We start from the raw sequence: 72,089 nt of genomic DNA, 5'->3' as shown, positions 1-72,089 counted from the left end.
ATTGGAGTTTTGAGAGAGGCTTTCCATTTGAACCTATCAAATGGGCAGTTTGGAAGTGGCCTGCCACTCAAGAGGCACATTCTAGCCTTTCTTCTTTGGGATTTAGTTGATTCCCCAACTTTTAGTTCAGGTGGAACCTTGCTGTGATGCTTTTGTAATTTAGGTTGAAATTTCAACCTTCCAAACACTTTGTGATTAAAGGACCTAGATGTTTTGGATAATAAATCCAAGTCCTCTGGTGATTATTGGCCTTTTGCCTAAGTCCAAATGGCCTTATTCTTCAAAGAACTTGGTTCAAGCTGTATGTAAAGCCCTTTTTGCCCTCCAGTGGTCGTGTCCACTACAGCTCTGGCAACTGTATCTTTCTCCCTGACACCCACTCCTGTTCTTATCATTTTACTCCTGTATCCCCCAAATCTCTGTTTCTGGTTACTGTCTCCAAAGGACAAAGAAGTTGAATTTCCCTAAGCATTAGTGTTTATACAATTTAGGAGTGGACGTGATTTTTCAATCAAATCTTTACTTCCTCACTCAAAAGCCCACATTGGCTCCCTAATGGCTCCATATCAAATCTATCCTATTCTGCCCGAGTTTAAAAGAAATAATTTCTGTAGGTATGACATCTAGCATGCTGTGGATTTTTATAAGCTCCTTTTCATATAGACACCAGGACTTATATTATCAAATACCTGGGTGGCCAGCCTGGCTTAGCATCCCTCTTGAGCTAAAAGCTGAATAATTTGAGAGAAGAGATCAATGGGAGGTCTCTAGCATAAAACCAAAGCTGACAACCATTTCATCAAAAAGTCTTGATTATTTTATATCCACAAGGAACTGGCTACATTCTGTAATCTCTTTGCTTGAGTGACAGTGTTCCACTCCAACTAATAGGGGTGCATCTCTTAACTGGTAATAAATGAGTGGGAGTTACACAAAGACAAGTGGTACTCTAGTACATCCGATCTTGTGATTGTCAACATCTATGGTTATTCAGTTCAATGTTGAATTCAATTTATGTTGAATCACTTCAGGAAATCCAGAGAGTCCTCATTACACATGGTGAGTGTGTTTCCTCAAGGAGGTACAGTACTTGGCATCTCTTAGATGACTGTGACTCACTGCTTCGTCTGGCTGCTATACAAGTATGTATTGTTTTATTGAATAAGAGGGTAAAAAGTCACATAAAACATTGCATACTACAAACGGCCAGGGAATAATTTGACTTGCCTTGGTGCAACTTAATTTACACATTGGACTTCTAGAAAAAAAGACTGTTCCATAAATACAGCTTCGTCTGGGCACATGAACCATGAATGGCTTTGATTATTTTTGTTGTTGTTGAATTCTCCTTGCCATTTTTTGGATTATAATATTTTTTCAGACAGACTAAAGCTACTTTCAGGCAGGGAGAAAATTAAATAATATGAAAATAAGATAAAAGGGGCTTGTAGTAAGCAAAGTAGATGAGTAAGGCAAGTAATATAGGTTTTTCTCAGATTTTGAAAACATTACCATTTATTCTCAACCCTGGTGAATATAACTTCCTTCATCGCACGGCTGAAGTTTTTTAATTAAACTTCTGATTAGTAGCCATATTTAAGGTTTGACATGTTGTCTCCAGAAAGGAAATATAATGAACTTGTTTTACAAGCTCAGGTCACACCCAGGGGATATTGCTTTAAATAGAAGAAGCATGCTGGTTTTGCAAATTATGCTTGTTCTGTATGATGTCAATATCCCTGGAATTTTACATATATGAGAATGTTTAGATAAATACTGTATATACAGAGATTCTAATTTGAGCACTTCTTTTCTTTTCTCTCTCTCTCTCTTTTTTTTTTTTTTGAGACAGGACCTCACTCTGTTGCCCAGGCTGGAGTGCAGTGGCACCTTTACAGCTCACTGCAGCCTTGACTTCCTGGGCTCAAGCCATGTTCCCGCCTCAGCCTCCCAAGTAGCTGGGACTACAGGCAAGCACCACCATGCTGAGATAATTATTAAATTTTTTGTAGAGATGAAGTCTCACTATATTGCCCAGGCTGGTCTCAAACTTATGGGCTCAAACAATCCTCCCACCTCGGCTTCTCAAAGTGCTGGGATTGTAGGCGTGAGCCACCACGTCCAGCTGAGCATTTTTTTAGTGAAGGAAAAAACTAGACGACAACTAGAATATTATTTGGATATTTCCAAACATGACATGAGTTGCCCTGAAATATCCAGCTAAGTGATGCTGGAGTGTCTTCTGAGAGGCTACCTGAATTATTTGGAACATTTACAAGTGAATAGCGGATATGGCTATACATAGACTTAGTCTGTGTTTGTTTCTGCACAGAACCAAAATTAAGGAAAGGGGACAGTCACAAAACACATTCTAGAGCTCCTCTTGCTTCCCCCATAGCTTCCCTATGCTTCCCTGAGGCAAAGAAAACCTTGTTGTCAAACAGGATTCCACTACTGGGCTGAGTTGTAGGTACAAATTTCAGTCCTTTATTTCTTACACATTGCAAACTTTGTTTTCTGTATTTCAGTTTTTACTTTTTAAAACTTTCTATACATCTATGAATTGCATCCTCCAGCTCCTTTTCTGATTTAAAGGTTGACTGGGGTTGTGCTGTGGTCTCACCTAGTGCTGTTTTCTGAGATACCCTTTGGGTTGGAGATTGTCCCAGCTTGCATTGTCCCATCAGTTGTCTTCCTGTACCATGCTGAGAGTAGTGCAATGTTTGGTGAGCGCCAGGCCTTGGACCCAGCTCCGCTGGAGCATCTCATGGCCATTTTCCCTTATCTTCTGCCGTGTCCTTCAGATGGTGCAAGGAAAGAGCAGAAACCCACCCTTCTCCCCTTGAGTCGAAAAATGACTTCTAGGCTGGTCAATAGCACAGGCTGCTGCACGATGGGATTGTAATGGCTTCTGCGAGCATGCGTGTTCCTGAAAGGGAGCCAGGAAAAGGCGCCTTAGAGATGTTCTAAAAGCAGAGCACCTCTATAAGATCAAGCTTCATCCTCAATTAAACGCTGACCGCAGTTGGTTAGCTCACTATGCTGTGCGGCTGCTGAAGAGATGAGCCTGGCCAGGTTAAAGGTCACATGACCTGAGTATGGCCCAGATGAACCAGGTATGCAACCACAGGCAAAACCTAAGTGCATAGAGGGAGGCTAGTGGACTGATTTTTTTTTTTTTCCTGAAATTGTCCATTTAATATTTTCAGACTGTGGTTGACCGTGGGTAACTAAAACTGCAGAAAGGCAACTACTGTATATCTATGAATTCAATCATCATGGATGTCTAAAATAAATGGTGTATTTCTCTATTTACTTATGGAAAAAGATTTCCAAGACTATAATCCTTTATTTTTCAAAAAAAGCAAAATGCATTATTTTTATATAAAATAGTAGAGTACCATTTTGTTTTACTCATATATCCATGTAATAACATATATTAAATGCCACTTATTTCCCACATTTTATATATTTTTCTGAAACATATAAATACATAAAGTTATCATGTTTATTTTGAAAGAAAGATATGTTTTATAAGAAGTTTATAAAAACAAAGGAGAAAGCTATAGAAATATTTCATCTATGTGAAATTTTAAACATGTAATAAATGTATTTTCTGTTGAACACCAAGTAATAAACACCTTCTTTTCTATTGATGTTGTTTAATAAAGGTACTTGGGAGTTAAACTCTGTGTCTTTCTATAAATTGAAAATGTCTGTATTTTAAACTTTTAGTAAATATCATTTAGTGGAATATAAGATCCTCATTTTGAAATTTTTTTTGTAGGTTTTTTTCTTTCTTTCTTTCTTTTTTTTATTATTGGACTGAATTAAGAAGTGGATACCAGGGAGGCCGTGGTGGGGAAAATGGTGGCCGAGAAGCAGGGAGAGAAGAAGCCTGAAAAGTCGCAGCGAGCTGGAGCTACCGGAGGACCTGAGGAAGAAGCAGAAAAACCTGTGAAAGCTAAAACTGTTTCTTCCAGTAATGGAGGGGAAAGTTCCAGTCGCAGCTCTGAGAAGCGATCAGTGAAGAAGCTGCAGACCTCCCAACAAAGCCTACAAAGATCTCCAACTTTGGATTTGCGATAGGTAGACGACAAAGAAAGCGTCAGCCATATCCATCAAACTTGGATCAAGTAAGCCTAAAGAAACTGTTCCAACTCTTGGCTCCAAAAATTTTCAGTAGCAGCAGCTCTTAATGAAGATGAAGATGGATACACCAACATCAGCAGGACCGAACTCCTTCAACAAAGGAAAGCATGGGTTTTCTGATAACCAGAAAGTATGGGGGCAAAATATAAAATCTCATCTTGGAAATGTCCATGACCAAGACAATTAAATGATGTTTTGAAATTGGGGTGTGGGATGGGTGTAAAGTTAAAAGGAACAGTTTCTCTTTTTAAAGAATGGTATAAGACTATCTTTGGAGCCGCTTTTTTTTTTCTTTTTCATTTTTTTAAAAGATTGAGTGGTACACTAATAAATGAGAGTTTGAAATTAGAGGTAATTTATGTTTTGTCTACAGATTTCAAGACATTTTCTAATTTTGTAGTTTCATGTGATTAGTTTCCAAAGGTTACAGATAATAAATAAATCAGAAATTGTATCTTTTTAAGAATTGCATTTTTTTTAGACACAACTATTAGCACATTAAGAGGGAAACAAAAAGTTATTGTTTGTTTAAAACTGCAAGCACTTACTCTCTTAACTCCCTTATTACCTAAACTTGTCTGGCTCCCAGGAACAGCCTTATACAGAGAAGGAGTATTGTATTGGGAGGAAAATGCTACTGAACTATTGACTGAAAGTAAATTTAGATAAAATTAAAATATAGCTTTTTTTCCTTATAGGCATTTATTTTGTTTCAAATCATCATAAATTAGGTATTGCATTGCTGTCAGTGGATACAGATGCGTAGCTCTTAAAAGAATTTTTAAAAAATGTAAACTATTGAATATTTGAAATAGCCCACTTCACCTTAATGGGTCTTGTCTATCTTCATTAGTCCTCAAAGAAAAACCATTTGCTACAAAAGTAAATCAGTATTTTCAATTTGCTTCTCTTGTTTTTTGTTTATTAGCTAGTTCCTGTAAGCATTTTCACCAGAACTTGACACAAATCATAAGGAGGCGGTTTTTTAAAACACAAGCCACCACCAAAAATTTAAATGTACATATTGCTTAAGTATTTGGCTGTTTTTATTTTTTTAAGAGGTATAAACAGCAAAAAAAAAATTTAACATTGTATGAAGATGGAAAACAAGAAGATACACTTTCTGTAACTTTGTCTAAGGATTTAATATGAAATCCAATTTGAATTGAACTTAACTACTGGCTTTCTTACTAGTAAAATTATATGGTTTATTTTAAATGTATACATATTGACCAATGGCCTCTCAAAAAGCACATTTTAGATACTGAAATAGAAGGAAAGGAAATGCATCTTCAAACATTTTTTGGAATCTTACCACATATACCTTGTTAGATTTGTGTATTGTAGGGTGTTTGTTTTTGTATTTTTGTATTGTATATGAACTTTAAAAAAAAAGTAACATCTTTAAAAGCATTGTCACAGACAAAAGAAACATACAGTATAAAAATTTCCTTGAAAACTCCTACAATATTGTATTTGGAGGCAGCTTCAGACTGTTTTATTGGTGGTAACTACTTGCTGAGCTCTTTTAATCGGTAATAACTTTAGAGAAGCAGCCTGTGTATATTCCTAACACTTTGTTCACTAGCATTTAAGTTTAGAATAGGCCCCAAGTAAAACAATGGAAATATATATAGAACTCTTAGTTCTTATATGATTTCATTATATCAAGATACATGAATTTAACTCACTTTAATGAGGCAAACTATCCATTTTTGTCCATTTTCTTATTAAAGCAACATAGCTCTCCTACATATTCTTTTCTTGACCCAAATGAAATATTAACCTAAGGTCAAGCTGGGAGAGAGAAACGACTGAGATGAATATCTTTACTAAAATACCAATAAATTTGTCAAATTCAAACTCAAACTCAAAAAAAAAAAAAAAAGGTGGATTCACATGGCAGGATCCAGGATCCAATCAGTTTGAGCTCTGGCATCACCCCATGGAAGGATCCAGTCAGATCATGCTTCTGGCATCACCTCATTGCAAGATCCAGTCAGATCATGCCTCATTACCCTATGCTTATAAAACCTGACCCAGCCCTTTGCTCAGACAGACACTGCTTTGGGAACTATCTCCTGTGTTCTCCTTACTTGTTACAAGTAATAAAATTTTCTTGCAGAGAAAAAGAAAAAGAAAAAGAAAACTGTCTTCCTAGCCTGGATAAAATCTTTCTCTCTTCAAACTCTCTCCTCTGGCATGTGCTTAGGCTTTTAGGAATAAAACCCAGGAAGTCATGTCTCAGACCTCCCATAAGACAAGGGAGCCCAGGGTCTTCTATCTGCTTGAATGCAGGCAGAGAAAATACAAAATATCTCAAAATGTTATCGTGTCACAAATGTTGTCTTGCTTTTGGACTCTTTAATTCCTGGGTCTGGACCATGGTAAATCTGATTTCCACAACATGACATAGATGCAAAGTGCTTGTGGTAGTTTGAAATCCAGCTTACTATAATGTTGATTAAGAAACATGAGTCTCATCTCCACACAACTGTTAGAATGACTATTATCAAAAAGACGAATGATAATAAGTATTGGCAAGAGGTAGAGAAGGAGAACTCTTGCACACTTGTGGTAAGACTATTAATTAGTATGGCCATTATGAAAAACAGTATGAAGTTTCCTCAAAAAACTAAAAATAGAATTACCATATGATCCAGCAACCCCACTACTGGGTGTGTATCCAAATAAAATAAAGTCAGTATGTCAAAGAGATATCTGCACTCCCATGTCCACTGCAGCATTATTCACAATAGCCAAGGCATGGAATCCACCTAAGTGCCCTTCAGTGGAAAAATGGATAAAGTAAGTGTGGAATATATACACAATGGGACACTCTTCAGCCTTTAAAAAGAAGAAAATCCTGTTATTTGCACAACATGAGTAAACCTGGTGGACATTATGTTAAGTGAAATAGGCCGGGAACAGAAAGACAAATACTACATGATTTCACTTATATGTGAAAAATGTTGATCTCATAGAAGTAAAGAGTAGAATGGTGGTTACCAGAGGCTGGATGGGGGCAGTTGGAATTGGGGAGATGTTCATCAAAGGATACACAATTTCAGTTAGACAAGAGGAATAAGTTCAAGAGATCTATTGTACAACTTGGTGATAATAGTTAATAATAACGTATACTTGAAAATTGCTAAGACAGTAGATGTAAAGGTAGTAGTAAAATGTTCTCACCATAAAAAATAAGTTTATGAGGTCACACATATGTTAATTAGCTTGATTTAGATATTACACAATGTATACATATTTTAAGACATCATGCTGTACACCATAATATATACAATTTTTATTTGTCAATTAAAACATTTTTTAAAAAACAGATGAATCTCATGGTACATGGACTTGCATTAAAGATTGGGGTTCAAATTCTGCCCCTTACTACTTACCTAGCATGGAAAGTAACGATCTTGGTGTTTCGCCTTTTCTTTCCTTTGCCCCATCTCTCTACTGCTATTTAGTTGAGACCTCCATCATCTTTCACCAAGATCAACATAACAATCTCCTAACTGGTCCCTCTGTCTCCAGTCTTACCCTCTACAGTCTGTCATCAATCCTAATGATAAATGGAAATGTGGTCATCCAAAGTCTTCCATCAAAACCCTTCAGTGACTCCCCATTGGCCAGAGGGCAAAGTTGGAGCTTCAAAGCAATGATTCATAGTTAATTCAATGATCTTTGTAATCCTTTATGATCAGTTTCCTCTTTCCACTCAGTGGCAGATACTTGTAGTTGTCCTCCAAATTTCATACTCTCATTTTTCTTTATTAATATAACCACACATTTTTAACTGAGCTCATTGATCATCATAACAGAGTCTATTGAAAGTCCTCAGCAGGCGGTGTGACGATGTGACCAGCTCTGGCCAAGGAGCTGTAGGCAGAAGTGTCTTGCAGTAGCTCCTGTAAATCTTCAAAGACAGCTGGTGCGTGTCTTTCTTCCTTTTTTTTCCCTTCCCCCTTCCTGCTGTGCTGAATATGGATATGGTGAGTGAATCTAGAGCAGCCATTTGGAGGTATGAAGAGATCTTGGAAATAGAGGCCATGTGTATTGAAACAAGACCGAACAACTCCAAGTTCCTGAAGACTTCATTTCACCAACCCAGAACCTCCTTGATCATCACAGGCAAACCTATTCCTAAAGCAAACACTCTCATTTTCCTTCCTTCTCTACTTTACAACCATGCTGAACTGCTTGTTATTCCTTGAACTGTCACACAGTTCCGTGCTTCTGTGCCTTACCTCTTGCTGCTCCTCCACCTTATGGTTTGTCTTTCTAGCAAATTCTTTCTTATTAAGATCTACCTTGATCGTGCCACCGCACTCCAGCCTGGGCGACAGACTGAGACTCCATCTCAAAAAAAAAAAAAAACAACAATCCTACCTCTAGGGTTTCCAGCTTTGAGAAGACTACTCACTCACAGCCAGGCAAATTTGGTGATTCTTTCCATTTTCCATATTGTATCTAGTCCATCTGCCTAACCTAGTACTGATCACATGCCTATGTTTTGTTTACCTATGTGTTCTACATAATAGATGGTGAACTTCTACAGGCCATGCTTATTTTTTTTTCATCTCTACATTTCTATTGCCCAGAACAAAATTGGGTCCCAAAGAATAGGGTGGCACAAATGAACAATTGAATAAAATTCTCTGAGTTTCTATTATTTCCTCCTCTGTAAAATCGAGTCATAATAATTCCCATTCTAGAGATTTTTGAGAGTCACATGAGAAGAGAATGAGAAGGTTCTCTGTAAACGTAACACATTATCAAGAAAACCAAGGCATTGTGTGTTTATCCAAATTTCTGTTATCTGTTCAATAACCTTAGACAAATATGTTTTCTATAGAATCCAGAGTTACTGATCTGTTTTATGTCTACCCAAAATGGAAACAAAGGATGAATTGGAAACAGGACACACTTCTGATCTTAGCCAAGTACAAATTAGTAATATAACCAAGAGTTCTTAAGGTCAATTTAATTTTTATTGCTAGGTACTTGAACATATTTGAGTGCAACTATTCTACAAACCCTTAGCTCCAGGTAACCTCTTCAGCCACTGGACAAACATAGCTCCATTTAATGTAGTTGTACTTAAAACACAAGTGATATGTATCAAGCTGATTCCACTTGCCGAAATCACTTCTAGCTCATAGAATAGGTGTAAGAGCCAAGGGCTCAAGACATTCACTTTTTCTTCAAGTCAGCTGTTTTAAGAGAACACAGGATGGTCAGAGCTGGAGCTAGAGAAGCGGCAGGGTGTGCTCTTGTTTCTGCTGTATTAACCTAAGCAGCCAGGGAACTCTGGACATCCTTTAGAGAAAGTGCAACCAATGGAGCAATAGGCCTGCTCAGAGCATGCTGACTTCTCTCTTGGGACTAATTCTCTCTTCTGTTCTACGCTCTGCACCCTCATGAAGTCATCCACCAGAGCCATCATGTGCTTGCATCCTGCTGTGTTCCTTCAACCATCTGCTGACTCTAGATCCTTGCTTTAGTCCTTTAACACTTCCCAGCACCAAGGTCTCATGCCTGGGAGTCTAAAAGCACCACCCCCGTTTTTTTTTTTTTGTTTGTTTTTTTTAAATAGCAATCAATTTGCTCCCACCACTCCCAGGGAATCCAGTCTCATTTTTGCCTGCATTTTCCTGTCTGGGGGTGGTGATGGTGGTGAGAGGGTGGAGATAGTTTTAATGTCACCTCTTACATTATGAATCAGTGACGTAAGCTTTTAAAGCCAAAAGTATTTGTAAGATCTCCTTTTAAAATGATAGAAGATTTAACTACCTTCACTCTCCTATTTAAACTGATTTCAGAAGGAAATGTAGGGTTGAAAATGAAGTTCGGGCTCTTCTCCTCTGTATATTTGCAAATGCACAAAGCTGGGTCTGTTATGTCCTGTCTGAAAGGCTATCTATTTGTACAGCTTTATGCATCTCTTCACAGAACACCCATGAAGTCACAGCTCATATTTCTGCTTTAAATATTCGATCTTTTGGCTTTAAACACCCATAAGGGCTATTTGTCAAAACGGATCTTAAACCTCGCCCCACAGCTCTGCAGCAGATCTTTAAAGTCATGCTGTTGGGATGGGAAGGAAAGGATGGGGGAGACGGGGAAAGTCAGCCATTCAGCAAGCATTTATGGAGTGCCAAGTACGTGCAGAGCATATGGTATCTAGTAATAGGTGCTGTGAGAGAGAGAAAAAAGACATGGAGTACATGTTCTTGCTCTCAAGATGGAGACAGAAACATGAGCCCTGTTAGTTCAGTCCTAGATCTAGACACTTTAACCTTGTTTTCTAAAGATGTTTGCATGAAGAGCAAAAGCCAGCAACCTCAGGCATGTAAGAACATGTTAGCAGCAGTGGTGTGTGTGTGTGTGTGTGTGTGTGTGTGTGTGTGTGTGTGTGAGACAGAGAGAGAGAGAGCGAGAGAAAGCATATGTTGGTATAGGGATAGGATTAGGATGGGGGCGAAGAAGAAAGAGTCATGCCTTATATAGAAGGTCCTTTCTTGATGTGTTTTCTCAATCATCTTCTGACCCAAGATGCCTTCCCTTAGCTTTCTGAGACCGCAGTAGCGAGTTCCCACGGCCCCTTTTTATAGCAACGCACTTGTAAGGGAGGAGACCACCCCTCATATTGTCTTATGTCCAATTTCTGCCTCCAAAGAAAGTAGAAGTAAAAACTAACAGGCAGAAATGAAATCCACAAGCAGATAGCCTGGCGCCACACCCTGGGCCCTGTAGCTAAAGATTGACCCCTGACCTAATCGGTTATGTTATCTATAGATTACAGACATTGTATAGAAAAGCACTGTGAAAATCCGTGTCCTATTCTGTTCTGTTCTAATTACTGGTGCATGCAGCCCCCAGTCACATACCTCCTGCTTGCTCAATCGATCACAACCCTCTCAAGTGGACCCCCTTAGAGTTGTGAGCCCTTAAAAGGGACAGGAATTGCTCACTTGGGGAGCTCGGCTCTTGAGACAGGAGTCTTGACAATGCTCCGGGCCAAATAAACCGCTTCCTTCTTTAACTCGGTGTCTGAGGGGTTTTGTCTGCAGCTTCTCCTGCTACACTTGCCCCCAGCGCTTTCCTGACCCTTGGGATCCAGCTTGTTTTTCCAGATTTGTGTTTGTTTTGGTCTTCTTTGAAGGCAAACTTTCTTTATTGTGCCTAACCATTTATTTCTGCCACATACCTCTTTGGTTCTTATATTAGTCTGTTTTCACACTGCTATAAAGAACTGCCCGAGAATGGGTAATTTATAAATGAAAGAGGTTTAATTGACTCACAGTTCTGCATGGCTGGGGAGGTCTCAGGAAATGTACAATCATGGTGGTAGGTGAAGGGGAAGCAAGGCACCTTCTTCACAAGATGGCAGGAAGGAGAAGTGCCAAGCAAAGGAAGAAGAACCATTTATAAAACCATCAGATCTCATGAGAACTCACTCACTATCATGAGAACAGCGTAGGGGAAACCGCCCCCATGATCCAATTACCTCCACCTGGTCACTCCCTTGACACATGGGGATTATGGGGATTAAAATTTAAAATGAGATTTGGGTGAGAACACAAAGCCTAACCCTTATCAGTTCTGAACTATGCTGTGGCTAGGCACTTGGAAGGACACCTGTCATGTGTGGGCTGTGTGGGCCCAGGAGGGCTGTCCCCATGTGCTTAGGCAGGTGTGGCCTCCCTTAGCAGATGTGGGCTCCCAGGAGGCCCTACTAATCTGGTTCTTATGCTGTGAGTGACAACTTAGATACCACTGTAAGGTACTCTCAAATCCTTATGGAGGTGGAGTCAGACAAGCTTGGATTTAAATCCCACTCCCACTATTAGCTATACTATAAAAACTTATAAAACTACATCGAGCCTCAGTTTCTTCATGTGTCCAGTGGAAATTCTCCCATAGTGTTATTATGATAGTTAAATGAGTTAATGCATATAAAGGGCTTAGCATAGTACTTGGTACATAGTAAGCACTCAATGAAATGTTAGTATTATAATATAAATATAGTTTTCATTACTATTCGTGCATTCACTTTGAGACTTTTCTTTGTGGCGTAAGATATATTCGTTCTGTCCTACAAAGTATATGACTAAGAGAAAAACAGGAAATGTGACTTACTCCATCCATTAAACAAGCTTTTTTAAAGTGCTGACTGCATTTCCAAGTACTGTATTAGGTCTCTCCCTCCACCTCCCTTCATCCTTCCACAAACACTTATTGTGTGCCTATGAGGCACCAGGCATCGCACTGGATTCTAGGAACTAGTGGTGAAATAGACATATACATTTCCTTCCATCACAGAGCTTATGTTCCAGGGAGAAAGACAGATATTACATAAGTAAACCCAGGTATAGAACCAGGGATAAATTCTAGGTGCTACAGGTAGTGCTCATGGAACATGGAGACCTGCAGGGTCAGGGAGACCAGTGTGTTATGAATTTCTATTTATGAAGCTAACTTTCAAAAGGGTAAGTTACTTGGCTGCCATTAGGTCAATAACATTTTTTTATTATGTTGCTGCGAGGCATGGCTGACATTTTCCAAGGATATATAAATCAAACCCATGATTTTCCAACTCTGTATTTTAAGTGGCAAAATGTCCCTAAATTAGAAAATTTCAATATTATGCTTATTGATAAAAAGACATATAAAGTATCAAAACTTAAAAGAATGAGTTCACACGTACAACCTTGTATGTGCTTTACCAAAACTTAACAGAGCATGCTTTTTATTAATACTTCTATTCTGAACTTAGTCACCAAGTCCAGACTTAACTAGATTATTTCTTTGTACATCATCTTGCATTAACTAAGACAAAAGCCAGAATATAAATGTGGTTCTAAAACTTCTCAAATTATATCTATAACTTTTTTCTGCAGCCAATAGCTTCAACGCCATTATAGAGGGGTCAAAGGGATGGAGAACTCTATGTTTATTGATAGCCAATTATGTGTGAGTGCCAAATGTAATCTCATTTAATTCTCACAGGAGCCCTGTAAAATAGGTCTTATTTTTATCTCTTTTTACATATTAGAAAATTCAGGCCCAGAGAATTTGAAAAAATTTATTCAAATTTGCACACAGGGCTCATATTCAAAGCTGAGACTACCTGATTCCAAATGGTAGTACCATTTGAAGTGGTATTCCTAATTGGGCATGAATGATCTATTTGCAGAAGGGCAAAGGAGTTTATTTCCATGCATGTGTGGTACATTTTAATTCACATAATCATGAGACAAGTTTAGATAACATGGCAAAACCCCTGTCTCTACAAAAAATACAAAAATTAGGCATGGTGGTGTGTGCCTGTGGTCCCAGTTACCGGGAATGCTGAGGTGGGAGGATCACTTGAGCCCAGGAAGTCAAGGCTGCAGTGAGCCATGATTACACCACTACCCAGCCTGGGCAACAAAGTGAGACCCTGTTTCAAATAAACTAACTAACTAACTAACTAACTAACTAACTAACTAACTAAATAAATAAATAAATAAATCACTGCAAATCTAAGCAGTCATATGATAATCACAGTTTAGCACATAAAAACCCCATTGTAGTCCGTATGTCACAAGTTGTGTGCAATTTATCCTGGGCTCTAAGACTCCCTTCTTAGAGCCCTTAAATCTATTTTTAAAATTCTTTCCATATACTACAGTTAAAGATAACAGGACAATGAAGGGCATTCAACATGTCACAAACAGGAAAAAATAATATATGTTCACTTTTTCTAAGATTATAATTTTACTTTACTCATTAAAAGCTCTCTTTTCAGCATAGTAAACTTGCCAAATAGGGCCTCATTCAGTGTGCCTAAAGTGGAACTAATCCATCTTCTTTCAGGACTGGATTAACCTTGCCTCTTTCCTATTGCTTTCCATGGGATCATCTGTTTCCCCAAGCACCTGGGGTCAAATCTTTGTAGCCATCTTTGACTCCTCTCTCCTCATTCTCCTACATTCAGGCAAGCATCATTAAGAAAGAGAATGCCAGCCTGAACAACATGGTGAAACCCCATCTCTACCAAAAAAATACAAAAATTAGCCAGGTGTGGACGTGCACGCCTGTGGTCCCACATACTCAGGAGGCTGAGGTAGGAGGATCACATGAGAATGGCCTCCGTATATCAAGTGTCACTTTACGTTCACTTTTTCATTTGGTCCAATCTTCATAGCAGCCACCCTAAAGTATTTGTTATCAATTCCATTTGTTTTCAATTCCATTGGTAGACGAGGGAACAACCTCAGAGAAGTCAGAAGCTGATAATTAATGAAGTGATTTGAACCTGGGCCTTTATATACTATAAAATACTATTCATTTTTCCTACATCATTGATCTTCTACTCATCTATTTCCTTTCATTACTCATGAGCTCACCTTGAGTCTGACTTGCATTTTGTAAATGCTCAAATGAGTGCTACAGCTTGCTAGCCATTTTTCTTTCCCCAACTTCCATCCTAACTCTATGCCTTAAGCCAGATTTGTTTTCCCAACCATTCATCTTTCTCCACTACCTAATACAGTAGTTCTCAAGCTACTAAAAATCAAATAATAGTGATGTGTCACTGATTTACATAAAAAAGGTTATTTCTTTAAATTATGTTCTATTTTAAACATCTCTCCCTTTTTTTTCTTGAACTACTTATCCTGACCACAAGCTAATGTGAGTATATATGTTTATTTCATATTGCCTGCAAATAGTACTATGGCTTCTAAGACACTGTTGTGTCAATTTGAGAATCACAGCCCTAGATGATAAGGGCTAAAATGACAGTCAGCTGCCTCTAAATCGTTCCCTGTTTCCTACTACTCTTCAATCCAGCATGCTTCCTTGGCTGCCCAGGGCTGAAGTTCCTAGCCCAATACCTGGCACCCAGGAGGATTCACTCACTACTTGTTGCCCATCGTTCCACCCATTACTCATGAAGCGTACTTTGCTACGGTCCATTCCTCTGCTTTGCTCATATAGTGACCCTTGGTCCCAACTTCTCTCTTTCCTCTCCTTTTTTTCCTCTCTTCCCCCTCCTGTTTTAAAAGGTCATAGTTAATATTTGTTGAATGCTTCTAATGCTCTAGACATTTCCCAAGGACATTACATGTATTGACACAGCTAAGCGTCTCAAAACTCTTCTGTTGTGAGTATTTGCAGGACCTTTTTTCCCGACCTCAGTTTCTGAATTTGCAAAATAGAGATTAAAATAGAACTCACCTAATAAGATTGTTATGAGAGTTAAGTGAGTAAATACACAAAGTTCCTAGGATGTGATACACATTTGATAAGTATTAGTCATTATTTTTATTAAGCCACGTTATACTTTTGGAGCTTTAAGTTCGTGTTGATTAACAACTTGGAAGTAGCCAGTGCAGCTATTCAGGACTCAGCCATGTCTCCAGAGTCCAAACTCTCAAACACTGGGCTCCACCACCTCCTTTTTCCCTTTTTCCAACTCACTCAAATAACCCTCCCCCTCTAGAAAGCTTTGGCCACTCATTTGTGTTCCTAATATACCCTTTGAATATTCTGTGGTGTGTAGCAGAGTGCTACACTCATATAGATAGTCCCTTACCTTCAGATAAGACTTCTAATTATTATGAAATAATCTCCATCTTTGTTTCAATTGTATTAACAATTGATAATAGACCTGTGCTAGTGACATAATTTTCCCATTTCCTACTTGTACTGGGGACTGCCAAGACCATCCCCAGGGTCAATAATTTGCGAGGAAGACTTACAGAACTCAGCACAGAGTCCTAGTGAGGGCTAAGAGTTATTATAGCAAAAGGATACAAAGCAAAATCAGCAAAAGGAAAAGGTGCATGGGGCAAAATCTGGATGAAACGAGACATAAGCTTCCAAGAGTCCTCTCCCATCGGAGTCACACAGGATGCGATTAATTCCTGCAGCAACAAGTTCTGACAACAGGTATGAAATGTTGTTCACCAGGGAAGCTCATTAGAGATTCAGTGCCCAGTGCTTTTACTGGGGGCTGATTACATAGGCACTCTCTGCCTAGCATGTAATAAAATTCCAGACTGGGGATTCCTTTCCTTATTCCTTTTGGGAATCATGAAAGCAGGTGTCCAGCATGAACCACATTGCTTGTACAAACAGTTTAAGCGCAGTGAGCCCTCTTATCACTTCTGGGGATAATGGAAACCCTCCTGTGATGGTTAATTTAATGTATTCACTTGGAGGGGGGTTTGGGATGAGATTAACATTTAAATCAATGAATTTTGAATAAGGAGACTGCCCTCCAATATGTGGATGGGCCTCATTCAATCAGTTGAAGGCCTGAATAGAACAAAAATACTGGCATCCCGGAACAAAAGGGAATTCTTAGCAGGCCACCTTTGGACTGAATTGGCTCTCCTGGGTCTCTACCTGCCGGTCTTTATTTTTATTTTTTATTTTATTCATTTATTTATTTCTTGACACAGAGTCTCACTCTGTTGCCCAGCCTGGAGTACAGTGGTGTGATCCCGGCTCACTGCAACCTCTGCCTCCCAGTTTCAAGCAATTCTCATGCCTCAGCCTCCTGAGTAGCTGGGACTACAGGCGTGAACCACCATGCCCAGATAGTTTTTGTATTTTTAGTAGAGATGGGATTTCACCATGCTGGACAGGCTGGCCTTGAACTCCTGGCCTCAAGCGATCTGCACACCTCGGCCTCCCAAAGTGCTGGGATTACAGACATGAGCCACCACGTCTGACCACCCCAGCCTTTACACTGGAAATGCACTATCTACTCTCCTGGATCTCAAGCCTGTCAGCCCACCCTGTGTATTTTGGACTTATCATCATTGGCTTATAATCATGTGAGCCAAATCCTTATAATAAGTCTCTCTCTCTTTTGTATATGTATATGTATATACATATATATGTGTATGTGTATACACATATATATAAACAAATATACACATATATTTACAAATGTATATAAATATACATTTGTATATTTGAATACACACATATACACATATATACATTTGTATATTTGTGTACACCTATATATACGTATATGTATATGTGTATACAAATATGCACATATATTTGTATATGTATATGTATATACACATATACATATCCTATTGGTTTTATTTCTCTGGGGAACCCTAACTAATACACCCCTCAAAATCCAAGTTGCTAGATGCCAGCCAAGGATCAACCTTGCAAGCAGGTCTTCCTAAGGCTAGCAGTCTCTGGCCTGCTTTGTTAACCTTTTCTGTACACTACTAATTTTTATAGCAGTAGAAGCCATATGACAATAATGCCATGGAGCAGCAGAGCCTGTGAATAATCAAAAACTATGAGGTGGAGAGAAAGTCAGTAGAGAGAAGTTGGCTGGTAGTGACAGAAAAGTAAAAGCAACAGGCCCAGAGCCCTGGAGTGAAGGCTGCATTGTAAGAGGGGAGCATTCAAGGAGGAACGAGGGGAAGTCTGTGGCAGGGGAGAAGGTTGGGCAAGTCACTAGATGCTCCTTTACCCCACAAGACCTGACCATGTAATTGTGGTTGTGGTAGATTAAAGGTGTCTGGAAATTGTTTGCCACTCTTTACATAATGATATGGGATCTGTTTCCCCTCTCCTTGAATCTGGGTTGGCCTATGACTTGCTGTAACCAATAGAATGCTGCAGAAGTGACACTGTGACTGTTTGAGACATGAACCTTAAGAAAACCTGGCAGTTTCTGCTTTTGTACTCTTGGGAGCCCGGGGTCCCCAGATAATGGTAGTCGGCTGCACTGCTGGAGAAACCACTGAGAGAAGAGTGAGAGAGAGGGAGGGAGAGACGCCGGACCAGCCCCAGCTGTTTCAGCCATCCCAGCTGTGGTGACATGCATGGGAATGAAGTCATTCTATATTATTTGAGAGTTAGCCTAGCTGATTCTCTAGATAATGCCCCCTGCATGAGTGATTCCAGGCAAGACCAGCAGCAGAATTGCTGCTGAGCTCCACCAAGATTACAGATTTCATGAACAAATAATAAAATGTTGTGGCTTTAAATCACAGACTTTTGGGGGTGGCTTCTTTCCTAGCAATAGATAACTAACATGGTGAAGCAGCCGGAACTATCTGAGGACAGTGGCTTCATTGTAATAGTGAAGCACAGGAGTAGAAAGCAAGAGATGTCTGTAGCCGGGGCAGCAGGATGACTCCGTGACAGTCGACACAATATTTTATTTTCCTTCCAGTTTCCACTGTTTCACAACACTGACATGTGTCACTTTACAAAGAAAACAGTCTGTACCCTTCTGAATTAGGCTTTACACTAGAATCTTTTCCAGACCTTCCCAACCCTCAAACCGAAGTTTGTGAACAGTGGAATGAGTTCCCACACACAATGAGTCATGTTTGTCTTCTGAGTGCCGATTGCCTTAGTGGAGACCTTAGATCATCAAATCGCATGCCCTGAAGCTTGTTTCTTCATGCAGGGAGCCAAAATCCATTGTATAACCTCATCTCCGGCAAAGATTCTCAACATGCGCCTGACTACGTATGTGCAAGATGCCAAATCAGTGAGTCCAAAAATGTAATAATTATCCCCCAAACCAGTCTGACCAATTTTATGGACAGAATTAATGGGTCATTTTGTGGTAGCAGAAACTGGACCTATGACCAATTGTTTCTAATATTTTTATGTATCTTTTATGGATGAGGAAACCAAGGGCAGGGGTGAAGTGAGAGAGAGAGTGCTCATGAATTATCAGAGCCATTGAACAAGTCAATATCGAAGGCAGGGACATCACCCATGGCTCCCAAATCTCCTTCAGGGCTTTCTCCACTGTTGGCAGCATTAGTTTTCATTGGATGTATGTATATTGCTCTGCTGGAGAGGGCATAGTTACAGCTCTCTCCAGCAGAGAGCTGTTTTTTTTTAACCTTAAGTAAAACATTTTTCTCCTTTGTGATATCACAGTTTTACCCCGGACACTTGGTTAGTTTCTTATGGGCAGTCTCAGCCATCTCTTGAAAAAAAAAATTCAGAAGTAAGCTCCCAAAAGATCATGTGTTGAGAAAGAACATTTAAACCTAGCCAGTAGGGTGGGAGGGAAGGAAGGGGAGAGTGTGGAGAGGCTCTCCCTGCTGATAATCTTGGAAGAAAGAATTACCTGACTTAGAAATGTGATATTTTTCTAGGCCACCTCATTTCTTCTGATCAAAAATAACTGCTTTCCATTATGTACATATAAGAGAAAAATGAATGAAAACATAGCTAGGAAGTAGCCTAGAATGATAAATCAGGGAGAGTATAATCTACACGTGCATATTCAGTCAGTAAACACTCAGTATTTATAGCATATGGAGAACTCATTCATTCATTCATTCATTCACTCACGTATCACCTGTCCATTGATCTGTTTACTTAACAAACATTGACTGAACACCTACTACAGGCAATGTCCTACAGAGACACGTAAGGTAAAGACCATATTTCCTGCTCTCCAGGGATTGCTTTTATAGTCTCATAAAGGAGATAAGACAAGACAAGAACACAAAGAACTATGATCAAGGTAATAAATGAGTAAGCACCATAGGAGAGAAAAATAAAGTGAGATGAAAGTTCAGAAAAGGGAGACATCACTTCTGGCCAAAGGAAATATAAAGTAGAAAGATTTCTTAAAAGTATAATCTATCACCCTGCAACTCCTAGTTTAAAAGCCTCACATAGTTATTAGCTCTGTGACCTTGGGCAAATCATAAATTTTCTGCTTCTTAGTTTGCTTATCTTTTAAAAGAAAGGGTTGGACTAAATGATCTTGAAGGTCCTTTCCGCTCTAAAGTACTGGGATACATAATTTTTCATGCGAAGACCCAGCTAAATATGTGACAAAACTATTCTTTATACAACTAGAGTAACTCTTTAAACCTAAATAAGATCATGTTACCCATGGCTTAAAAACCTTTCATGGCTACATTTCAAAGAAAACCCAGACTTTTCAGATGGCCCTCAAGGTCCCGCAGCATCTGGCCCCACGCTCTCCAACCTCATCTTCCCATGTCCTCCTCTTACCCCGCTCTCTCCAACCTCATCCTCCCCATGTCCTCCTCCTACTGCTGCTCTTGCACTGCCAGGTCTTCTTTGCCACTCCGCTGAATGCACTGGTCAGGATGTTCACACAGGCTGTTTCCTCCGCAAGAAACGCTTTTCCTCTTCTCTTAAAAAAAATACATGTATGTGTGCGTGTGTGTGTGTGCATGTGTATGTGTGAGTAAAATTTTTATAAAAGGAATAAAAAATACAGTTTTAAAAAGTCAGATGATACTACCACAGGATTATAACCCAAACCCATAAGGTTGGCGCACCCGGAAGGAGAAGAAATCTTATGTTTCAGTATCTACACTTGTGCTCAGACCCTTTTCTTTTGCACCTCCACTTCTTCTGGGGCCGGCATCCTGGGTGTGGAGCCACTCCAGTTCAACTTCTCCACAGAATAGTAAGATTCTGGCATCCTGGCAGGGTGAGGAGGAACACTTGCCTGGACCTGGGTAGAGGAGAGGGAAGAGAGAGTCCAGGGGTTTAAATGTGCTTTATACTGACTTTCAAACCATTCTCCTGATTCCTCCCCAGAACTCCACCCTTATCTTCCACAGACCAGGTACCATCAATGGCTGAGACTTACTAGGGGGTTTAGATGCTGTGACTTAGCTCCTTTGACATTGGCATCCAGTTTGCTCACACTTGGTATACAGCATTCTTACTTTTGCTCACTCCTCCTTCCACTTTTTATCTTCCAAAAATATGTTCACTCTTTGCAGTCACAATTCTCTCTCTCATCACCTGTTGTCTTTGTCCTTCTGAGTTTCTATCTCATTAGTTCCTTTTATACTCAATTTTAGAAAGGTCTGTGGAAAGGTTAAGAAAGAATGTCTTGTGTCTTCCATGTTTAACTGAAATGCCTCTTCCTTTATCTCATTTTAAAGCTTTTCATTCTTTTAGTATCAGCTTAAATTTGCTCTCAGACTTCACTGACCGAACCATGTCTAAATAGATCCTCCTGGGATCATCTATGAGAGCATACTGTGTGTTACTTTCATAACATTTCTTATAATTTTAAGCTATCCTTATTTGTTGAGTTGTTAACTTTAAATAAATTTATTTATTACATCATTTAAGGTCTGTTGCTCCCACTAGAATGCACACTCAGGGAAGGCAGGGACTGTGTCTGTTTTCTTCAGTCAATTTATGCTGAGTGCTTAGCACAGTGCCTCAAAGTGACAGATGCTCAAGAATTCTGATTGACGAATATTGACAAACAAGGGAACCAAATCTTAGACTCCACTGACAGCACCTCCAGGGCAACAGCAGACTTGAAAGAAAAAAGACAAAGATGAGCAGACTGCACACAAGCGTGAATTCTCGACCCAGACTTTGTTCAAATCCCAGAACGACCACTTGCCTAGTGTGTAACCTTGCAGATAAATTGCATAAAAATGGAGAATGGAGATAATAATGGTACACCTACCTTAGGAGGCTATTATAAAAGTTAGAAATAGTCAGTAGAGGTAGAGCACATAAAACAATGGCAAGCACATAGTGCTCCATCAGTTTTGGCTGTTAGGTGTTAGAATACTTGGCTTGGGGTGGGGGTCTTGTTTTGGAGAGGAGCCTCCTTCCAAGTTTTGCTCTGAAAACTTAAAGCTAAACTTCCGCATATTACACACATGTTGGTATTGTTTGCCTGAAATGTTTAGAACTTTTTACTTCTGGATTCTACTTATGTTTTCACTGTGTTCATACTTATGTTGAGTAATTTGTAAGGTGTTTGGGAGTTCTGATAAAGCAGGGCCCCTTAGGCTATCCCCAAACAGAAGACTTCTCCATGGGAATGAGGCATGTCAGGGAAGATAGGGTGAAGGATTATAGAAAGGAGATAACTTGGCAGGCTTAAAAGAATGGAAGGTTTGGAAGGAGTGGGATGTGGAGGTGGAGAAAGGGGGTTTGGACACCAGACAGAATTTGGTTGAGATGCCAGTTCTACCATGACTAACTACATGACCATGAGCAATTTGCTAGACCTCTTGGTGCCTTCACTTCCTTAGCTATAGTAAATGTTACATGAGATGATATACACAGAAAACGTAGGCCAGTACCTGGTATGGAGGAAAATACTCTAGTACTTAAATTATCATTGTTAGGAGTAGTCAAGCTTCTGCCACCTCTGAATCTGACTGGCAATGTGGCCTTGGAATATTCACTTTCCTTTTCTATGTCCAAGATGCTCATCTATGAAATAAAGGTGCTCTTTCTATTTCTTTGCCTCTCGTAAGTCAGAATTCTGCCAAGGGCTATCTTTGGAGACCTCCCCCTGACCACTCCCAGCAACACCCAACCACACAGACACAAGCTCCTGGTATCTTAGGTCTTTTCCACATTTTGCTAGAACAGTACTTCCATATTTTTGTCTGCTGCTGTACAAAGTTAAACTACATTACAGTGCAAAGGGTCAGCAGAAGCCAGTCTCCAAGATGGCCTTTGTTGATCCCCATCTCCTGGTATTCACACCCTTGTGTTGTCCCCTCACACAATGAATGGAGCTGAATAGTGTAACAAATACAATTTTTCAGAAATGACAGTGAAATTTCTGAGACTAGGTGGTGAAAGACATTGAGGCTTCCACCTTACTTCTTGGATCCCTCACTCTTGAGGAAGCCAGCTGCCATGTTATAAGGACACTCAAGCAGCCCTGTGGAGTGGTCCATGTAGTGAGGAACCTGGTCAACAACCAGCACTAACCTGCCAGATGTGAGAGTGAGCCTGGGCCACCCAGCCAAGCCACTCCCAGAACCTAACCCTCAGAAGTATAATATGTGTATCATCTGTGTGTGATAATACATGCTTATTGTTGTTTTAATCCTTTATGTTTTAGAGTGATTTGTTATGCAGCAACAGATAACTGATACAGGGTTTCCTGGGAACATGTTATGCACTGTTGAGTCCAAGTGCAGGCCTTCTGGCTAACCTTGGCACTGGTGGGAACCCTATGAAACTTTCCAAAATGTCACTAATTTCTCCTCCCTTTTAGGTAGCAGGCCTCTTTCTCAGATCATAACACTTTGGATTACAGTTCCCTTTTGTTATTCTGAGTTGCTGTTGTTTTTCTCTTTCCAAGTCTTATTCTGAGATTTCTTGAATACCAAAGCCTGCTCCAGAGCCTGACAAGTTTCAAGGCCCTTCCCTTGCACAGTGATTTTCCAAGGCCCTCAGAGGGGCTCATGCAATGTGTTCACCTGATCACATGGATAATAAAATTTGTGAAAAACAATATTTAACTATAATCAGTTAAGATCACTGTCTCTCTACTTCAGCTTCCACTCTGTCTTACTCTCCCTAACATTCAATGGTACTGGAGTGGCCATGGGCATTTTTAGCATTCAGCTAAGGGGAAGTTTACTTTAATTTAGGCCTAGTGGGATGTACTTTTGTGGTTCACAGGCACTTTTTTGTGTGTAGGATTAAGCTATTTCTATCCTTCTCAGTGTTCGAATCGTTTCCAGCAACATTCCTACCACCTACTTTGCTGACACAAAGGTGCATAAACAGAAGTCCTATGGTAAGTATATATCTTGCACCATATCAGCCTGGGACCAGGAGTATAGGGACTGGGGAGGAGAAACAAGGTTTGAAATACACAAAGCCAGAAGCTAGTCTGTGAAAGTTCTTCCAATCTTCAGATATGTAGAGTGACTAGATCTATACCTAGTCAACACCAACAAAAATTACAAAAAAAATCCAAGTTGTAATCATTCATGCCAGAATAAAGAATGAATTATTGTTCTGTTCACTGTATAGATAACTACATTACAAAGTCATTTTCCTGTAAAGAAGTGAATGGCCAATAAATGCACAATCAAAAAAAATTTAGCAAAATAAGTATAAAAGCGCATCAAGCAGTAATAGGGGTATGCCAGGCAGTTAATTAGAGCAGCCACTATATTTTTTTCTGGATTTTGTCAGATTTGGGGTATTTGTCAGCTTTTAAAAATGTGTAATGGATTGTGATTTCTCTTTCTACAGTAACACACACTTTCAAACCTGATTTTGTATTTATAATTTGGTCATGAACATGGGATTTTGCCCATCAAACCTGGCCCTGTTCCTGCTGTGTCCCATTTAGCTCTAGATCCCTGTAGGAAGGATTCCTTCTTTTCTATGCTCCCTGACTCTGGCTTTGGATTTGCGCTGAGCTGCTCTTCTCTCACCACTCACACAGCCCTTGTTCCCAGCCAGTCTCATAGGACCTTCTGACTCCTCTTAGTCCTGAACCCTTCATTTTCTGGGTGCATGCTTCCATCTTGATTAGCAAGTATAGCATTCTCTCTCCTTGAAGCCCAGTTTATTTTTGAAGGCTTCATATTCTTTTTCTCCGACAGAAGGTAATGGCAACCCCAACTCATCCCCTTCCAAGCTGCTGTTTATTTCACCTGCCTCATGACCACCATTACCCTGCCAGCCCCATGAGAGCAAGAAACACATCCATCTCCCTCAGTCATGCTTATAACACTGCCGGCACACAATGAATGTTTGTTAAAGAAACAAATAGGTATATAAATTAATATCTATTGCCATAAAGATGACTTTTATGTGAGCAATCATAGCTCAAAATTATAATTCAAATTCTAGCTCATAGTTCAAAATGTAGCTCCAACCAAGCAAATTGCCCCCTAATTCATAAGCTTTAGGGGAAAGAATATGTTTTCACCATAGAGATATCCTCTTTGCTTTTACATTGTTGAGACTTATCCTTAAGTTTTCTTCTCCTTTTTTTCCCTACCTTTTCCCCAGCCTCCCACTCCCACATAACACACACACACACACACACACACACACATACACACACACACACACCCCGAAATTGGTTGTGAATTGCTGGAGGCTTATGGTTAGAGTTATTTAATTTACCACTTAATTTTGTTGGCCAAGTGGCTGGCCAAGTAAAATCTGGCAATTTGGTGAGAACAGAGGAAATTCTGCAGTTAGCGATAAGCAATGCCCTTGTGAAGGTAGGAGAGGTCCTGTTCCAGCTGACAGTTGGCAGAAGATGAGAAACACTATCCTTAAAATGGGCTTCAGGAGAGAAAATGCATGTCTAGGAATAAATCTGTTAGTTTTCTCGTTGGTTTACAGGAAGGATGCCTTATTTTCCCAGTAATAATACATTTCCTTCATTGACATAAGCGACCTCTAGTTTTATTTCCTCGCAAACTAGATTATAACCCTCTCAAATGAAACACCTCACCCCATGATATTTCCTGGAATGGAGTGGAAAGCTGTTGTATTTGCCTGTCTAGTATCCATTACTTGTTATTCTGATAACAGTCCACTGGGTTTATGGTGGTGGGGACTCACTCCATGCCTGGATCCTTGGGTAGGCTCAGGACTCAAGCTATGTCAGACATTTTTGCCCCAGAACTAAAACTTGGCAAAGTGCCAAAAAGTGAAAATTGGTGCACTTCTTTTATCCCAACCTCAGTGGCTTCAAGAAAATGTCCCATTTGTTCCTGGCCCAACTTCTTTGAAGCTACTCAAGTTCCTATACTAAGACCTGGTACTTGTGTTTTCACCTCTGTTCTATGTGTTAGTTCTAAACCTTTTTTTCTTTTCTTTTCTTCTTAAGTGTCTAGAGGTGAGTTTCTCTTGTCTGCAATGAAAGAACCTAGCAGATACAGTAATAGATTAAATGGGCCTGAGTTGTGAAGAAGACCAAAATCTGGGACCAGACTCAGTTATAATTGCACAGCAGGGAAAATTTGTTTCTCTAACTTTCCATTTCTTTTCCATTTTTGCCTTGCTTTGAAGCCAAAAATTCCTATCACCATACCACCACCTCCACAAACACTCAATGCCATGGCACCCTCTCCACTTTCCTAGTAACACCTAGTCTCTGAAAAAGCACTGATCCTAGTCATCATTTATTTGGTTGATCCTTTTTGAGCACCTATTATATGTCAGTTATTGTTCTAGGTTCTTGGAATATGTCAGCAAAACCCCTGTTGCAGTGGGGCTTATATTCTTACGGTCGAGGATAGACAATAATCAAGTAAACAAATAAATCAACAAAATAACTGGGGACAGTGATAAGTAGTATGAAAGGTGAGGTGATAGAGATGACTGGGTGGTCAGGGAAGACTTCTTTGAAAAGTGGACGCATAAGTTGAGACGTAGATCATTTGTGGAGACCAACCATCTCAAAATATGACCGGTGGGGGAGGAAAGCTCTCTAGGCAAATAAAACAGCAAGAGATCAGGGACATACGCAGGGCATATTCATGGGCTAGATCACGCTGGGTTTTGTAGATCATGGCAAGAAGTTTGGATTTTATCCTCGTTGTCATATAAAGCATTAGAGGGGAGTGACATGATATATATTTTTAAAAAATCACTGATTACAGCATAAATAATCAATTGTCAAACAGAAACCAGATGAGAGGTTGTCACAGGAGATAATGGGGCTTGGGCAAGAGTGGAGGTGGAGAGAAGTGAGATGATATACAACATATTTTGGACATGGAGATGCATGTGCTGGAATAGGAGGAGTGATGGCCCCATTTGCTGAGATAAGGACAATTAAAAAGGTAGTGGTGTGATGGAGGAGGCAGAATCCTGAGTTTTGTTTCAATTATGTTAAGTTTGAGATTGTTCATCATATATCCAAGGGGAACTGTCTGGAGTCCTGTTGAAGAGTCAGGACTGATGTAAAGTTAGGAGTCATTAGCATATAGATGGTGTTTAAGGCTTGAATAAAATATCTAAGGAAAAAATGTAAGGAGGAGAGAGGGCTCAGACTAAGCCCTGGGGCAGCTGACTATTAAGAAATTGAGCCATTATTAATAAATAAATAAATTTTATTAATATACTTTTCAATGTTCTTAATCAAGATCTTAAGCCAGATCTTTGACTTTGGATGAGTTCACAATCTAGCATAGTATTCTAAGGCGTTTATTCATTTATTTTTTAAAGGTAGGATATTCCTCAGAAGAAATCTTAGGGCTAAATCTAACAGCTGAAATTGAGAGTACTCTGGTTGGGGTGTCAGGGGGTGGAGGCTGTTCCCAAGCTCTGCCCTGTTAGGGCCCCCTCCACCACCCCCTTTCCATGAGTTATACTTGAAATGCTCTCTGGCTGCAGACCCTTCGTGAATCTCTATGGCTACATGGGGAACAGAGGGAAAAATCCCTCACCTCCTTCAAGTCTCTGCTCAAATTTGTCAACTTTTGGTAAGATCTACCCTGTACCCCTTTTTTACACTACAGAAAAACTGTAGCCTGTCACTATCCCCACCTTAGTCCTCCTAATTCTTTTAGCCTGATTTTGTATAAAGCGTATATCAGATACTAACATACAATATGTTTTGCTCATTATTTTTTCTTTTTAAAGAAAAATATGTTGTCAGAGCATAAGCTCCACGCAGGCAGCATTTTTATTTTCTGCACATTGATGTGTTTCCCTCACTTATAAATACTGTAGTGCCTGGCACATAGTAGCACTCAATAAATAGTCCCTAGTGGATGAATGAACTAATGTTACAAAAGGAGTAGTTTCTTAGTGGACACAGCATTTATGAATCCCTCAAGTATTTACTGAGTATCTAAATAACCTAAACTGTACTAGATTATACAAGAAAACCAAAGGCATTCAGAAAATTAAATTTTAAATGAAGTTTGTCTTAATCTAGGCATCTTGGAGAATTCAATAGTTTAATTTCCAATTCTAGAGAAAAGTAACAATTTCTTTCTATTTTAATTTTCACAAGTAGTAGGTTGGAATACTAGGCTCAATTCTCCATGCTCACCCTATAAAAGCGTTTGCATCCACACGCCTTGTCATATAACTGCAGTGCTTCTGTAGAGCAGACAAGGCATTCATCTCTGCCGTTGGGCTTTGCCATGTGACTTTTCTGGCCAATGGGATGTGAGCAGATGTGTTCTGAACAGAGGCTTCATGGCACTTGTATGGTCCGGTTTGCGCTCTTGGGCATTTGCCATCTGCCATGAAACAAGCAAGTCCCAGTCAGCTACCAGAGTGAGAAATTAGGTAGAGCAAACCTGAACTCACCTAGAGCCTGCCAATGCACAGATCCTTAGCCAAAAAGTGAAACTTTATTGTTGAACCCACTAAGATTTCATAGTTGTTTGCTACCCAGAATTAGTATAGTCAAAATCTGACTAATGTAGCCACAAATAAACATAACTAACTTATTAATAGTAACTCTCCTAACTGGAATTTAATATAGAAGGAAAATTTCACCTTTCATTAAAATTAAAGTTAAAAATAAAAGGCATTTCATGGTTTTTCTAAAGCTTCCTTGAAAGTGAGCACATTAAAATATGAAAAGTGAGGTGTATTTCCTAAGACAAACATGATTTAAGGCGCTGTTCTAATGAAGGTGAAATGTCTGGCAGTGAAAGAGCACAGGAGTAGGAGCAGAAAGTGTGTCCTAGCTAGATTTATGCCCTGTCTTCCCCTGGGTGAGCCACCAAAAATCAAGAAATCCCTGGACATTCCTACATCTAGAACATGAGGACATCGCAGCAGATGGTTGCTAAGGTAGCTTTCTGCTCTAACATCTGATTTGCCATTTTCATGTAGAATCAGAATAAAAATTATCATAGCAATAGAAGAAAAGTACTCACTGATGGATGGAAACAAGAATTTTAAAAAGATTTTTAAAAATATCCCGTGGAATTGAATTATTCTATTGTACACAGAATTTAAAAGCAAATGAAAAGAAGGACAGCCTCAAATCAAATCACGTCAAAAGGATAAAACTCTTATAAGGCAGCTTATTCTACAGAATGGCTTATGGCCATTTTTCTTTGATAAGAAAATAAGTGGAGAAACAGTGTCATCTTTATTTTTTATTTATTTCTTTTTACTTACATTTATGTTTATTTAGGACTAAAGAGGGTTATGGAGATTATGGGGGAGCTGAAAACCTCATGGTGCTGGCTTCTGTTTTTTTTCTAATTTCAGTTTATATTTTAGATACAGGGGGTACACATGCAGGTTTGTTACATGTGAATATTGCATCATGCTGGGTTTGGAGTACAGCCCCCATCACCAAGGTAGTGAACATAGTGCCTGATAGGTAGTTTTTCAACCCACGCCCCCCTCCCAGTAGTCCCTAGTGTCTATCGCTCCCATTTTATGTCCATATGTTCTCAATGTTTAGCTCCTAATGTAAGTGAGAACATGTGGTATTTGGCTTTGTATTCCTTCGTGAATTCACTTAGTACTATGGTCTCCAACTGCATCCACGTTGCTGCAAAGGACATGATTTCATTCTTTTTGTATGGCTTTGTAGCATTTCATGGTGTATATATGCCACATTTTCTTAATCCAATCTACCGGTGATGGGCACCTGGGTTGATTCCAATGTCTTTGTTACTGTGGATAGCGCAGTGATAAACATACAAGGGTATGTGCCTTTTTGGTAGAATGATTTATTTTCCTTTGGTTACATACCCAGTATCAAAGTATCATTTTTATTAATAAGAATACAATTTTAAAAATAACAAGTCACTGGAAAGTAAATTTGTTGAAAGTTATTCTCATCCAACTTTTACGTAGCAAACGCATGGATCAAGTGTCTGGGTTGCTGTCTGTATTATCCATATTCACTATTCTTAGAACTGCTTCTGTAAAACTGATGTACTAGCCTCTCCAAGCTTTGCTCCAGGTTACAGCCTGCTTCTTTAGGCAGGAACGGAGTTGTAGAAATGGTTGCTCTCTGAAAGACAAACTTTATGGCAGGAATTCCTTTTTAGTGTCTTTTTTTAACTCCTCTTCAAGAAAAATGATCTGTCTTGGTAACATGTCTTGTCTTTTCCTGATCACTTTTTGCAATGTGCCTTCCCCTAGCAATCTGCTACAGCAATCAGCTTTGTTCTGCGAAGGAGCCCTGTCATCTCTCAAGGCAGGGAGAATCATCAATGGCATCTCACTTCAACAAATTAGCCACAGTGTTTACACTGCAAGTTCTGGAGGCTGAGCTTTCTTGCATTTCAAGAAATTCCCAGGATTCTAATGTTTTTTCCAAGTGAAAATGTTTTGATCCAGTACATTTTACTTCTCTGGCTTAACATACATTATTCTATGGGCACCTACTGAATGTTTTAAGCCAAACTCTTAGAAATATTAATGCGCATACACATATACACTATTGATGCAAATAAAGAAGGCAGTGTGCTGCAGGAGAGAGAAACTGATTTGAAAGTTAGGAAACTTAGAGATCTACATTCTAGTTCTAGTTCAGGTAAGCCAGTCATTAACTGTGTGACTTTAGGCATATCACTTCCCTTAAGATTCTCTTTCCTCCACTGTAAAATGAAAAACAAAGGGCTTGGGTTAGATTAATCCTAATAACTACTCCAGCGCTAGCATTCTATAACTTTAGACTTCTAATTGGTAGCTAGATAGGGATAAATTGTTAAGGCAAGGCGGTGGAAGCCATTGTGCATAAGTCCTGTGATCAGCTTTTACCCCAAGCAGAAGCTGTAACTTGTCAGGGGCTTATTAAAAGAAGGGCAGCCCTGAAAGACTCACAAAACCCTTGCCTCAGTTCCCACACAATATTATTAATATGGCTACAAAATAGTGGTATCACAAGGCGGCTTCAACTGCTGCCACTACTATATTTTATTAGTTGTATTGGTCCTCATGCAGAGCCCAAGGGTCTGAGCATTTGAAGAGCTCATATTATAGGGCTGAGGCTAAGGGAAGAATAATAATAATTAAAAAAAAAAAAAAACATAGTCAGGGGTGACCTAAGTAACTTCCTGAAGTTCCTTTCAGGCCCATGAGTTAATGTATAGGAAGAACAAGCTTATTAATCAAAAAACACTGATCTGCTCAATGTCTAATTATACCTGTCACTGTTGTTGCCCACACTTCAGGCCTGATACCGTTTCTTCACTGAAGTCACATGGCTGTATTTTCAGACCAGTTTCTAGTTGCTCTGTGTATTTTCTGTATGACACATCTCTTCCATGTGACAGTTCAAAATTGTCCAGAGAAACACCAAAACCCCTCTATAGAACAACCCTGCAACCCAGAGACTATACAACCCCTTTCTCTTCTCCTCCCCCGCCCAGAGCCTCCTGTTAAATTTCCAGCCATCTCTCAAGGCCAAGCTCAAACCCTTCCTCCTCCGAGAAGCCTTTCTTGATCCTCTCCCCATCAGTCTTAATCCCTCCATTTCTTATACTCCCCAAGCACTTTGTACCTCTATTATTTTAGCACTTACTTACCAAAGTCTGTCTTACATTACAGTTATTTTGTGCGTATGTTTTTTCCATGACATTTCAAGCTTTTAGAGGGAAGAAACAAGTCTTATTTTTCCTTTCTACTGCCTGCAACATTCAGGAAAAGGGTTTGCTCATAGTAGACACTTAAAATTGTTCCATGAAGCGTGAAAGTAGAAAACGAGTGAAGCGAGAACCATGTCTTATTCATTCTTTCATTTTCACATTTTGTTACAAAATGCTTTTTATGTAGTAAAATTCTTAAAATTGTTGGATCACTTATAAATGCACTAAATAATGTAAAAATACTAAAGTAGAAAACTAATTAGCCTTGTAATTTGCTCATATTGCCATTAAAATAAATTTAGTTTATTTAATCAATGTCAAGAATGAAATTTGCCAGTAATATTCCTTTAGAAGTAAATGCTCCTTTCATTCACCCAATGAATTTATTTATAACGAGTCTCTGCACACTTTAATTTGGAAGGAATGCATATATTTAATGAAACACTCAGAGTATTTAATTAATCATTTACAACAAGTCATAAAAGACGTGAAAAGCCATCTTTCCATTTATATGACTACTTCCTAGTATAACAAACTTTTCCAGTACTACTCAAAGCAAAGCTACAGTAATTTCTGTTACAGTATTTTACATTTTTCTATTTCACGATCTCCTTATTCTTTTTCTCCTTCTTTTTTCCTCCCTGCTCGATCAATTAAACCAAATTATAGGTTGCTAAAGTGATCTTGGTCTATCTCTGCCCCTTCCTTCACTAAACCTAATGTCAGAGCATCCTTCACATATACTTCTTAAAATTCTCAAAAATGTTCTTTTTTAGTTTGAGCTTTACATACTTGTAGAAAATTGCAATGTCTTGCCAGTTTTCACACTTCTTTTCTATTCTGGGTTCTGTGCAGTACCCTAAAATTCAAACCTCTTTGGATGACCTATGTCCTTTGGGCAAGGTTAAGCAAGAAATGTTCTCATTCTCTCTCTCTCTTTTTGTTTGTTTGTTTGCTTGTTTGTTTGTTTTGAGACAGAGTCTCACTCTGTCACCCAGGCTGGAGTGCTGTGGTGTGATCTCTGCTAACTGCAACCTCCACAACCTGGGTTCAAGTGATTCTCGTGCATCAGCCTCCCTAGTAGCTGGAATTATAGGCATACACCACCATGCCTGGCTAATTTTTGTATTTTTAGTAGAGACAGAATTTTGGCATGTTGACCAGACTGGTCTTGAATTCCCAATCCAAGTGTTCTGCCTGCCTCAGCCTCCCAAAGTGTTGGTATTACAGGTGTGAGCCACCACAGCTAGCTGAAAATGGCCTCATTCTCTAGGACAATTATGCATTGTCTTTCCCTACAGCAGGGCTATTATAAAATGCTGAAGTTAGTTTGATATTACCTAATGCTTAATCTAATACTAATATAGAAGAGTTTCATTGGAGGAGGGATCCATTTTTAGACAAAAGGCAAACATACTACATATACTACAAATTTCTGAGAATGACCATTCATTCAGAAAATAGTTGCTTGCCATTTATAGAGCAACTATTTTAAGGTAGGTGCTACTCTAAAAGGGCTTACAGTCTTGGGGAGAGATACGATCATCAAATTTTACAATACAATACTGTTAATGCTATCATAGAAGTGCATGCTAGAAATAGGGAAACAGGGATGAAAGTTAAAATAATCTATGGAATGTGAGCACATCTCACTCAGTCGCTGAGGGTGAAGTGCAGTGGTGTGAACATGGCTCACTGCTGTCTTAACCTCTTTGGCTCAAGTGATCCTTTTGCCTCAGCCTCCTGAGTAGTTGGGACCACAGGTGTGTGCCACCACGCCTGGCTAATTTTTTTTTTTTTTTAATAGAGACAGGGTCTCATTCACTATGTTGCCCAGGTTTGTATGAAGTTTTACAGAAAATTAATACAAACAGAAATCAGACCTTTAAGAGTTGAGAGTAAGTAGGAGAGTTAGGACTTGTACTTACTTAGCTACTATATAGTATAGAACCCATTGAGTACCAGAAGAAACACACAGTCATATTGTAGGGAGGATGCTTTCACACGGAGACAGGAGGGCAGCTTTCAAGGAAGAAGTGGAATTTGAGTTTAACCATGAAAGCTGAGTAAAGTAGAGAAGCATTAAAATGGGAGTGAAAGAGAGAAAAGAGGGAGTAGTAGTCTTGATGACAGCAAGATAACACACATGACCTTGTCCTGCTCTTCATTTTCCCAAGCAGGCACCAGATACTATAATGTTGCTTTTCGCTTTTAACAATGGTCTGTGCTACCAAATGTGCATGACCTAACCAGCCGTTGATTTCTCCTCTTTGACCTCCTCATCTGCTACTAATTGTGAGAAAACTTGCATTGGAGATAGAGCTTTTTCGTAGTCCTATTTAATAGCCAGGGAATAGAGAATGGCACCACCTGAGTGACTTGCTCATATTTTTCTATAAACTTATATCTCATGTTGTTTATCATAATTAAACAGCAAATGCACCAGGAAGGATCACTGTTTTACAAAAGAATCTCTATATTCTTGGCTGTTGCTCCTTCAAAAAAAGAAAGAGAAAGAAAAGAGAGGAGAAGAGAAGGAAGGAAGGAGAAAAGGGAAGGAAGGAAGGAAAAAAGAAAAGAAAGGAAAAGAAAAGGAAAGAAAGAAGGAGAGAGAGAGGAGGGAGGGATGGAAAGAAAGAGAGAGAAAGAAAAGGAAGGAAGGAAGGCAGGCAAGCAAGAAAGAAAGAAAGGAAAAAGGGAAGGAGGGAGGAAGGGAGAGGAAAGGAAAGAAAGGCAGCCTGGGTGTGGTGGCTCATGCCTGTAATGTCAGCACTTTGGGAGGGCGAGGTGGGTGGCCTTCTGAACTTTCAGAAGTTCACTTCCTCAGTCATACAAGCCACACTTCAAGTGCTCAACAGCTACACGTATCCAGTGGTTACCCTATTGGGCAGCACAAATATGGAACACTTCTGACATCAGGGAAAGTTCTACTGAACAGTGTTGCTCTAGAGTCATTGTGCCCAGTGAGTGACCTTGGGCAAATTACTGTGTGCCTCGGTTTCCTCATCTGCAAATTGGGATAATAAAATGACTTATTTCACAGGATTCTATGAGGACTGAATGTGTTAATATTTGTAAAGAGCTTAGAACAGTGCACAGCACATGGTAAGCCCTATAAAGCATATGTTAAACAAATAAAAACACATTTTACGTATCTGAAATATGGCAGTCAAGTCCAAATAACATCCAACATGAATAAAAGGAGGTGGGGTGGGGAAGCAATTCCTATTGTTTCCCACCAGCTGAGGTTCTCTTCCCACCTCTTCCCTCGACCTCTACTCATGTTTGTTTTGTTCAGCTGGAAAGACCACCAAGCAGGAGCTCTTCTCTATTGCACAGTGAGTGCTTGATAAATATTTATACTAGAAATAATAATGATGTATATGGAAAAGAATCGTTCCATCATCTTGGAATTGTAGCCACTGCCAAGAAGTAGATGACTTCAAGCAACTCGGCTGTGCTCCATGGCAGATTAGGAGAGGAAGTGAAAAACTCAACTTGTTTGGGGATTTATGATGAGAAATAGTTCTAGTAACCAAAGTCTCTTGGATCCAACCCAGGCTGGTAATCCCACTTGGATACATATTTGGGTGTTTTATCATAAATACAAAAGAAAAAAAGTCTCTTTGCCTGAGATACTCTAAGTGTGTGTTGTTGAATGGAATTCTTCCTCACCTCCCACCCCATGGGAATGATGGACAGATTGTGAATAGAGAAACTGATGTCATTAGGGTAGATGTCCAAACTACAGACATAAACTTCTTCCTGCCTAGGCACTTTCTGTATCTGTGCAGACTATAAAATGCACCAATAACAGGCATATCCCTCTTTATCAAATAACAACTTGTTTTCTCTCATGCCATTTCCTATGCCAAGTTTGCTTCTTTTCCACCACTTCCTACCGTTCAAATTCTCTCCATCCTTCTAGGTCTTTGTAAAATATCCTTCCCTCTAGGAGGACTTCTCTGATCAACCCCAACTGGGCATACGCACATCCTCTTTTGAAATTCTTGTGCCATTAACAAATTGCCACCTATATAATAGCCGCGTGCTTGCATGTTTATTTCTCCTATTGATCTAATGTGTTTTTCATCCTCTGCCTCTAGCACTGTATTTTTAACTTAGCAACAGTTGCTCAAAGTCTCAGATGGCTAGCTGCCTACTCCAACATCCCTTTCTTTCCTTTTATTTAGAAACAGAGCCCTGATTTTTAGCTAGACCTCTCTGCAGATTTTTTAAATTTTGTGTACATTCAATAGGTAAAAAATTGTTAGACTCCTTCACAGGTAGATGTGACAATTTGTCTAAGTTCTTGGCCAATAAGATAAAAGCAGAAATATAATATGAAACTTCCTGTAAGTCTGCATTTAAGGGAGGAGGCATGCCAGTATTTCCTCCTTTCTCGCTCTCTGCTGTTTAGAATGCAGATGTAACGGCTGGAGTTCTGGCAATTATATCAGACCAAGAGATGGGAGTAAGATGCTGAGATGGGAGTCTCAGCAAAGCCAGAAGCCTTGGTCCCCAAAGTCTCTGTGGAGTCACCATTCCAACTCCGGACTGCCTACTTCTAGGCTTATTTTGCATACATGAGAAACATATTCTTCTATCTTGTCTAAACCACATTTGTTGTTGTTTTTTTTGTGTTGTGTACAACTGAACTTAATCCTAAAGCATGCATTCAACAATTATTTTTATTAATTTATATAATTATATGATTATATTCACTTTCTGCTTCATAACTTTTATCTAGATTTTAAAATCTATTTAGTTTTAATTAATAAGTTTCATTTTTTACAAGTTTTAGGCTCACAGTAAAACTGAGCAGAAAGTACAGTTTCCACATAACCATCCCCCAACACACACCCAGCCCCTTCCACCACCAACATATCACAGTATGTTTTGTTACAACTGATGAAGTAATATTGATGCCTCATTTTCAACCGAAGTCCATAGTTTACATTACAGTTCGCTCTTTGTGACCAAAGCCCACAGTTTACATATGGTTCACTCTTTGTGTTGTATAGTCTGTGGGCTTTGACAGATCTATCATGCCATGTAGCTACCCTTTCAGTGTCATTCAATATAGTTCCATTGGCTTAAAAATCCCGTGTTCCATCTATTAATTCCTCCTTCCATCTTCCCAAAACCCTGGCAAACACTGATCCTTTACTGTCTGCATAATTTTACCTCCCCAGAATATCTTATAGTTGGAATCATACAGTGTAGCCTTTTCAGATTGGCTTCTTGCACTTAGTAATACGCCTTTATGCTTCCTCCATGTCTTTTTTGTGGCTTAATAGCTCTTTTTCTTTTTTAAGTGCTCAATACTATTCCACTGTATGAATATACTACAGTTTATTTATCCATTCACCTATTGACGGACACCTTGGTGGCTTCTAAGTTTTGGCAATTATGAATAAAGCTGCTATAAACTTTTGTGCAGAGGTTTCTGTGTGGACCTAAGTTTTCAACTCATTTGGGAAAATATCAAGGCGCATGATTGCAGAATGATATGATAAAAGTGTGTTTAGATTTGTAAAAAACTGCCAAACTCTTTTCCACAGTGGTCGAACCATTTTACGTTTTCACCAGCAATGAAGGAGGGTTCCTGTTGCTCTACCATTTGGTACTGTCAGTGTTTTGGATATTAGCCATCCTAATAGGTATGTAGCCGTATCTCCTTGTTGTTTTAATTTGCAATTCCCTAATGATGAATAATGCAGAGCATCTTTTTATAATCAATTCAAATAATCATTCCTTCTTACAATGTTGTGAGGGAAGGTTGACATTCTTACCACTTCTACCTGGAAGTAGAGGACTAACAGACTCAGAAAGCTTCCTGATTTGTTTACAATCTTTATAGGTAGGGAATGATAAATCACAGTTAGACTTCTCAGCTAATGGAGGCTTCATTGTTGAAACACCAAGGGTTGCTCCCTCTGTTTGATGGGGACGAGAAACTTCCCCAACATTCTGAGTGGTGACTATGTTTGGCCACGCCTGTGTCATACAGAAAAAAAGCGGCATTTGGTAAATCACCACCTGAAATGAAAGAGCAGTCACCAAGCGGTACACACCGGCTGCCAGAAGCACGTCAGTCTGGGCAGAACCACTCTGGCTCCTTTTCAGGCAAACCTCCTTTCCTCGATCTGCGAAACAAAAGCAAAAAAGCCTCCAGATGAAAACCAAAAACCAAAACACACAACACCGCATCACACCAAGTCCCTCCCACAAGAAACACCATTTAGAGCAGACCCTCACAGCATTGCAAACAGCATTTTTCTGGCAGACTTTTTTTCGTCTTACACATTTCAGCTGTGAATGCTAAATTCTTGTCCTCCAGAACAATGGAATTTCCTATACATTATTTTCAGTACTAAAATCTGAATTCCTTGGTTACTCATCAGCTCTGATTCTGGGCTTTGAGCTCAGGATGGTCGGGTTGAAGGGCACAGCAAACCACCATGGCACATGTATACCTGTGTAACAAACTTGCACATTCTGCACATGTATCCCAGAACTTAAAGTATAATACACTTTTTTTAAAAAAAATCTAACAGATGTAAAAGAAAAAAGTATCTTCAAATTAGCTAAGTTATAAAATATGACACACATCATAATTCCCTGCTCATGTACAATGAAAACTCTTCAAGAAGGGAAATTAGGATGGAAACTTTTGAAATAAAGAAATTTTAAAAATGAATGTGTCTCCATAGAGCAGGATTTTTCCTAGCCTTTTGAGTTGTACCATTTCCAGTCACTCGATAGTATTGGATTTGTAGTTTAGGACATGCAGACTAGAAGATATGCCAGTCTGGGAAGGCACTTAAGTTATCAGAGGATGTGAAATTTAGGCAGTGATGGTGGGGGAGGGGAGATGGTTAGATTCCTTTGGAGCTTAACAAAATTTCTGCTTATTCAATAAAGTATTTTTCAATAAAGTCCTAACATTCCAAACATACATTTTTGGCACTGCTCTCAGATTATCAGCCAGCTTTCTTTTTATTGCTTTACCATATTGAAGAATTAAGTAACATCAGAATTGGAGAATGAAAAGGTAAAGGAGGTTTTCTGAAGCCAAAATAAGACACAAAGAAAAGGGTAAGATTGTGGGAAATGAGAACAAGAGGGAAGGAAACCTTGTGTGGAATTTGGAGCAAAATCCTCCTTTTCTTTTTCATGTTGAATTGCAACCTCCGGGATTGCTGCCTCCTTAGTAATGATGAGCATGTTCATGGCCTTAGGCTCTGCCAGTATTAGCCAATGAATTCTCAGACAACCATCAAGGGAGCCCTGGTTCGCTATTTTTTCCAAGAGAAATATGCCAGTCTACATCAGGGAATATCAATGATTCGATATGACCAGAAGTCACAGGCCGTGTGTTTCTTCAGGGTTCTGTGCTCTATTGGAACACATAGCCACATTTTCACTGGGTGTATTTAATAGTTAGAAGGCTTTGGGCTGTAACAGAATATCCATCTAAAAGTGGCTTCAAGAAATCAACAGGCTCATGGTCCCAGGGTTGTTGTTGTGGCTCAGGGATGTCATTATGAACTCAAGATTTTTCTCCCCTTCCATCTTGTCAATGCTACCATGCCTTTGATCCTCAAGTTTGTCATCTCATGGTCACAAAATAATTGCCACAGTATGAAATGCCACATTCTTTCCCCACTATGTCAAGGTGAGAGAAGGGATAGCCAGAAAAACAAACAAGCAAGCAAGCAAACAAACAAACAAACAGAAAACACAACTCTCCTCCCATATTTCTCTCCTTTTATCCAAAAAGGAAAATATTTCCTAGCATCCTCCAAGCCAGAAATGGCCACAACTGAGTCACATAGTCAATTCTAGGTGCAAGATAAGGCTGGAAAACTAGATGCCTGTTTGGAATTTTAAGTTTTATAGGCCGGGTGCAGTGGTACATGCCTGTAATTCCAGCACTTTGGGAGGCTGAGGCGGGAGAATCACTTGAGGTCTGGAGTTTGAGACAAGCCTGGCCAGCATGGCAAAACCCATGTCTCCTAAAAATACAAAAATTATCTGGTCATGGGTGACACGCACCTGTAATCCCAGCTACTTGAGAGACTGAGGTGGGAGAATCACTTGAACCCGGGAGGCGGTGGTTGCAGTGAGCCAAGATTGTGCCACAGCACTTCAGCCTGGGCAACAGAGCAAGAGTTCATCTCAAAAAAAAAAAAAAAAAAAAGAAAGAAAAGTTTTATAATGAGAAGTGGTCTATGCTAGGGAGGAAGGGATAAGAGAATGGAGTAGTCAATGTTGTATAGACAACCATTGCCACAAGTTCAGAAACATTGCTAAGAACCAACAGGAAAAATCCTTCCTGAAGCAAATGATATTTAGGGTTCATATTGGAAATCAGGGCTGTTCCCCAACCAAAGAATTCATAGTTGAAGAAAGGGTCAACTCAAATCCTATAATGAAAAAAGTCCACAATCTCTGATCTGATTGCTTTTGTAATCTTAATGCAGGAAATCATAGCACTGGTTATACAATGAAAGACTAACTTTTTGTACCATGGGGCTGGTATTGGTATTCCTCTTGCCTGTCTCCCATAGTTCTGTTTCTTAATTCTTCTAGTCCCAGACGGGATTCACTCTATAAAACTTAGCTCCCGTTGATTCCCTGAGGCCCAAATGCTTTTCACTGAACCATTAGAGTTGAATATTTTTACAAAATTTCCCATGGGGACATGGCGAGTGAGAACCCATCCAGACCAATAAAATCTGCCATCCCCTCTTCCAGGGCCTTCAATCATCACCAAGCTCAGAATACTGCAGCTCAGAAACACATTTTATTTGTATGTTTAAGGTAAAATGAGTATTTTGAAATAGCCAGTACTTCAAGACTGGATTCATCCTTGCTCAAGAGTCTCAACTAATTAAGAAGATCTTACCTTACTTGGTTCTATTCTTTTTATTTGCTTGAGCAATGTGTTTGTTGAGAATTTTAAATCCTAGGAATGCAAATATTCTTAGCTCTCATAAAATGATCTTCTCTTAATAAAAGAACAGAGGGATCACCCACAAAACAAAATACTTAGTCTAGGTTCAACTTGAAGAATTGAAAATATTTGTGTTATCTTGGTTTTCAATAGGAGTTGCCTTGTGGGATCAAATCGCTATTTATCAGGGCTAATATCCCCACCTACTGTTTAGCCAGAATCAGATGTACCAGAGAAAAGGAAAAGGAAAACAAAGAGGGAAAGTCAAGCCTATTGCACCTGGCTCATTCTGTAATATCCCACGCTGGATTGCGAGGTGGGAATTCCTTTTTGCCCCTCCTTCCACATGTGATCAATTTACATCCTGCAACATGAGACTTCATTTCCTCGTATCTTTTTTGTTTTAGCTCACATAGCTTTAAATGTTAGTCATGCTCATAAAATTATCTAATCCTTCCTCAAATCCAACTCTACCCTGCCTCAGCAGCTCCCCATGGTAGTAAATGTCACAGGTTGACTATGCCAGTGGGTTGAATAGAAGTGGGTTGATTTGCACCTCTCTTTCTTCTATTTATATTTTCTACCTTCTAGGTGCAATGAATGTGTCCTGCTCTTACTTGAGATAAGTTAAAAAATAAATGCAATTGAAAAAAAATCTCCTGGGGCCGGGCGTGGTGGCTCACGCCTGTAATCCTAGCACTTTGGGAGGCCGAAGTGGGCAGATCATGAGGTCAAGAGATCGAGACCATCCTGGCCAACATGGTGAAACCTCATCTCTCCTAAAAATACAAAAAATTAGCTGAGTATGGTGGCACATGTCTGTAATCCCAGCTACTCGGGAGGCTGAGGCAGGAGAATGGCTTGAACCCAGGAGGCAGAGGTTGCAGTGAGCCAAGATCGTGCCACTGCACTCCAGCCTGGGTGACAGGGCTCAGACTCCGTCTAAACAAAAAAAAAATCTCCTGGAAGTCCCATTTGATCTTGGTTACATGAGCTTACTAGAGAATTTTGTTGTTCCCAACATTAGCTGAGAAATGTACTCTAAGAAGTGAATAGACTAAAGTGGAACCAGGGTGCAGTGGAGAATGAGAGCTGTTATCTAGAAAACCTTTCTCAGGCATGTTTCAGCACACTCTGCTCCTGACGATGGCTCTATCATCAAAGAATTCTGTGGTCAGGTGTATGGGATATGCTGCATAGGCTCCCTATGAGCCTCCAAATTGTAAGTTAAAGGCTCTGAGAGATTGGCAGTAAGTAGAAGACTCCTGGTCACATTTGTTTAACCCAGTGTTTCCCAAACTCATTTGGCCTTGGAACTCTATTTCTTGGGACATTTATTAGCTGCTGCTGGAACGAGTGTTCAAAAAATTACTCCCTAGACAATTTAGGCAAAACATCTTTTCTATAAATAATTTAGTCATTAGTTACTCTTATAGTATTTATGCCTAAAGGCAAAGAGTACAGTATTTGGAGCCAGAAAATTTTGGTTCTAGCTTAGGTCAAAGAATGTAACAACTCTAAGGCCAGTTTCTTAAATTGTGACACAAAGATAGACTCATCAAGGTTTCTTAGAGAATTGAATAAGGTAGGGAAGCAAATGATTTGGGAGAACAGTAAAATATTAGGCAAATTCAAAAATTATATTCCATTTGTTTGACACTTAAAATATGTTATCTTGAATTCTTTTACTATTTGTATAATTTTCTGTTGTTAGTTGGGATAGGGTTACTACAAGAATAAATAGCCTTCAAATCTCAATACTTTTACTTAATAAGAGTCTTATCTTTCTCACTGACCCTGTTCATTTCAGATGTGTCTGTTCAGATAATTCTCTTGAGTAGTTCCTCTCTAAGCAGAAGCTCAGGGACCCAGGTTCTTTCCATCTTGTGGCTCTACCATATTGTGGCTTCAAGTTCACCCTGGCACTATCCAGCCAGCAGACAGCAGGGGAAGCAAGAATTGATAAAGGAATATGTAAAATGATTTGGGGTCTGGAAGTGGTGCACACCACATCTGTTTCCATTTTGCTTGTCAGAACCAGTCATGTAACCCTTCCTCAATGCAAGAGGCCTTGGTATTCCTATGTTCCAGGAGGAAATGAAATAGCTGCGTAAACACAAAGCATTGCCTCGGGCACAGGGCCTAATTCCCAACCAGTCTATAAACCCCTCCATTCCTAACATGCGAACCTTAGCTCCCAATTAATGTTAATAATGAAACAAGTTAAGCAAGTTTTTCTTCTTGCATTGTTTACAATGACCTCAATCAGTTAACTTTTGGGACAAAGAGCTTCCAAGCCACTATCCACAATTACAGAGAAAATATAGGGAAGATACTCTCGTGGAAATGCAGTCTGATGAGGGAGAGAGAACCCACATAAATATATCTAAACACCAACTACAGTCTCTGCCAAATATTTGAAACCAACTGCAGCTGTGCAGAGGAAACATAAATCTGTAGAGAGTGAAAAAGGAAATAAAGGAAGTGGATAAGCTGGAGGTCTGAATTAATTGGAGCCAGAAGGAGATCATCTGAGAAGGCTAAACTTCATCCATTATTTTTCAACAGCATGTAATTTTCCTAATTACAAAAGGTACAAAATTTAGGATGCACAGAAAAATACAAAACATTTTTAAAATCTTCATAATCCCAGTACCCATCTATACTCCATATACTTTTTCTCTGTTGAGATAATTATAATCTACTTTTTGATGTAGGTTCTTCAAATCTCTTTTCTATGCATATACTTTCCCTCCCAAATTTGATGCTCTGCAGGTTTTATGTTTTTTTTAATACTCACTAATACAATCTTGATATTTCCCAACATTCAGAACATGACTTATAATTGGTTGCATAGTCAACCACAGTTGGGCATAAATTGTTTCTAACTTTTTACTCTTACAAAAATGGTACATAAACATCTCTTCACAACCATCTTTGTTACATATCTCTGATTATTTTGTGCTCCAAAAGAATTGTAATCATGGGGACTAACATGTGTTGAATTTTATAATGTGTTTACTCTGAACTAAGTTCTTTATATGCAATATCTTATTTAATTCACAGAACAACTGTTATACCAGTACTATTAATATTGTATTCATATTCTAGGTGAGGAAACAATGATTTAGGGAGGTTACATAGCTTGCCCAACATGACACAGCTAGTAAATGGAATAACTGGGATTTGAACCAGAACTGACTGACTTCAGAATCCAAGTTCCATCCACTGTAGAATACTCCACCCCAGGAGTCCACTTAAATTCTCACTAGCAGATTAACCTCCAGGGAAAGTTGACAGAGTAATGGATATGGCTCAAGATGGGGCATGTATAATCAGGAAGAGTGGTTTATGTGATACTTAGAGAAGAGAGTGGGTAGAGTTTTATGAGGGATATTAACTTTTGCCAGGTTGAAGTTAAAAAATATGAGCTAGTATGTCTAGAGTGATAAAATCATTTCAAATGAGGATCTCCAAGCCAAAGTTCAGGAGTGTTTAAAAATTATTTAAAAAGACAATGGGAGTGCCTGTCCAGTTGTATAAAAGGGAGTGATGTCAAAACAATACTTGAAAAAGATGTACTTTGTTTCATTCTTTGATTTAGGAAACTGGCCTTTGCCTTGTGGAATGAGATAAGATCGAAGTTTCAGAGACCTCTGGGGAGACCTTTTGTCACAATTTTCCTCCAGTCTGACATGTTCTCTGTGGGAATGCAACTCTCTTCACAGTAGCTGTAGAATTTGAAGGGAGCCTGAAAGGCATGACCTTGGAAGCCTCTTCCATTTCTAGTCTCCATGCACAGCCACTTCCCTGAGTGCATTCCAAATCCCAGATGGAGTCAGGGTACGAGCGTTTGCTGACAAGAGATAATAATGTTGACCAGAAAACGTTAGGGCAGAGTATAGCATGGCGGTTATGAGCACAAGTTCTATCCCCACACTACCTGGGTTCACATGGTAGCCCCAACACTTACTAGCCATGTGACTTCAGACAAATTACCTATCCTTTCTGTGTCTTAGTTTCCTCATCTACACAATGGGATAATAATAATAATACTAATACCTACTTTATAGAGTCATTGTGAAGATTAAATGAGTTACAATGAGTCAAAAATGCTAGCTATTATTATCTCTGCAAGGTAAAGGGTTATTGCCAGATAATTTTTGCAGTTAGTCCTATATCTCAGCTCTCGAAACACTGTAGGTCTTCCACAGATGTGTATGGATTCAAACTGAGAGTCCAATTCTTAAATCAGTTAACTCATGTCCCTAAGTAACAACTTCTGTTTATTACACATCCTAAACATAAGTTCACAGAGTACCTGCTAAAACTTTCCTTTTCTCTTCTGAACTTTCTAGGTCATCACTGCCACTTTGTGAACAACACAAAGAAGTCTCAGACCAAAATCTCTTCCTATCTCCTTTCTTGCGTGTGCCTCAATTTCCTCATTTCCTCATTGTTCACTGCTAAGTTAATCTCTGCATGCACATACATGCACACAATTTTAACTTCTTTTCTCTTTTCCTTTTATCCCATTTCTTGTCTTCTTTTCCTAATAGTGGTGGACGTTGAGCAGGGGCCAAGGCTTTTCTCTCTGTTTCCTCCTTTAGTCATAAGTAAGCAGATGAAATTAAGTATCATCTATTTTTAGAGTTTCCAAAGTACGTCAAAGCCTTCTACAGAAATGACATAAAAGTCTCCAACTACTATCTCAAGTATCTATAATCGAAACTGGTTTTCCTGATGTCAGCATCTAAAACAGCCTCTAAATCAATCAGTTACTTTTGAGCCAGTTAACTAATAATAACAAAATTAAAATAATAATTTTTAAGTGCACAATAGGCTGCTACACTATGGGTTAAATAGCACCTAAAGGGTGGCCTGGGAACTAACTCCTATGGGTAGCACTGTTTTTATGGGAAAATACACTCCAAATTCCAGACAACTCATTTATCCACTAACTTTCGGAATATGACCCTTTAGTAAGTTGGAGACTGACTAAAAATACCTAATATTTTGGTGAATTTTTTTATCAATGCAGTAAAAATACATTCTTATGTTTTATCTTAATAGATTGAAGCAAATTCTAGCCTACTTTTCCATAAGAATTGCTTTCCTGACCTCAGAAGCATAATTGAAAGAGGGCTTGTGGATTTTCTGCAAAGAAAGGGCCTGGCTATTTTAATTAGCTTAACGTATGTAAGATCAATTATTTTGAGACAGTAGACAAACAAAATCATTCATAAGGTTGGCAGGTTTGTGCAAATGATTTCACAAGGGTAAATCATTTTCAGGTTACATAGGACAGACGTGTGCAGTGTATGTGAGAATGTTTGGAAAATATTTTGGACGCTTTTCAAAGGCATACACTACATGTGGAATTAACGGAAATTGGTTTCTTTAATTATTTCTTTCTTACCCACACAATAATGATGGGTTCCTATTTACAGGGTGATGTGACATTTATATGCCTAGAAGTTTCCTTTCCTTTTGACCATTTTTTAAAAGATGCAATATTTTTCCTTCAACATTAGAAGTTGGGTCCCCTGTAAGGCCTTATACAAGAGAATGAGAGTCGAAGAAATACATTTATGGTGGATAGGCTGTTTGAAACCCATTTTAGCTAAAACAGAAAAACTGCAGCTTGTGTAGTGGCAAGGGCCCAGAATTGGCCAGAAGTCATGAGTTTTGGTCTAACTCCTGAATTGAGTGGCTTTGAGCAAGTCACTTACCTCAGAGCCTCATTATTTTTATCTACACAATCAGGGGTTTGGCATCTATGACTTGAAATTCCTTTCCAGGACTATGTTTTGTTTCTGTGGTTGGTAACAATGTAAGAATTTTGGGGGACGCATTCTTCCAAACTCTTGTCTTTCCACTCACATCATTTCAGTAGAGAGCTGACTGCCAATATCACAATAACTTTTTTTTGATTCATATCAACTTTAAAATGTGTTTTTAAAAACGGCAAGTTAGGTGTCTGTGAATAACAACTGATATTTTCCAGAATTTTTCCTTCCTTCCTTCTTTCCCTTCCTCCCTCCCTCCCTCCCTCCCTCCCTCCCTCCCTTCCTTCTTTGAAAGCCTTTTAAGAGGTGAACACAACAGTTTTGGCTTGAGACACAGCTCTGCGGGTCAGGATCTAACAAAGGGAAATCCCCGATGTGCTGGAACCTTACAGCTCCAGGAACCGGCCGTTTATGAAAGCTGAAGTACCGCTAGAGTGAGCAAAGAAGCCACTTGTGATTCCAGCCAATTGTCCCCAGTCCAGACCATTCAGAGGAAAGAGTTCTGCCGGTCTTCTGCATCCAGTTGCCAAAACCCAGGAGGTGCAGCACCTGCTTAGGAAAGCCATAGTGCATGGGGAAATGACCACTGAGGGGGCCACACTTTCCCTTTTGCATTGGCAAAACTGTTGCTTTCTTACCTTTTAATACCCTTTCTCCGGATTTTGAGAATCCGACTATTTAAAGATTGCTTTCATACATTTAGTTTCTGCCCCACCCCACTACGGCCCCCTTAGGTTTCTTAACTTTTAAAACTTATGATAAATGAGGGTGGGACTGGGTAGGGAATGGGGTAGATGGGAGGGCTGGGAGGACTGGGAGAGTTGGAGTGGGGGATGGAAGATAAGGGTAGGGTGGAACAGGAAGGGAAGGGTGGAGACGAAGGAATGAAAAAATGAATAACCCAGTGAAGCAAATGAATGGAGCAGCAGCCAAATAAGCAAACAAAACAAACATTTATTGACCGTCTATCACTTGCTAGGTGTTGTGATAGACAGCAGGCAAATAGCTATGAGCCATGCAGCCAGGTCCTTGCCTTGTGAAATTTACAGTCCAAAGTGGGCGGATATCAAACAAATAATTAAGCAAATACTTTAATACTTACAACTGTGACACAATTGTCATGAAGAAATATAAGGGGCCCTCGCCCTAGTCCAGGAGGTGAGGAGGACGATGTTCAAGCTGGATTATTTCCATGCCATTTTCCAAACTGAAATCTCAAAGTAAATTATATTGCAATATGATGTATGTTTTTTCCAAGTGAAACCCAAGCGCACATCCTGCTCTGCCCCACCCTCCGCCCCCACACGGGAAGCTCCCTTCCTCGTCTCGGGATCAGCCTGGGTGTTCTGTGGTTCTGACGCCGTCCTGAGAGCTCCACTGCCACACTCCTTCCCCTGCCTCCTAAATTCGATGTGGAGCGCCACCTAGAGTTTGGCTGACACATTCCCATAACCATAGGGTACAAGGATACTTTGAAATCTAGGATATTTGCTGTTTTGAAAATTGAATAAATAAATAATCCATTGGAAAAAATGAATAGCGAGTGAATGAGCAAAGCAGCAGGCAAATATACAAACAGGACAAACACTTTCATTCACTGTCATTGTCATCCAGCGTGAATTCAAAAGACTCCAAGTTTTCTAAAAAGAATGGCTTTCTCTAGGCGCTTTCCAAGATTTGTTTTGCAAAGCTGCCAAGGAGAATACTAGACAATGAATCGGAAGTAGCAAGTCTCACGGTGATATCCAAAGTGTTTTTCATCCAAACCTCAGGGCAAGAAGGTTCCAGGAAGATGCCTAAGTCAAATTAAGATGTTAAGTCAAATTTACCCCGTTCTAATAACTACCCAATAATTTATTGAACAGTCTATATTACTGAAATACCTATGGCATTAAGATAGAACCAACTGTTGTGATTTATGGAGTAGGCTAACATTGCAGCTGTTAAGGAAATGAAAAAATGTATGGGATCTATCATTTTTAAATCACCTTTAAACAAGATATCCAGCTCTGTTACCACATTCCAATTAGTCTTACAAGAAAAGCCAAGCACAGTTACATTTCAAAAATGTTATCGCATATATAAAGATAAAGAAGGAACTTATCTTTCTCTCTTACATTAGCCCTATTTTTCTCTACCAAAAACTTGCCCCAGAGAAAAACATATTCAGGTAAAGAAAAGTCATATCCATCCCCTCCATTCATTAATTTCATTTAACCAACATTTATCGATCACCTCCGGTGGTACTATAGAGATGTTGGGATATCCTGCTTCATGATCTAGTTGGAGTAGATAGCAGATGCCAAGAAAGTGGACATGACAAGACTATGCTATTTCTAAATGCTATCTAGAAATAAGGAGAAGCACAAGGTATCAAGGGCACTGCTGAGAGGCTCCTGACCAATTTGGAGCAGTCGGAGAAGGCGTCTCCTGGATTACAGTGCTGTGTCTTCAAGTATCAACTTCCCGGAAGGCTAAGTTAAACAAAAGAAACTTACAAACCCAGAATGGTGAAGATATCACTTCTAATGAAAACTTTTCCATCTGAGATACAGTGATCTGGGCCAAAAGAACATAATGAAAATGAATAATTCTGAAATATAAGATCCAGGAGTATTGAAACCATTTTGATCTTGTCTGTCCTGTAGTGCTATCACTCTCCATATTGTCCAGCATATAATAGGTATTCAATAAAGATTTGTTGAAAGCTGGACAAATGCTGAACAGAAACCCCAATATGCATAGTAAAAAAACAAATCAGTCGATGCATATTTCAGTCATCTGTAGTTTAGTGACAGATGGTTTATCCACATGTTTTCTGAAAAGCCTTCAATGGTTATTTTATACTCCACCAAATTTCAGTGCTTCTGCCTATTTTTAAGTTGCCTGCCTCAACCCAGTTCCTTTCTGTGTCTCCAAATGTGTTTCCTCCTACTCTTCAACATGAACTGCCTTTGCCATTCATGTTGGTTTGTTTATGGTCCCACCAACACTATGTGCATTCCTATTTGCAAAAATTCACTGTTTTGATTTCCCTCACCTAGCTGCATCCTCCTCTCCTCTTCTCCTCCATCCTTTCTCCAGATATATGGAAATTCTCCCCATTCTTCAAGAATCATCTTGAGCTCACAATGCTTTCTCTGACTAATCCATTCTCTCTCAAATTCATATAAACTCTACAGTTTATGCCATATTAATGAACCTTCATTACATAACCCTCTTACATCATTCATTTTTATGTATGTTAGTCTTATTTTCTTAACTAAACCCTAAACTCCTAAAAGGTTATGGTTCATGCCTTATTCTTCATCTATATCAAATACCCACTTGGCTGGCAAAGAGATTCTGAACAAGGCAGTGGTGGAAGATAAGAGTGGAAGAAAAACTGGGTCTAAATCATGGAAAACCTTGAATGCTGGATCAAAAGATTGTCATTAGCCTTAAGGCAGAAATAAGATTGTGTTCCTCCACCATGTCAGTCAGAAGAAAGGAAAGCCTTTCCAAGAAACGTCCTTCTCCATAGTTACTTCACCATTATTGGTCAAGTACCAATCACTAGTTATAAAGACAAAGTATGGAGAAGGAAAAATTTAGTAAATACCTTCTCTGAGTTTTCAGCATCTTGATTTCCATGTTTCGTAGAGTTTTCTGAAAGTGACTGTGTGTGTTAGGTAAGTAGTTAACTGAATATTCTGCACTTAATTTCTCCAGTCTCCATTATTTCAAAAGATTAGGTCTGCTCGTCTTCACGAGATTTCAAAGATCTGTGTTCCACCCAAGGTGTGGAGAGAGTTGACAGGGCTGGTGATTCTGCTCTTGACAGAAATGGGCAGAGCAAGTGTCTAGGTCATTTGGGAGAAGTGATAAAATAATTTAAAATAAAATTAATAATGGGCTAATAGAATTGTTTGTTTAATGAAGTCTTCTCTAGGGAGGCAAAAATTTCAGTAAGAACTTAATTAAAAAGAAAATTTTAAAACTTCATAGGTAAATGCTTTTGGTAAAAGCCCTCTTCTGTGTGGAGCAATGCCATAAACCAAAACTGCGTCTTTGAATCCAGATAATTTAAATGAGCAAAACCTAAAAAAAATGTATTTACCAATTATCTGGTTTTTGCATTCAAACATTTAGGCTGAAAGAGCAATGTTTCATTTTTCCTCTAAAATGTGGGATTTTTTTTCCTAGACTAGCTTAATAACTATGTCAGAAAGCCATCAAACCTCATTATTTATATTATAGATTTTGTAATTACAAATTTACCTACTCATGAAAATGTATTTGTAATTCTAAAATGAGTACTCTGAGAACTTTTTCAGTTATTCACAGACATGCACAGAATGACAAAAAAAATTGAGCCACCCAACATTCATACTCCCAGCTGTGATTAAACAAGGTGACACTCTGCCTTCAATGTTTTAGCTTCCATACTATAAAGAAATGTCATTTTTGTCACCTATTTAGTGTCAAATTTTTGCATTTTTGTGTTTTTATTGATGATTTTGCTGTTCTAAATGGTCCCCAAATGTCTGGTATTCCTAAGTGCAAGAAGGCGGTGATGCGCTTTATGAAGAAAATATGTGCATTAGATAAGCTATGTTCAGGCATGAGTTACAGTGGTGTTCAATGTTCAATGAGTTCAATGTTAATGAATCAACAGTATGTATTAAATAAGGTGTCTTTAAACAGAAACACACACAAAGCAAAGTTATACACTGATTGGCAGAAAAAAATGTGATCGGCAACTTGCAGGAACTTAACCCTGTCTTTTCTCTAGGAGCAGTGATTCAGTACTCACTAATTCAGCGTTAACGATAACTTTGTAGAACATAGCTTCTGTGAATAGCAAAAAATTGCCTGCATATGAATTAAAAAGCTCCATAATTCATTTCCCATGATCAGGACTAAACATTGGGCAAACATTCCACACTAATGTAATGTAGTGCCAGAGCCTTCAGTTTTGATGTCAAACAGATTTGGAGTTGAATTTCAGATTGTCTATTCACTAACTGAGAGACTTTATACAAATCTCTCTACCTTTCTAAGGCTACATTTCAAGGTTATTGAGAGAATTAAATGGAATGATGTGTATAGTGCCTAGCATATAGTAAGCCCTTGCTAGAGTGTTGCTACTGATTGCTCTACTTTATCTTTCAAGTAGTGCAATCTCTATCTGAATGGCTCATGACCTTATAAGGATGAGAATGACTTTCTATTGACAGTACTCATCCCCTGCAGTGGGCTCACAGAGTCCTTCTTACATAGAATTGTATGTTGAGAGCCAGACAGGAAGCCGGAAAACCAATTTTCAAGTTACCTGCTTACAGTTTTAACCTACTCCCAGACAATTTTGGCCTCAAAGGGAAATCTCTAAAATTTAATCATGCTTTTATCACTGGGAAAATTCACCTCCAGTTAGCATTTGTCCTTTACGTTGTTATTCTAAAAGAATGATGACTCCCTCTGAGCCTTGAGTTCTATTTGCAAAGTACCTCTTCTCTCATCTTACCTCAATCATGGGTAGTCGCCAGGAAAGGAAAGGAAAAGAAAACCCATCCCACCTCACTTGCTTTTCAGAAAGTTACCATTTTATCATTTTTTAAAACCTTGCTTTCTCCTCTCTTACCTGGTATAATGGATTATCATTTCTTGTTGGAGGTGGGGAGGGGAAAGATTAAGTAAACCCTGAGAACAAGGAGAAATATCACATATAGTCCCAGAATCTTTACTGATTGAACATTGCTGGGGATATTAATCGTGAGGGCTTATTTTCCAAAGAACATCAGAGCACATCTGGAAATTAAATAAAAATAATAAGAGGGTTTAAATCAACAGACATTTTACAGAGAATTCCTCAGGACAATTAATAAGATGCTGCCCACAGAGGCACAGAGAAACTTTGATTCTGTTGTGCCTAAGCAAGCCTTAAAAAATAAGTTTCAAAATCCCCCTCAAGTAGTTTGGTTTTTATTAACTGCCCTCTCTTAAGGAGCTCCACGTACAGAACTGGAATCTGCCTTCTTTGCGTTTGTTTCATTTTATTTGTTTTTGCCCACATTGAATGGATAGGTGGCTATTTCTAAGGGATCTTTTTGACGGTACAAAATTATGACAGCCTAAGTTAGGCTGAGCCCCAAGGAAGGAGACTATTTGCTTGGGGAGGCAAGGAAGTGAAGACCACATCCCTTGTGAGAAATTAATTAGGTGAATCTCGTCAAAGATCCAAAGTCAAAATTGAGTCTGGACTAGGCTTTCCCATGACAAGAGGGAGGAATTTATTTGGAGATCTTCTTTATCAGCAAGATGGTTGTTAGACAGTGCAAAGGCAGAGAAAGGAAGTGACTTCAACCTCTTCGTTATCTGTAAAAAGCAATGATTACTCCCTGTGGTTGGGTACAGCCTGCCTTTCAAGGACCGTGGAGTTGGGCCAAATCAAGGCAAGAGTAGGAAAAGAGCCAAGTCTGGACTCCACAGCCCCTTCACTCCTCTCCTCCTCCTTTGTTGTGTCTCCTCATCCTGCTGCCCTCCAGGTACCCAAGAACCTCTGACACCTTACCAAATGCTCTGGGTCCCCCAGCCCTATTTGAGCAACTTAACCTGGGTCTTAAGAGTTGAATTGATTCCCACAAAATTCCCGTGTTGAAGTCCTAACCCCCAGTACCTCAGCATGTCACCTCAGCATGTCACCTTATTTTGGATATAGGGTTTTTGCAGAGGTCATCAAGTTAAAATGAAATCATTAGGATAGGCCCTAATCCAATATGGCTTGTGTCTTTATAAAAATTAGAGGCAGAAACTTATACAGGGTTCAGAACACCAATGTAAACATGAAGACAGCTATCAACAAGTCAAGAAGAGAACCTTGGAACAGATCTTTGCTTCACTACACTCAGAAGGAACCAACTCTGCTAATACCTTGACTTCATACTTCTAACCTCTAGTACTGTGAAACACTAAATTTCTATTGGGTAAGCCACTCAGTTGGTGGTCCTTTGTTATGGCAGCCCTGACCAACTATTATACTACTGAGCTATATAGCTCTTTTTGCTGTGCATTTGGTTTCTAAAGTGTGAAGCTCCAACCTAAGGGAGACTTGGAATTCTTGCCAGCTCGCTAAGATTTATACAGTCATGTGATCCTTAATTTAGAGCCATGTAAATATGCCATGAGGATAACACATATAGATTGCTCAATGATTGTCCTTTGCATTCCTTTCTAGATTTAACTCTCTCTCTCACTCTCCCTCCTCTTTCTCTCTCTTTCTCTCTATCTCTCTTTCTCCTCACCCTATTCTAGCTGTACTGAGTACTGATCTACTCATTTCCTGGAGGGAAACCTGTCCTCTCACTACAGAACCTTTGCATATGCAAAGGTTCTCTACCTTAAAATACCCCCACATATGCCAAGTTCTGGCCAACTGCTACTTACACCTTAGTCACAGAGATGTGCTAAGTTGCCACATGTTTGCGGAAGTTGTTGCTGAACTCTGCCAAGATTTAGCTAGACGCCCTTCCTATGTGACCACACAGCACCATGTCTCACTTTTTTTTATATCAACAAAAAATCTTTGTTGATCACCTGTTTGCTTGGTTACTTCACCCATTAGACCACGGGAGGGGCTATTCTATCTTTAATCTCATGTTTGCAGCACCAGGCTCAGTGGGTAAAATGAAATTCATTTTCAGACATTACAATAATGCATCAAAACTTTTTGTTCTTATGAATTTCTTTTCTTTTCTTTTTTTTATGGAGTCTTGCTCTGTTGCCCAGACTGGAGTGCAGTGGCACAATCTTGGCTCACTGCAACCTCCACCTCCCGGGTTCAAGTGATTCTTGTGCCTCAGCCTCCATAGTAGCTGGGATTACAGGCACACACCACCACGCCTGTCTAATTTTTGTTTATTTAGTAGAGACGAGGTTTCACCATGTTGGCCAGGCTGGTATTGAACTCCTGGCATCAAGTGATCCACCCACCTTGGCTTCCCAAAGTGCTGGGATTACAGGTGTGAGCCACCATGCCCGGTAAATTTTCTTAATCAATAGATATGAAATGACTATATTGGGAAACCTCAGATTTTTTACTTTGAAAAGTGGTCCCCATCCTCAAAGGTTTGGAAACCATTGCTCTAACACAGAGGTCCCATAGATGCAGTCTAAGGGCCTAATCCAGCCTGCAGAAAGGTTGGTTTAGCCAGCCCAAGGCTGCAGGTGTTTCTGGATGTGAACACCTCTCCCTGGGTGGTGTGGGCTCTGCAGGCACCACAGGCTTCCCATCCCCCCTGTCTTGCACGCACTCCTTTGCTCATCAGTGCTACCTATCTGGTCCCTGAGCACTGGTTCTTTAAAAACGTTTCCCTCTTTGCCCCTGATTTTTCATCGGAATTTACTTTCCTGAGGGTCTCCTTTCCCAAATGTGTTAATCTAAATTCTAAACAAAGGTTTAATTGGCTGACTCTTTTAGAGAAAATTCATATTTTATCCAGATCTGTGAGGGGGATTATTTGAAGTACATGTGGGCAGGGAATTGTTTTTTCTATAACCCTACAAAACAAAACTCTCAAAGGAAGGTTAACTGGTTACTCTTGGAGTTTCACCTTGTCTGGTAAAAGGTATACAAGGCCTGAAAACAGATACCTAACTGTGATCAAACTCTGCTTTCCTTCCCTGGGACCTGCTGGAGACACTAACAAGCAGAGGAACACTCAAATCCCAGGGAAGTCGAAGGGAGGGAAGTGGGGGGGATGGGGAGAAGTAGTGAGTGCGGGGAAAGGGAAGAAGCGGGAGTGGGCGGGAAGTGGATTGTAGGGGGGCATTGCAGCAAGGGCCACATAATCCCCTGTCAGAATTGTCCATCTCTAGGCAACAGGGTATCAAATCATCGACAGTGACATATGAAATACTGCTTTATTAATGTTCTTTCTTATCTGTAAACAGCTTCAGAAAGTGAAAAGGTAGTTTCATCTTGGAACATATTCCGATCACTCTGAGTTCATGCTACGTTAGGGTTTAAATAAATCAAATTGCTTGGTGGATTTATTTTGGAGACTCTCAAGAAAAAAGCAATGTACTATGTAGCTCAGGCTGACAACCAGGACGTGGTGATACAGTGCCCTTCCAGGTGGAAGTCCCCACAAGTAGAATCTGTCTGCTTATGGGTGAATTATCTCTTTTGTTCTCCTCACCCCACCCCCCACCACACTCCCCACTCCCCTTCCAGATAAACTTCCCGGAGGGACACCTTTACTGTTCTCTGAAAGCTCCAGTTCAAATGCCAAGTACAGCTTCCCTCTCTCTCTTTTTAAAAATACCCTCTCACTTTTTAAAATCCCTTTTATGATCCTGTTTTCGAGGCTGACACAGCCTGTTTTCTGTCCGTAGTTACCCTTTCTTTCCTCCCCTTTTGCCAGTTTTTAGTCCAATATGCCGATTGTCCTACACTTCCATGACTTCAGACCTTAAACATTTCAGCCAACAGTGGAGAATTCTGTAGAGCGCTTTCTGAAAAACTTAGTCTATAATCTCCTCCCTTCCCCCATCCAGCTCACTGGGGCAGCGATTTCCTCAAAGAATTCCAACAAATTAGTTAGGCACGACTCCTCTTCCTGAAGTGATGTTAGCTGTCTTTAATCAAGCTTGCTTTTCCAACTGTTCCCCATTTGATACCTTAAAGTAGTTACAGAGTTTTTCCCTCTAACTAAAGCTACACTGACCAGCTTATCCTCTTACTGCCAGCATACCCACAAATATTGATAATATTTTGAAGAGAGGCTGTGGGTAATGAAAAGGGAAAGACTTCTTTAAGTCTTTTAACTTATCCTATTCTTTTCATAGACAGAGATTTTTTTTAAGCCCAAAGGTAAATGTTTAAAATCAGAATCCCAGAGAAAGGCATCTTAAAATCAGCCCTGGTGCCTTAAAAAATGTTACTACTTCTTCTATACATTGGAACAAATGTTTAAAGTAAGACCATCTTAGTTTTTTTTAATGCCAATGGCATGAAGTTCCTACACTAATCATGCCTGGTATTTACTTGGTGTTTGCAGTGCCAAATCTCAACTTCTGAAGTCAAGAGGCTAAGTTATAAATACCCACCATTAGATAGCCATAAAATATTTGCCTGAAGGCTTTGATAGTTTAAAGCTCTCCATTATACATATATACAGATATGTATATTCTTGCAGATATGTATATTTTAAGATACATATGTATCTTCACAACACCTCATGTGTGGTCATGATATCCATCGCATAAACTTCTGCATTTTCCAAACCGTGGGATACAATTTCAAACCATATATAAACTGACTTTATACTGCACACATGCACTGCACTGGGCCCTACCACGCAGATGGCATCATTATTTCTGTCTGATTCATGGTCCAAATCCAGGAGAGGGTCTCAAGAAAAAGGCCTTTTAGGACCAGGCTTCCAACTTGAAACTCTCCATGGGAATTTCCAGAATAACTCTGATAGTTCAAGGGGAAAAAAAGTGAAGAAGGACTGAAAACCAGAACCAAAACCGAACAAAAGGAGCAGCATTAAAAAGTTATGTGATGAAGTGGGATGCTGTAAACTTTTTATTATGACTTGTTTGGAAAGAGCTTGCTTAACAAATGCAGTCATCCTTTATTCAAATGCACAGCAATAAAAATTTTTATAGTCCACTATCACATGCCATAATGTGTACGAAATGGCTAAGCCCAATCAGATCTTGGAAAAGAATGTTTTCTTTGCTCTTCTAGGAAAGTTTGCCTTGTAAAACAAAAAAAAAAGTGAAGGAAGAAAGAAACTTCTACAGAGTTATGGGGATGGGGAATTGTCTGGAAATTATATCAATTGAGGAATGAGTACAGAGAAGGGACCCATCTCCTTACCTGGAAAAGAGAAAACTAATGAGGGAAATGAGAACTGTCTTCACATATTTTAAGGGAAATTACATAGAAGAGTTATTGATTGTAGAGTTATGATGTGAACTTATAAAGGACAGAACTAAGGCCAATGGGTAAACATTGGGGTGAAAGAACAGAGGTAGACTTGACTCTATAATAAAGAACCTTCTGACATGATGGCTTCTCAACAAAGGAACGATCTGTATTGAAAATTACTGAGTTCTCCATGCCTAGGTCAATTACCATCCAATTGTTACACACGTAGGGGATTCTTGCAACAGGTGGACTCTGAATGAGTTGGCCTCTATGATACCTCCCATGTCTAGATGTCTATGATTCTAAGATCTGCTTAAAATTCCAAATTGGTAATTGGAGACATTTCAAATCTCCTGTGAATCAGTATGCATCTGAATAGGATTTTCATTAAAAAAAAATTAAAATTTAAAAATCTGTTCTCATTGTCTATTGTTCCTTAAGAAGAAAGGCATTTATTTTTTAAACTAGGAAATGTCAGAAGCAAAGGCTTTTAAAAGACTCAAGTTTGGAGCACAGGGTTTTTCTGTTGTTTATTCATATAACCCGTGTTGTCAAATGTTTTCAGGTTGGGAGTCACAGTATGTCGAAAGGCTGTGGGGCAATTGCAAAAGATTTAAAGAAATCAGAGTTGTCAGAATCTGAACAGAAATTTGATGTAAAATGCATTAGTAGATGCTTTTCCTTCCACAGGATCACCTCCAATTCCCCTTTTTCCAGATCACAGATCTGCCAAAGGCCCCTTTTTCTTTGACACCACCCTTTCTTCATGTTCACTTTCTGTGCCTCCTAGGTCTGTTCTTGTCTCCCTTAGCATATTTTCCTTCTGAAGTAAAACAGAGGAAAGCTATTCCTACAGCTCTCCCATTAGTGGGAGAGACAAAACAGGCTCTCTGAAGGGATAAAGGACAAGAAAGTCAGAGAATTACTGAGCTAGTCTCATTATCTCAGTCTTTATTTATTGTCAAACTTGCCAAAAAAATTGCCCAGGAACAGATTTCCTTCCCCATTATTTAAGCTGATTCTCTCTTTCTTCTACTCTCTTGCCAAACTTACTTCATGATATGAGAGATGGAAGAGGGCAGTGTAATAAGACCAGGATGAATTTCATCCTTATTTAGTACCTCTCATTCCTCAGAGTCCCCAAAGGCCTGGCAATCTATATTTCATGCCCTTCTCCTTCACTGCAGAAAGCTGGCCTCAATGCTGTGAAGCGGATGCCCAATGAAAGCAAAGGTAAGCTCTGTTCAAGTCTGACCATTACTTCCATTATGCATGAGCATTTCCATGATGCTCTATATTGGTCAATGTTATATTACTCAGTCTATAGAGGAGTGAAAGGAGTGTATTAGTAAATGGTATTTCCACACACTTCCCTCTCTTAACTTCTTTTTTGGGTTTCCTTTTCGGGTTCTGAATTTTCCCTCTCACATAGAATTCTTCTTGTTTAGTTCCATCAGAATCCCTTTCAGGAAGAAATTCTGTGAAGACAGCATCCATTTTACAATGCACAAAGCAAGAGGCACACAGTGAAGTTTTCCTTTAAGTTTTTCATTAAATAGAAACACACTATGAAATAAAAACATTAAATACAAACAGTACATCACCCTACCCTAAAGGAAAATATATCTTATTTACCAAGTGGAGGAAAGAGGGACATAGTAACCACACCAGTTTAACCACTACCCATGAAAACATTAAAATAACTGATACATAAAGTATGTGCTTTATAGGTATCACCTGTTTTACATTTATTTTATTTTATTTATTTGTTTATTTTTTGAGACAGAGTCTCACTCTGTTGCCCAGGCTAGAGTGCAGTGGCGTGATCTTAGTTCACTGCAACCTCCGCCTCCCCGATTCAAGCAATTCTCGTGCCTCAGCCTTCCGAGTAGCTGGGATATAGGAGCACGCCACCACGCCCAGCTACTTTTTTGTATTTTTAGTAGAGACAGGGTTTCACCATGTTGGCCAGGCTGATCTCGAGCTCCTGACCTTAGGTGATCTGCCCACCTTTGCCTCCCAAAATGTTGGGATTACGGGTGTGAGCCACTGCGCCTGGCCTGTTTTACATTTAATATCTCATTTATTTCTCACGACCATGGTATTTCTTATCATGATAGAGAAAAACAAAACTTAAGAGAGAGTAAGCAAGATTTGTTCAAGGTCATGCCAATTCTTTAAGTGATTTGAGTGCACATGATTCTGACTTGAGAATCAATTCTCGGAACCACCATTTCCCGTTCTTCCTCCCATATTTTTTCAAGGGCGAATATGAGAAAGAGGCCATTTCCACTTAGAGTAGATTCTTCTACCTGTGTCTATCTCTATTTTGGGTAAATGCAACTGTTCTCTGGTTCTGGCCCTTGGGTGAACCCCCAGGCATTTGGAGCTCTTCATTAAGGGGTGACTCCTGGCCTTCAACATCTTCATCCAAGCTTCACTCCATTTCCACTGCTCTTCTCAGGCCAAACATCTCTGAAGGGTCTGTGATTGAACTTGGGGGTGGTGGGGGTGGGGACAGCGCAGTGCAAGCATACGCTTCTCACTGAAAGGGCAGCTGTCCACTGAGTTCACACAGTAACTTGAGTAGGTGTGTTACTTAATACGCCACAAGAAAATGCCCACCCTGAGATTCTGAAATTGTGGATTTAATAGGCCTCCTGCTGCTGCTCGGCTGCCTTCCAAAGGCCTGTTGAATTGCTTCCTCTGCAAGCAGGACCTTCTGTCAGAGACTCTGGGGGGACTGTGGTTGTGGATCTGTGGCAAGAGGTGACAGGTGGCCACTCTGCAATTGTGGGATGTTAAAATGAATACTAAAACCTTTTTCCAAAGGGTGACTAGAGACTAGGTAAAGAAAGAATGGCTGTTTGGTACTGTGCCCCCAAGTTTCTGTGCCTCTGGAGAAGGTGTGCTGGCTCCTGCCCAGCTTTCCACACTCAGAGACCTAAATCCTCCCAAGACTCATTCTGGGAAGATCTTGGCATGAGGACACACTGGCTATGCCCAGGCTGGGCCTTCCCAGAGGTTTGCTTAGCTGGGACCCCTCACCCAACTAAGCCTCCCCACCTGTGTCAAGGAGGTGGCTCCTAAAAGAGCATAACTACCATTTTTGCAGAGGATTGTGCCTTTTATTCCTCCTCAAGAATAGCAAGGAACTACTACAAATGGCCTCAGACATGGTAATTTAAGAGGCAATAGGCCTTTTTATTTTTGACCCAAGGCAGAGCAAACTTCATTTAATGACTAGGAGATTTTAACAGCTTACCAAATGAATTTGTCCCCACTATGGAACAGTGGAAGTTGGGAAGTTCCTCAGCCCACAGGAAGTTCCTCAGCCCACAGGAAGGGCTTGGTACATGAACTCTATCAAACGTGCTCTCAAATGGGATGAGTTGAATCCAATTCATCTCCTAGAGACAGGGCATGGGCCATTTTTGGAAGCACTGTTTGTTGTAGAGAAGTGAGAAATGTTTTGAGAGTCCAACTAAGATATGTGTCATATGTTTTACATCAATGGCTATGCTTTTTTTTTTTTTTAATCCGGTTTCTGTTGTTGAAACTTTTCTAGAAGTATCTGCTCCTTAGGCCTGAGCTGTGTTGCTTTATTACTGCTCTGATCTGTCAGGGTATTCCTGGGAGACTGTGCAGCTTTTCCTAAAATCAGGAATTCATTGTACAGATTCTGTTTTTCAAATACTTTCTTAAAGACTGAAAGCCAGGCTCAGCCTCTTATCTTTGGAATTAGCATCTATTAGCACTACTCTGTCATGGTACACAAATGTCACTCTTTTTGGTTGTCCAATAAACATCAGAACTTCTTACCCATATTTGAAGACTTCCATGCTTTAGGATTCTTGGTGGAAGCTCATGTTATCAACTAGTACAGAAGCTAAAAATGCTGCATACATACTTATTGTTTCCCAAATTTCTCTAGAGCTAGGCGCGAGCATGTGACCCAGGTTCCCCAGTAATATGTACCCTTTACAGACTTGGAATCTAGAAGTCATGATGCAAGAAGCACGCATTGCAAGGAAGACTCTGGTAGTGGTGGCAGCTGCCCATAGAATCTAGGGATCATAAGCAGCTATGATGTCCTCACCATAAAGGTTCTGCAATTTGATTCTGAGTACTGTTCCTGGCTATAGAGTTCAGAATCTTCTCTAAGGCACCTGGCAATTCCATGAGCTACTCAAAAGCCTTTTAAGAGCCGGATATGGTGGCTCTTGCCTGTAATCCTAGCACTTTGGGAGGCTGAGGCAGGAGGAATGCTTGAGCCCAAGGGTTCGAGACCAGCCTAAGCAACATAGAGAGATCCAGCTCTAGAATAAATTTAAAAATTAGCCAGGTGTGGGGGTGTGTGCTTGTAGTCCCAGCGACTTGGGAGGCTGAGGAAGGGGGATCACTTGAGCCCAGGAGTTTGAGGCTGCAGCGAGCTATAATTGTACTACTGCACTCCAGCCTGGGTGACAGAGTGAGACTGTTTCTCAAAAAAAAAGTGGGGGCCTTTTAGTAATTTTTTTCCTTAGAATGGCTGTCTGCTGTTTACAACTAAAAATTTTCACTTAAAACAGTAGAAATAAGTTTTAAATAGGTAGAAGTTCCAATTTTTTGATAACAAAATCATCTTAAATCATAAAACTGTACACTAATATGGCTCAGAGTCTTTGAACTTTAGAGTGCATTATGAATATAAATACACATATATTTACATATTCATGCAGAAATATGTATAGAAACATAAACATGTACACATGTATATGTATGTGTGTGCATGTCCAAGTCACACAATTCAATATGTCACATTAGAATTGGAAGCCAGTGGCTTCCAATGCCAAACTTTAAATTCTCTTCTGTAGTTGTTAGGTCACCTGCCTTCTCCACAGTCAATTGCTTTCTGTTCACTCCCTCTTTATTGAAAGAATGTACTTTATTTTTATCAAGCTGAACAGTGTTCTCCTCCTTTCCCAACCAATTTCAGCTGAGCTAATCACTGACACAAACTGAACTAAGACCAGTGTGGGCTATTCACTCACACCAGCCATGGGGTAGCATTCATTTTGAAGCAGAAACACTAAACATTAAGTGAAATGTACAGTTGTTAAAAGGGAAGTGTGTGCCATATACCCTCAGGGACATGTGCTGTACTTAAGGAAATCTGGAGGCTCTGAAAACCTGGTTCGCAAAGCACACACACTTTTCTACAACAAGAAATCTAATAATGCAGAGAAAACTGAAGGAAACTTCCCTGGAATCTCCACGTAACTAAGTGCTTTCCAAAGCTCTTAGCCAAAGCATGAGAATGTTTTCAAAGTTTTCCCCCTTATAGATTATAGCATTTAATCTTCTCAGTGACTCTGGAGGGCGAACTAAGGCAGGCACTACTACCTCCATCTTAAAGATGGAGAAACCAAGGCCAAGGTCAACAGTAAACTAATGGCTCAGCCAGGACTAAACCTATGAATTTCTGGGTCCTAATTCATTGCTTTTCCCCCTTCACCATGCCATTTCTCAATGTTTCAGGGGTGGTTTCCTCGTTTCCTTCTTTTGCATGGAGCTGTGTGTGTGTGTGTGTGTGTGTGTGTGTGTATTTATATTTGTATAAATATATATTTATATTATACATTTTAATATTTTGTTAAAATATATAAATGTACAAAATATATAAAATACTATATGATGAAGGACTTTCAGTCATAGGTAAAGATCAAGAAATTGCTTATGTGTTCATCTTCAGAAAAGAGTGAGTAACTAGTGGCCTTTAGATGAGGCAACCGCAAGCCTGGACTCATCTTTGACATCTCCTGCTTCCCTCCATAATGACCGTCCTTGCTCCTCTTGCCCAAGGTAACTCCCGTTCATTCTCCATTGTTCAGTTTAAACATATCTCCTCCTGGGAAGCCTCCTCCGATCCCCCTGTTTAGGGCAAGGTCCTTTCATTATATGTGCTCTGAATAGTGTATTCCTTTCTCACTTTTTCATTCATTACATATGAGTTAGCATAACTACCTCTTTTTTGAAACAAGATTTTACTCTGTTGTCCAGGCTGGAGTGCAGTGGCACAATCATGGTTCACTGTTGCGTCTACTTCCTGGGCTCAGGTGATTCTCCCATCTCAGCCTCCCAGGTACTACAGACATGCACCACCACGCCCAGCTACTTTTTTAAAAATTATTTTTTGTAGAGACAGGGTTTTGGCATGTTGCCCAGGCTGGTCTTGAATTCCTGGGCCTAAGTGATCTGCCTGCCTTGGCCTCCCAAATTGCTGGGATTACAGTCATGAGCCACTGTGCTTGGCTGGCTACCTCTTTAGTATCTGTTTTTGCATATAATTATATCCCAGAACCTAGCCCAGACACAGAGTGGGTTCTCACTCAATCTTTGCTGAAGGATGGCATGAGAGCACAGGAGGAGGCACTTATCCACAGCAGGTGGCTCTCCTCAGTCAGTACAGTGCAGCAGGTAAGATGGGTTCTGTAGTTAGAATACCTGAGTTTGAATCCTGGCTCTGAGACCTCCTGGCTCTGTGACTGAGCAAGTTGCCTGAACTCTCTGTATTCAGTGGCCTCATCCAATAAAATGGTGATAATATAATTACTTACCACACAGAGCTATTTGAGAACCAAATGAGCTTATATATGTAAAGTACTTAGGACATTGCCTGTTATGTAATAAATGTTTACTAAATATTAACAGTGATTCCTTTTCATAACTAGATGGAGAAAATGGGTGTGGGTAAAGTCAGATTTATAGGTTCAGTGATGGGAAGATAGAGACTTCCCTCTTCTGGCCAAATTAGAACAAGATTGAGAGAAAGTTTGAGTGTCAGAGAGGAGAAGAGAGTGATTCAATTGAGGCTGCTGCACAGAAATCCTGAATATGTCAGTTCTGTCATGGAACTGCCTCTCACCACTTTTCCAGGCCTTCAATTCAGGCTTTCAGAGCCGGCTTGCCTCCACACAGGGTGAGCAATCAGAGAAGTTTTGCTAACTCTCAGGAGTTGAAAGGTCAAAAGCCTAATGCATCTAGTCCCTCAGAGCAATAACCTAGTCTGCAACACCAAGGCCTGAGAGTTTAATGTGAATTTGGAAAGCACCAGGTGCACAATTAGGAAATAGCTTTTGTATTCTGGAAGAATCAATCCCCTTTGCAGTAGTTCTTAGTTTCTTGGAAGTTCTGAGATTTTATTGTATACTTGGAGTGATCAACTCTGTTTCCTTAATGTGTGCAACGGCAGACATCCATCTGTTGGGACAGTCGACCTAACCTGTCACTGGGTGATGGATGTTTTCCTATTGCTCTGCTGAAGAGCATTAAGTTAAAGCCTTTACTTTAGCTCCACAGATAGTTGAGACAACAGATGGCCTTTTTTTTTTTTTTTCAATTCTGGGGAATTGCTGCAATAGGAGGTTCAGAAGAGTGGCTTCCATTTGTTGATGGCTTAAAATAGACTAGGCAAATAAAGACCTATTAGTGTTATGTATTCCACGGAGGATAGTAGCTAATGAGAGTGGAGTTGGAGGAAAGGAGGGAAAACGTGGTCTACTTGCCTTCCTGACCTTGCAGGATGCAGTAAATTTAGGGTACAGTGTAGATGAGGGGAGCCAGAGAAGTTTTGAAGCAGTCAAGTTCTATCTATAATGCTCACACATTGAATATCTTTCTGGAGACAAAAGTGTCTCTTAATCAAACAAATACAACTAGAAGACAGACAATGCAATCCATCCTCGAAAATTACTTGTATACTTCAATGAATACTTTAAAAATACTGGAACCTGTATTTTTTTAATGACAGTTTGGAGGTATACAGACTAGATTGAAATCATTTGTCCCATTTTATGAGATTTCTATGATCAGGTGAGGCCTTCAAATTATCTTGAAGCAAGCAAACTAGGGTATCTTTGATAGATGTAGAGTTTGCTTTTGATCATCTAGAGGACTCAAACATTCACCATGAGAAGTATTCTGTTTCAGGCTGGGCATGGTGGCTCATGTCTGTAATCCCAGCACTTTGGTAGGCTGAGGCGATCAGATCAGCTGAGGTCAGGAGTTCGAGACCAGCCTGGCCAACATGATGAAACCCCGTCTTTACTAAAAATACAAAATTTAACCGGGTGTGGTGGCAGGTGCTTGTAATCTCAGCTACTTGAGAGGCTGAGGCAGGAGAATTGCTTGAACCCAGGAGGCAGAGGTTGCAGTGAGCCGAGATTGTACCACTGCACTCTAGCCTGGGCGACAGAGACACTCTGTCTCAAAAAAAAAAAAAAAGAATTCTGCTTTACGTAATAGTAGAATATTGATAAACTAATGGGATTATTGGCCGTATGCTGACTAACTGAAAGCAGTCATTATTCAGAGCTATAACCTCATGAAAGGAATAAAAAGCCTAGTTGGAAGCTTGCTATTTATATTGCACTGTAGAAACCTTGCTGCCATCTTGACACTGCAATTTAGGAACTTCTCAGATGTCAAGTTGCAGGATGGTCTCAAGCAAAATGTGCCCATTGATTGAATGGGATTTGAAATTTGTAATGTCTCATAAAAGACAGTGAAACTAGCTTATGATACATGTTAGAAATTAAAGAGACAGCTTGTTACAAAGTGCTCTCAACCACATGCACGTAGAGAGCCCTTACTAATCCCCAGGGTAGGAATTGCAGACTGTAATATCTCTAGCTTATCCAGCTATACCAGCCATCCTCCAGTGGCAGAGAATTACTCTATAATCCGCTCACAGATTAAGGATGTAAAGTGTAAAGGCTTTTAGCAGATGCTTTGGATCTTGAAGGCATATGTTGTTTATACTTCTTTTAAAGAAATCTCCAAAACTACTGTAGAATTTGAAATTATCTGGCATTTGGGAATTTCGGTTATCTTTTTTCATGTGAAAGTAAAACCAAGAGCTGGGTCATAAAAATACAGCCCAGTGCAAGATGGTCAGCAGTATACACAATAGAACTTAAATTCACTTAACATGCACACAAGGTGAGCATGATCATCCGTGGATGACAATAAGGGATGCCAACTCCATGTGTGGTGTCTTAGTAGGCAAAGTAACACTTCACAGTCTTTTCTATCAAAGAACTTAGACTTCAAGATAAAACACCACCATAACAGTGAATGCTGCTGGAAGGATGTGGTGAATGTGTTCTTTGATTTTATGCCTAGAATGTGGTAGGCACCCTGGTAAGCACCTGGAATACACACAACTTCATGGAGTGAATGTCCAAAAAATTGATTCCCATTTAAACAGCCTGGATGTCAAGAACTACAATATACCCTCCCTCCTAATCTCCAAAAAATTTAAGGTTCACAGGAGGAAACCATGGTCATTCTATTTAGATTTAGTCATTATATTCACTCACCAGAAATCTAGAAATGCACCTTTTGCTCTCATGAGGTAAATGGAAAGATTTGAATATCTATTTAAGCAAAATGGATCAGTTACGTTTTTGGTTGCAATCAGCAGAAAGAGATTCTGGTTAACCTAAGTAGAGGAAGGGATTTAATGGAAAGACATGGGGAAGCTAGATGAATTGAGGAAAAATTTAAACCAGTACTCAGAAAGGATACGAACCAGAAAGTCTTCAGAGGCCTGCATTGCAGGAACAAATGGTGCATATGGTCAGAACATCTTCAATAGAATATTTTTTTTTCTTTTGAGACAGGGTCTCACTTTGCGGCCCAGGCTGGAGTGCAGTGGTGCAAACACAGCTCTGCAGCCTTGACCTCCCAGGCTCAAGCGATTGACCCACCTCAGTCTCCTAAGTAGTTGAGACTACAGGAGTATGCCACCACACCAGGCTAATTTTTGTATTAGTATTATTATTTTTTTTTTTGTAGAGACAGGATTTTGCCATGTTGCCTAGGCTAGTCTTGAACTCCTGGGCTCAAGCGATCCACCCACCTGGTCTCCCAAAGTGCTGGGATTACATGTGGGAACCACCGCACATGGTTGAATAATTTTTTTTTTTTTTGGTTCAGCTCTTTAATACTTAACTTGTAAAACTGAAAAGGAAGATGCTCCCTGAACACTGCAGATCAAATAATAGAAGTTTTTGTTGTTGGTGGTTGTTTTTTTGTTTCCTAGAAGATGTGGACACAATGTTGCTAGTATTTCATTAATAATGGCCAATCAGCCCCACACTTGATGTAAACTGAGGGCTGGGAGAGAACATTGTTTTCAATTAACATTCACATAGACCAAGCATGCAAACAAATCCTCGACTTCAATTTCTGTTAAACCATAAAATAAAGGCCAGAATTTTAGGTTCACAAGAGGATTGTAGTTTTTTTTTAATTATAGATTTTAAAAATCTACAATCATATTTATTTACAGCTGGGAACTGTTTTCTGGGATGTCGTCCTGCCTAGTTAATGCACTTCTTCCACATGATAAAGGCGAATGGGAGAACCCATTAGCTCTGCTTGGCTCTTGGAAGTCCAGATTTACTGAGGCCTTTGAGAGAGCTCAATATATAATAACCCTATTCCTCGCTAAGCTCTGAAGCAATTGAGAAATAGGACAAAATAGCAAATGAAGGCAAAAATTCCTCCCTGTTTAATGACAAAAGTGATTTAGGAGATTGCAGCTTGAATCTGTGGGGGCAAGTTCTTAATATTGAACACCAGAATCACAGACTTACCGAGTCATCTAATCATAACAGGGTCTAATCAGTTCAGACAGCATCTAATCATGTCTGTCTTCTCCACTATTTGGAAAAGGCGGACTATTCCTGTTAAAAAAAAAAAAAAAAAAAAAAGTTATCAAAGAGGAACAGAGAAGAATACATACAGCCTAAAGGCAGGTTGTTCCAAAGAGAAAGGTAGGAGGGAGGAGAGCTGTTTCTGTTTCCAAACTCATTAATCAGATAACTCAGTGCACTTCTCCTGGGAAGGAGTTATTAGGAATATGGGGAATGACCTAGTAATGGGTATTCCTCAGTAGAGATTAAACGTTGTACCCTCCAACAAGACCCTAAAGCGCAAAGTCTACAGAGAGACAGGTAATCCCTTCCTGCCTGCCTAAAACCAGAGTTCAGAGTTCTGGTTTTCTTCTTGAGGACACAGCTCTTCTGATGAAAAACACAAGGGATGTTCACTTTTTCCAAGTAAGACTATGTCTACCTATACTGTGGCCTTAAGGTATAACTTTTGTCCTATGGATCTATCACCTAGAGTAAGGATAGTGTTTTGTTGTTTTTATCTCTCCTGTTGCAAGTGTATCCGATAGATATATTTTCTACTTCATTGGTTTTCTACCTACTTTTTTTTTTATTTCAATAGGACTTTGGGGAACACGTGGTGTTTAGTTACATGAATAAGTTCTTTAGTGGTGATTTTTGAGATTTTGATGCACCCATCACCTGAGCAGTGTACACTGTACCCAATGTGTAGTTTATTAACCCTTACCCCACTCCCATTGTTCCCCCCAAGTTCCCAAAGTCCATTGTATCATTTTTATGCCAAAGTCCATTGTATCATTTTTTTGCATCTGCATAGCTTAGCTCCCACTTATGAGTGAGAACATATGATGTTTGGTTTTCCATTCCTGAGTTACTTCACTCAGAATAATGGTCTCCAATTCCATCCAGGCTGCTGCAAATGCCATTATTGCATTCCTTTTTATGGCTGAGTAGTATTCTGGGGTATATATCCCACATTTTCTTTATCCACTCAGTGACTGATGGGCATTTGGGCTGGTTCTATATTTTTGCAATTGTGAATTATGCTGCTATAAACATGCATGTGCAAGTATCTTTTTCATATAATGACTTCTTTTCCTCTGGGTAGATCCCCAGGAGTGGGATTGCTGGATCAAATGGTAGATGTACTCTTAGTTCTTTGAGGAATCTCCACACTGTTTTCCATAGTGGTTGTACTAGTTTACATTCCTGCCAGCAGTGTAAAACTGTTCCCTTTTCAAAACATCCATGCCAACATCTTTTATTTTTTATTTTTTGTTTATAGCCATTTTTGCAGGGGTAAGGTGGTGTCACACTGTGGTTTTGATTTCCCTGATAATTAATGATGTTGAGCACTTTTTCATGTTTGTTCACCATTTGTAGGTCTTCTTTTGAGAACTGCCTATTCATGTCCCTAGCCCACATTCTGATGAGATTGTTTTTGTTTTTCTCTTGCTGATTTGTTTGAGTTCCTTGTAGATTCTGGATATTAGTCCTTTGTTGGATGTATAGATTGTGAAGATTTTCTCCCACTCTGTGGGTTGACTATTAACTCTGCTGATTATTTCCTTTGCTGTGCGGAAGCTTTTTAGTTTAATTCACATCTCTTTATCTTTGTTCTTATTGTGCTTGCTTTTGGGTTCTTGGTCATGAATTCTTTGCCTAAGCCAATGTCTAGCAGAGTTTTTCCAAAGTTATCTTCTAAAATTTTTATGGTTTCAGATCTTAGTTTTAAGTCTTTGACCCATCGAGTTGATTTTTGTACAAAGTGAGAAATAAGGATCCAGTTTCATTCTTCTACACGTGACTTGCCAGTGATCCCAGCACCATTCTTTGAACAGGGTGTCCTTTCCCCGCTTTATATATATTTTTTTGCTTTGTCAAAGATCAGTTGACTTAAGTATTTGGCTTTATTTCTGGGTTCTCTGTTCTGTTCCGTTGGTCCATATGCCTGTTTTTATACCGGTGCCATGATGTTTTGGTGACTCTGGCCTTATAGTATAGTTTGAAGTTGGATAATGTGATGCCTCCAGATTTGTTCTTTTTGCTTAGTCTTCCTTTGGCTATGTGGGCTCTTTTTCAGTTTCATATGAATTTTAGGATTGTTTTATCTAGTTCTGTGAAGAACGACGGTGGTATTTTGATGGGAATTGCATTAAATTTGTAGATTGCTTTTGGCAGTATGGTCATTTTTACAATATTGAATCTACCCATCCATGAGCATGGGATGTGTTTCCATTTGTTTGTTTTGTCTATGATTTCTTTCAGCAGTGTTTTGCAGTTTTCTTTGCAGAGGTCTTTCACCTCCTTGCTTAAGTGTACCTTAAAGTAATAAAAGCCACCTATGACAAACCCACAGCCAACATTAATACTGATGGGGAAGAGTTAAAAGTATTCCGCCTGAGAACTGGAACAAGACAAGGATGCCTACTTTCACCACTTCAGTTCATCATGCTACTGGAAGTCCTAGCCAGAGCAATCAGACAAGAGAAAGAAATAAACGGCATCCAAATTGGTAAAGAGGAAGTCAAACTGTCACTGTTTGGTGATGACATGATCATATACCTAGAAAACCCTACAGACTCATCCAAAAAGCTCCCAGAACTGGTAAATGAGTTCAGCAAAGTACCAAGATACAAAATGGATGTACACAAAGCAGTAACCCTGCTATACACCAACAGTGACCAAGCTGAGAATTAAATCAATAACTCAACCCCTTTTGCAATAGCTGAAAAAAAAAAACCTTTGGTTTTTCTATTTTTAATCTGACTCAATCCAATTTGCGAGCAACCAACATTTATTTTCTGTCTTATATAGGGCTCCTTAATACTTTTTAATATTTTATTTTATAGTTTTTTAAAAACAGCTTTATTGAGGTATAAATATGAATGGTAAACTGGTACAATTTGTACAATTTGACAAATGTGTAAGCCCATGAAACCATTGCCACAACCATGATAGTGAATATCAATTGAAGATGAAAGATCAATATTTCCCCCCTGCCTTTTTGTAATCCCTCCTTCCTATTCTTCCTACCCACTCCTCCCAGGCAATCACTGACCCACTTTCTATTACAATAGATGTGTTTACTTAGTACTCTTTTTGGTTTAGCTTCTTTCACTCTGCATGATTATTTTGAGATTTATCTCAAAATTATTGTGTGTAAAAATAATTCATTCCTTTAAATTACTATCATTTCACACAATAGATATAGCACAATACATTTACCTAGTTATGGACATTTGGTTGTCTCAAATAAAGCAGCTATGAACATTCATATATGCATCATTGTATGGATGTATGCTTTCTTTTCTCTTGAGTAAATATCTAGGAGTACAATGTTTGGATAATTTAGGAGGTTTATACTGAACTTTTAAAGACATTGCCAAACTATTTTCCAAATTGGTAATAACAATAATATATGAGAGCTCCAGTTCCTCTATATCTTCATTATTTGATATGGTTAGTCTTTTTAAATTTTAGCCTTTCTAATTGGTTAACAGTGGCATCTTACTGTGGTTTTAATGTTCATTTTCTTAACAAAATGTGTCTATTCATTATTCATATACAGATTGAATATCCCTTATCTAAAATCCTTGGGATCAGAAGTGTTTTGTAATTCAGATTTAAAAAAAAATTCTGGAATATTTGCATATACATAATAAGATACCTTGGGAATGAAACACAAGTCTAAACATGAAATTTATTTATGTTTCATATACACTTTATACACATAGCCCAAAGGCAATTTTTTATAATATTTTAAATTTCATGCATGCATCACATGAGGTCAGATGTGGAATAGTTGTGCTCAAAAAGTTTCAAATTTTGGAGCATTTCAAATTTCAGACTTTCAGATTAGGGATGCTCAACCTGGATCTTCTTTGGGAAAGAATCTGCTCAAATATTTCTCCCATTTTTTTAAAGTGAGTTTTTAGTTGGGTTGCTTGGTTTTTATCATTGAGTTTTGAGAGTTTAAAAAATATATTCTAGAATATAAATCCTTTATGAGATAAATGCTTTACAAATATTTTCTCCCATTTGGTGGTTTGTGACTTAATTAATGTCTTTCAAAGAGCATAGGTTTTAATGTTGATATTTTTAACGGTTCATCATTTCATGTTTTTCTTTTGTGTATCACGCATTTTATGTTGTATCTAAAATATCTGTGTCTATGTCTTATATCTTTATAGTCTGAGGTTTACATTTAGGTCTATGATCCATTTCGAGTTAATTTCTTTATATAAC

At 39.4% G+C, this 72,089-nt stretch overlaps 1 long non-coding RNA gene and 1 pseudogene across 2 annotated transcripts; one reads left to right on the top strand and one right to left on the bottom strand.

The window, feature by feature from the left end:
• Window positions 1–3,867: 3,867 nt before the first annotated feature.
• Window positions 3,868–4,614, top strand: LOC101148252 (PEST proteolytic signal-containing nuclear protein-like; annotated as a pseudogene).
• Window positions 4,615–18,336: 13,722 nt separating this feature from the next.
• On the bottom strand, window positions 18,337–47,506 carry LOC115930211 (uncharacterized). Of its 2 annotated transcripts, XR_010129361.1 has the most exons (7): window positions 47,341–47,506; window positions 39,549–44,305; window positions 37,530–37,636; window positions 27,971–28,163; window positions 21,285–21,487; window positions 20,801–21,023; window positions 18,337–20,662 (listed from the first exon to the last, which is right to left on the bottom strand). It is a non-coding gene; the product is annotated as an uncharacterized lncRNA (long non-coding RNA). The 2 variants fall into 2 exon arrangements; XR_008670485.2 differs by lacking the exons at window positions 18,337–20,662; window positions 20,801–21,023; window positions 21,285–21,487; window positions 27,971–28,163; window positions 37,530–37,636 and adding an exon at window positions 46,666–46,787 and having other exon boundaries at window positions 43,934–44,305.
• Window positions 47,507–72,089: the final 24,583 nt, after the last annotated feature.

Source organism: Gorilla gorilla, chromosome 10, assembly GCF_029281585.2.
Source record: "Gorilla gorilla gorilla isolate KB3781 chromosome 10, NHGRI_mGorGor1-v2.1_pri, whole genome shotgun sequence".
Lineage (NCBI taxonomy): Eukaryota > Metazoa > Chordata > Mammalia > Primates > Hominidae > Gorilla > Gorilla gorilla.
This window is presented reverse-complemented; position numbering and strand designations above follow the sequence as displayed.